Here is a 72,089-nt window from a genome sequence, read left to right on the forward strand (position 1 = left end):
GCTGAAATTTTTTTATGATGAATGTATGTTGAATTTTATAGACACTTTTTTTGCATGTATTAAGATAATTATATAATTGTACTATTTTAGTCCATTGATATCAAGAGTTTCACTGATTGACTTTTAATGTTGAACTAACCTTGCCTTCCTAGAATATGCCCAAGTATGTCCCTTTTAAATATTTCTGGATTCAGTTTGCTAATATTTTGTGACTATGTTCATGAGAGATATTGGTCACTAGCATCATGATGACAGGATCAAATTCACACATAATAATATTAACCTTAAATGTAAATTGGCTAAATGTCCCAATTAAAAGACATAGAATGGCAAGCTGGATAAAGAGTCAAGACCCATCAGTATGCTGTATTCAAGAGACCCATCTCATGTGCAAAGACACACTTAGGCTCAAAATAAAGGAATGGAGGAAAATTTACCAAGCAAATGGAAAGCAGAAAAAGGCAGGGGTTGCAATCCTGGCTTCTGACAAAACAGATTTTAAACCAACAAAGATGAAAACAGACAAAGAAGGGCATTACATAATGGTAAAGTGCTCAATTCAATAAGAAGAGCTAACTATCCTAAATATATATGCACCCAATACAGGAGCAACCAGATTCATAAAACAAGTTCTTAGAGATGCACAAAGAGACTTAGACTCCCACACAATAATAATGGGAGACTTTAACACCCCACTGTCAATATTAGACAGATTATCAAGATGGAAAATTTAAAATGATATTCAGAACTTGAATTTAGCTCTGTAGCAAGTGGACCTGATAGATATCTACAGAACTCTCCACCCAAAAATAACAAATATATATTCTTCTCAGTGCCAGATGGTGCTTACTCAAAAATCGATCACATAATTGGAAGTAAAACACTTCTCAGCAAATGCAAAAGAACTGAAATAATAACAAACAGTCTCTCAGACCATAGTGCAATCAAATTAGAACTCAAGATTAAGAAACCCATTCAAAACCACACAACTATGTGGAAATTGAACAACCTGCTCCTGACTGACTCCTGGATAAATAATGAAATTAAGGCAGAAATCAAGAAGTTCTTTGAAACCAGTGTGAACAAAAAGACAACACACACACCAGAATCTCTGGGATGCAGCTAAAGCAGTGTTAAGAGGGAAATTCATAGCACTAAATGCTCACAACACAAAGCTAGAAGGATCTGAAATTGAAATCCTAACATCACAACTAAAAGAACTAGAGAACTAAGAGCAAACAAAGTCCAAAGCTAGCAGAAGACAAGAAATAACCAAGATTGGAGCAGAACTGAAGGAGACAGAGACACAAAGAACCCTTCAAAAACTCCACAAATCCAAGAGCTGGGTTTTTGAGAAAATTAATAAAATAGGTAGACTGCCAGCTAGACTAATAAGGAAGAAAAGAGAGAGGAATCAAATAGACACAATAACAAATGATAAAGTGGATGTTACCACTGACCTCCCAGAAATACAAACAACCATCAGAGAACACTATAAACACCTCTGTGCAAATAAACTAGAAAATCTAGAAGAAATAGATAAATTCCTGGACACCTACACCCTCCCAAGACTAACCAGGAAGAAGTTGAATCCCTGAATAGACTAACAAGTTCTGAAATTGAGGCATTAATAAATAGCCTACCAACCAAAAAAAGCCCAGGACCAGATGGATTTAGAGCTGAATTCTACCAGATGTACAAAGAGGAGCTGGTAGCATTCCTTCTGAAACTATTCCAAATGATTGAAAAGGAGGGACTACTCCCTAACTCATTTCATGAGGCCAGCATCATTCTGATACCAAAACCTGGCAGAGATGCAACAAATAAAGAGAACTTCAGGCCAACATCCTTGATGAACATTGATGCAAAAATCCTCAATAAAATAATGGCAAACCAAATCCAGCAGCACATAAAAAAACTTATCCACCACAATCAAGTTGGCTTCATCCCAGGATGCAAGGCTGGTTCAACATATGCAAATCAATAAACATAATTCATCACATAAACAGAACTAAAGGCAAAAACCACATGATTATGTCAATAGACACAGAAAAGGCTTTTGATAAAATTCAACATCCTTCATGTTAAAAACTCTCAATAAACGAGGCATTGATGGAACATACCTCAAAATAATAAGGGCCATTTATGACACACTCACAGCCAATATCATACTGAATGTACAAAAGCTGGAAGCATTCCCCTTGAAAACCTGCACAAGACAAAGATGCCCTCTCTTACCATTCCTATTCAACATAGTATTAGAAGTTCTGGCCAGGGCAATCAAGCAAGAGAAAGAAATAAAAGGTATTCAAATTGAAAGAGAGGAAGTCAAACTATCTCTTTTGGCAGATCACATGATCCTATATCTAGAAAACCCCATCATCTCAGCCCAAAAGCTTCTTAAGGTAATAAGCAACTTCAGGAGTCTCGGGATACAAAATCAATGTGCAAAAATCGCTAGCATTCCTAGACAAAAACAATAGACAAGCAGAGAGCCAAATCATGAATGAACTCTCATTCACGACTACTGCAAAGAGAATAAAATACCTAGGAATACAGCTAACAAGCAAAGTGAAGGACCTCTTCAAGGAGAACTACAAACCACTGCTCAAGAAATCAGAGAGGACACAAACAAATGCAAAAATGCTCCACACTCATGGATAGGAAGAATCAATATCATGAAAATGGCCATAATGCCCAAAGTAATTTATAGATTCAATGCTATTCCCATTAAACTACCATTGACATTCTTCACAGAGTTAGAAAAAACTACTTTAAAATTCATATGGAACCAAAAAAAGAGCCCCTGTAGCCAAGACAATCCTAAGCAAAAAGAGCAAAGCTGGAAGCATAATGCTACCCAACTTTAAACTATACTACAAGGCTATGATAACCAAAACAGCATGGTACTGGTGCAAAAACAGACACATAGACCAATGGAATGGAATAGAGAACTCAGAGATAAGACTGCACATCTACAAGCACCTGATCTTCTCCAAACCTGACAAAAACAAGCAATGGGGAAAGGATTCCCTACTTAATAAATGATGCTGGGAGAACTGGCTAGCCATATGCAGAAAATGGAAACTGAACTCCTTCCTTACACCTTATACAAAATTAACTCAAGATGGATTAAAGACTTAAATGTAAAACCCAAAACTATAAGAACTCTAGGAGAAAATCTAGACAATACCACTCAGGACATAGGCATGGGCAAAGATTTTATGACAAAAATATCAAAAGCAATTGCAACAAAAGCAAAAATTGACAAACAGGATCTAATTAAAGTAAAAAGTTTCTGCACAGCAAAAGAAACTATCATCAGAGTGAAGAGAAAACCTACAGAATGGGAGAAAATTTTTGCAATCTATCCATCTCGCAAAGGCCTAATATCCAGAATCTACAAGGAACTTAAACAAATTTACAAGAAAAAAAGCCAAACAACTCCATTAAAAAGTGAGGAAAGGACATGAACAGACGCTTCTCAAAAGAAGACATTTATGCAGCCAACAAACATATGGAAAAAAGCTCAACATCACTGATCATTAGAGAAATGCAAATCAAAACCACAATGAGATACCATCTCATGCCAGTCAGAATGGTGATTATTAAAAAGTCAAGAAACAACAGATGCTGGCGAGGCTGTGGAGAAATAGGAACGCTTTTACACTGTTGGTGGGAATGTAAATTAGTTCAACCATTGTGGAAGACAGTGTGGCAATTCCTCAAAGACCTAGAACCAGAAATACCATTTGACCCAGCAATCCCGTTACTGGGTCCCAAAGGAATATAAATCATTCTATTATAAAGATACATGCATGCATATGTTCACTGCAGCATTATTCACAATAGCAAAGACATGGAACCAACCCAAATGCCTATCAATGATAGATTGGATAAAGAAAATGTGGTATATATACACCATGGAATACTATGCAGCCATAAAAGGAAAGAGATCATGACTTTTGCAGGGACATGGATGGAGCTGGAAGCCATTATCCTCAGCAAACTAACGCAGGAATAGAAAATCAAACACCACATGTTCTCACTTATAAGTGGGAGGTGAACAATGAGAAAACATGAACACAGGGAGGGGAACAACACACACTGGGGCCTGTAGGGGTGATGGGGGCAGTGGGAGCAAGAGCATCAGGAAAAATAGCTAATGCATGTGGGGCTTAATACCTAGGTGATGGGTTGATAGGTGCAGCAAGCCACCATTGGCACACATTTACCTATGTAACAAACTTGCATGTCCTGCACATGTACCCCAGAACTTAAAATTTAAAAAAAATTTAAAAATGAGAGATGCTGGCTTATACTTTTCTCTTCTGTCTTGCCTGTCTTTGGTATGACAGACTACATAATGTTGGCCTCCTAATACAAGTTGTTAAATGTTCTCACATCTCTGATTTATTTTTTTTTAAAGTTCATGTAGGGTGGATATTATTTTTCCATGAAATGTTTGGTATAATTCATCAGTGAAGGCTTCTGAACGTGAAGAGTTTATTTCGTTAATATAAATAGGGCTATAAAGTTTTTTATTGTTTGTTTATTTATTTATTCTGAAGGTACATCAGCAATCTACTTCTTCTTGAATAAGCTTTGGTAGTGTGTGTTTTATTTTGTGGTGGTCTTTGTGTGGGATGTTGGTATATAACTGTTTTCTGACTTCCCAGTGCTATAGTGATCATCTATATATTCATATCATCTTATGCTATTGTTATTTTTGTCCATTCAATGGCTGGAATCAATAGATCACAATATAATCTGTTGTCAATGAAGATGTGGCAGGGGGAATTTTGTGGTTGTGGCAAAGTAGAAGGCATTGTAGACCTTGGGCTAAAAATATAAGAAAGACAAGGATTTTCCCGATGGCTTTGTCAGACAAATTTGCCTCTTTTAATTAGTATGGGTTTTAAAAATGGGAGAAAAATTTAGAAAAGAGTAACTGGCTCAGAGGAACTTGTAATAAAAAAACACTCCTTCCCTGCAAGCATTGGAAAAGCCAGAGAAAAGCCAGATAAATTGGCAGGACTTATCAGCATGATGCTTTCTCTCGCTCTCTTTTTATTTATTATTTTTTTTGGTATTGTATGAGAAACAAGACTTGACTTTAGTATTTATTTTAGAATTGTTGGCACATACTGAAATGTAACTTTTTTTGATTGAGAGTTTTTGATAACAACACAGATAAAAAAACAATTTTCCTCAATTCTTTATCCCTGTCCTATGTTTAAATATTATAAATCACATTTGAGAATATTATAGTTATATTTGTTGGAATAGTACTCAGTGATTTGAATCATCTATTTTAAAAGCAACTTACTTGCCAAGCTACTTTCTCACTTAAAATGTTACTTTCATTTATACTAAACCCTATACTGTTTTCCTAAGGACAATTTGTTTACAAGTACAGAATAACCTACTTAAGGTGTACTTAGGTTTAATTTTTTCTACCATCATCGAAGGGTTGCTACAAGAATAAAATCAGGCATATGCTATAATATGTTGGTGAAGAGAGATTAAAACCATAAATAAAGGCAAAGTGATAAAGGCAAACTGATATTATTATATCACATTCCTTTATGGTGGGACATGATCATTATGATTGTAAATTTAACACGATAGGATAGCAGAAAAGGCCTATATGTGTGATCAGCTGGCCTTTCCATGTGGAATGTATATAGAAGTTGTCCTGTGGTTTGAGGAAGCAGCTACTATTTGCAGAGCCTCCCTCATGTGGTTCTGCCACAAGCCTTGGCTAAAGGTAGCCTCACCCGTGATTGCCAGCCTGCAGGTTGGTTCACTGGGTGCTGCTGCTTCTCAGAATTCCATGACTAAGCCAGGAGTGGTGTTTGTTCTTTACTGATAGGTATTCTTCTGCCTGCTCTGCTTACCACATCATCACACCAGGCCTTGACCTTTGTGAACCTCTCTGGAAAGTCAAACATACCTAGAGGCTGACCAGGCTTAGGTCTAATAACACCATCAACTGCTCTTTGCAAGGTCATGGAAAAGAGGTTGGAGGTGATTCAAATGAGAAGGAAACTTAATAGCTCATCCAGTCCAAATTTCTCATGACATGGATGGGAAAACAAAAATGCAGAGATGTTAGGGGCCTCCATCCAGGTCCCCTCTACTGTGCTGCCATTCTGGACATCCCAAGGTGATTGCAGTGGTGCTTCTGGCTGTTTGCAAAACATTCTGTGCACTCTCCCATGACCTCTCACCCTTTGTTAGAATTATCTGTTGATGGTTTCTCTCTCACTAGAACTAGACCTCTTTAAGAGGAAGGCTGAGTCCCCCTAATGGGTTCTGCGAGGCCTGGAACATTGTAAGTATTCATGCATGTTTGTTGACTTGATGAATCTCTCTCATGCTGTCTACTAGGTACTACTGTTTTGGGGCCAGGCTCATGGAGATTAAGCAGAAACTTCAAGAAAGCCAAGCTCCTCTTGGTAGCAGACCAGAGTCTGAGGGGTAAGCCAAAGAGTAAGCTGGGAAGCACATCGAAGTAGGGGAAGATAAAAAAAAGTGGATCCAGGGCAGAAAGAAGGTGGTAAAAGTGTTTCAGTTCCCTCACTTACAGATGCATTAGATTTATTTATTCATTCATTCATTCATTCAATAACTTTATATTGGGCCAGAAGCTGTCGCAGGCACTGAGGATATACGGGTGAATATAACAAAATCCCTGCTTATATCACAGGGGGAAGAAAGACAGTAAGCAAATAAATGAGTAACCATTATATGGTCAGAGAGTAGTAAAGTGTTAGGATAAAAAAATAAAGCAGGAGGAAGAAATGGTCACCGGTGGGGCTTCTATTTTACATAAAGTGGGGAGGGAAAGCCACTCAGAGCAAAGACGTGAATGGAGTGAGGGAGCAGCGACATGGGACTACTAGGGAAAGAGCATTTCAAAGAGAACAACAGGTACAAAGGCCCTGAGGCAGGATTGTTGTGTTTGGGAAATAAGGAAGCCAGAAGGCTAGAGCACCATGGCGGAGGAGAAAAGAGATAAAGAAATTTATTCTGCATGAGTAAAATAGTGTCCTTCCCAGCACCAAAGTCTTATTGATTGATGATCCTCTGACTATACAAACCGATTCCAATAAAGAGAGTCCCAGCCAGGTGCAGTGGCTCACGCTTGTAATCCTAACACTTTGGGAAGCCGAGGTGGGAGGATCACTTGAGCCTGGGAGTTTGAGACCAACCTGAGCAATAAAAGGAGACTCTGTCTCTACAAAAGTACAAAAATTAGCCAGGTGTTGTGGTGCACACCTGTGGTCCCAGCAACTAGGGAGGCTGAAGTGGGAAAACTGCTTGAGCCCAGGAGTTTGAGTTTGCAATGAGCCAAGATTGTGCCACTGCACCCCAGCCTGGGTGACAGAGACAGTGTCTCAAAACAAAAACAAACAAACAAAAAAGAGTCCCATACAATGCTGAAGGCAGACTTTTATTTCTCAGGAGTATCTTAATAAAGACCTTCCACTCCCTTAGAACAAGTGTTCTCACCTGAGGTCAACAGACCCATGTGGATTTAGAGTGAGGTGTCAGGTTGTCAATCAAGCCCCCAAATCTGTGCATCTAGAACATTTTTCTGCAGAGAAAGTCTTAGATGTAGCCTGCCAATAAATGCCTGCAGAGCCAGGTGGGAATATAGAAGAATGAAATACATCAGGTGTGAGAACCCAGTCTCTTAAACACAGAGGAATATATTTTCTTCCACAGAGAAATATGCCTTCTCCCTTTTGTTCTGACATATTCAGTCTTCTGGGTCTTTTATTTTGTCACTTCTGGTAGAGACTTGGATCCAGATAAATATCTCTCCACCATAAGAAACACAGTAATGCAAGACTGATGACAAAAGGCAAGCAATGCTCAGTGTTGGGGAGACCTTGGGGCTGGTGAGGATTGGGCAAATGGGAGGGCACATGCCTTCTAAGGCAGGCAATCACTCCTCTGCTTCAGTTGATCACTGCCTTGAGGAAATGGGACCCAGTATTGACAGACCTTATGGCTGGTTAAGAGAAAGCAGAAATCTGGTTCTCTTTGGAGATGAAATCTCAATTTTGTTCACATTTTCTTTAGAGAATCCTGGCAGGCCAACCAGAACACTCTGAGTGAGTCAAATATGGTCCCCATAGGCAGGTGGTTTGTGACCTCTGGTTTCTAGATTCTACCAGAATTTCGGATTGATTTGTGTCTTAAATAAGATTGTTGACCGCTGTCCTAGAACATGTCTCCCCTCCATTCTGTGGGCAGAAAGACAGAGGGCATGGACATTTACCATGTTCTTGGGTCCCAGAAGTCTAGGAGAAAGCCATCTGCCTCACTGCTCCCTGCCCCATCCTGGGCCCAGAGCACTAATGCCAGTGGCATGTGCTCTGCTCCTCTCCCTCTTCCTTTGTCTACCAGTGAGTGTCCTCCATTATGCGGATGGAGCAAGCAGTATATTGTAAAAGGGACTTAGTGCTGAGAAGCACCAGAGGAAAAGTAGGAGATGCTCATTAAAGTGGAAGGCAGCTCTCTTCTTCCCCTTCTCAATTCTGCATTCTGCTCTCTCCCCTAAATGCCCCCCACCCAACCCCCAAACTCTTGAGAATGCCAAAATCCAACCAGGTCAGGAAAAAATAAACTCAGTGGCTCCTGTATTGAGAAGCCCAAGTGTGGTGCGGCTTCCGGCATGTGGGATTCAAGCACTCAGGAATTTCTCCCTCTCACCCACCCTCAGCTCTGCTCTCTTCTCTGTTGCCTTTGTTCTTTGACAGGCTCCCTCCAAGTGGTGGAAAATTTGACTTGTATGGTCATTATCACTCATCATTTCAGAAGGGGAGAGCCTGCTTCTCTTGTAGCATTTCCATCAAATCCTGAAAATAAAAATAATCTGGTTGGTTCTACTGGACTTGTGATACTGGACAAACCTCTATGTCCAAGAGCTAGAGTCATTCCCATTGGCTCACCTGGGTCACACACTCTTCGTTGAGTGCATCCCAGGATCACAGGGAGTCCTGAGGGTGCTGTGTGTGGTAGTGGTGGTAGGGAGATGGCAAATTCTAAAAGGAAGAGATGGTAGATACTTAAAGCCTACCTTCTGCCCACAGGTGTGTCAGACACAATCTCCAAAGGCCATCCTATTGTTACCCTATCCCCCAAACACACACTGAAAAACCCTCCTGGCAATTTGGCTCAGTGTGGAGCATCTGTCAATTCCAGTACTAGAACGTCTGCATTGCAAAACCAGAAATGTCCAGTTCTGGTTGGCACACAGAAGAGATTTTCAAGCCTTGGCAACTCCTCAGTGCAGGCAGTGGAGGAAATGCTCCAGCTTTGTGAAAATCTTCTCCCTTCCCTCCTCATGGAGGATAACCGTTCATCACTGCAGCCATGAACCTGCCACACTGAATAGATATGGTCTGAAAATCTAGGGACAAATGGAATCACTTTGGAAACCTGTAAATTTTAAAGCCGAAAGGGCACTCCAGGGAACCAACTACATGACATTCTCTGGAAGCCACAGGATGGGAGGTTTGGTGGGGGTGGAGGTGACCATTGAATTTTACATAGGCAAATGTAAGACAATCTTATCCATAGAGAGAAAAATCCAAACTCACCGAGAGTAAAAGGATGATAGTTGAAATAACAGCTAATTGTTATTAAGTATTTGCTAAGTTCCAAAGCACTTTTCATAAATTAGCTCGATTAATTCTCACAGAAGCCCTGTAAGGTAGGGGCCATGATCATCTCCAGAAGAGGCTAAATAAATTGCCAAAGATCACACATGTAGCAAGTGGTGGCAGAGTGAGGATTCATACCTGGACAGCTTAACTTTAAAGCCATGGTGATAATGCATTCATTCATTCATCCATCCATTCATTCAATGATTATATAGGATGCCTACTACATGCTAAGAACTATATTCAGGGTGCTGAACTACAGCTGTGAACAATGCAAGTACAAATACGTGAAGCAGAGTTGGGGAGAAAGTAAGTTGGAGAAATAAGACATAAACCAGGTTAGATGGTGATCACGATGAAGGAAAAAACTAGAGCAGGGAGGAGACAGAAATGTGCGGGGGGAGGGTCAATTCTGAGTGAGCCAACAGGCAAGGTCTCACTAAGAAGGTGGCATTAAATAAAGATTTGAGGAAGTGAGGGAGTAAACCTTGCAGCTATCTAAAAGAAGAGCATGACAGGTAGAGGAGACAGCAAATACAAAGACCCTGAAGCAGGGGCAAGGCTAATGAGTTCTAGAATTAGCAAGGAGTCCAATGTAACTTGAACAGAGTGATCAAAGAACAGAGCAGGAGGAAATGAGGTCAGAGAGGTAAACAGGCTGGAGTGCAGTGGCACCATCTCGGCTCACTGCAACCTCCACCTCCCGGGTTCAAGCGATTCTCCTGCCTCAGTCTCCCTAGTAGCTGGGATTACAGGCATGCCCCACCACACCCGGCTAATTTTTGTATTTTTAGTAGAGACGGGGTTTCACCATGTTGGCCAGGCTGGTCTCGAACTCCTGACCTCAAGTGATCCACCCGCCTCGGCCTCCCAAAGTGCTGGGATTACAGGCGTGAGCCACCGCGCCCGGCCAGGATTCTTTTAATCAAGTGTGATGCAGCCATCGGGGTTAGAGCATTCTAGGAAGAGGGAACAGCATGCACCAAGGCAACAGGAAAGCACATAAAAAAGGAGTTGCTGGAAGATTCATTTCAACCCACTATCAAGTAGATATTAAACTTACTTTATAAAAATGTTAGGGCCAGGAGGGGTGGCTGGCGCCTGTAAACCCGGCACTTTGAGAGGCCGAGGCGGGAGGATCGGTTGAACCCAGGAGTTCGAGACCAGCCTGACCAACAGGGTGAACCCCGTCTCTACTAAAAATACAAAAACTAGCCGGGCGTGGTGGTGGGCGCCTGTAATCCCAGCTTCTCGGGAGGCTGAGGCAGGAGAATTGCTTGAACCTGGGAGGCAGAGGTTGCAGTGAGCTGAGATCGCGCCCCTGCACTCTAGCCTGGGCGACAGAGAGAGACTTGGTCACGTCCCCTCCCCCGCCAATTTTAGGAATAAATACCTTTTTATTTAAGCTAAAGTGTGGGTACACCCTTCCTCTAGGATTCTCCATCAAGGAAGAAGAAACCATATTAGGATGGTTCTTAAAAGGCTTGGGGCCTCAGACTGTACACAGGCTTCACATGGAATCTGATTTGTTCCTTTATCCCAGTCCCTCACCCAGAACCCGAATCTAGCCCTTCATGTTATAAAAAGGGCCAGAGGTCCAAAGAGGGTAAGTGCCTTGTGCAAAATTATTCAACTACTTTGTAGAGGATTTTAACTAGGGTTCAGTTAGCTCCGCCCACACTATAAAAGGCTCTTTCTAAAAAATGAAACATGATTAAGGGCACACGGCTCCAGCGTTAACAAAGCTCTTTGTTAGCTGGGAAATGCCGCCCTCCCCGACTCATCTGCTTATCATCTGCGTAGAATTATGTACTCAAAAGCAGGAAAATTATTGAGAAAACCATTGGTCCCCGGCTGCAGACCCCAAGGTTGGGAGCTGGTTCACGTTTCCTCCAAGAACCGGCAGGGGGGGCACCAGGCAAGGTTTGCAAGATGCGCCTCCCTCCCACCCCTCCCCCTTCCTCGCCCAACTTCCCATAGCCACGGCCTCAACTAAAAGTGGCCATTGACCTTTCAAGCTTTTGAGCAGTGATGCAATAGAATAGTATTTCAAAGAAAAATGCTTATCGAAATTTTGGATCCGGTTTTCCCGTGATTGTTAAGGGCTTCTTTTAAAAAGTAGGTCACATTTCCAGTAGGTCATATTTCGGGGGCGGGTGCGCAGACAAGGACACGAGTTTCCACTAAGGTCAGGGGGCCTCCAACGGGGTTGGAGGTGAGAATCCCAGGTAGGGTAGAGGTGCGGGGATCCTTCCGAATCCCGGCCCTGGGGCGTCAGCCCTGCAGGGAATGGTAGAGACACTCTCTGGACTGCGGGAACCGAGGCCAGTCACCCAGCCCCTTCCGGGCGCGCAGGTAAGGGCGCCCCCTTAGCAGCCGGCGCAGGTGAGCCGGGCGGGCCGCCGGGTCTACCGGAGACGTAGGAGCAGAGGGGAAGAGGAAGGGAGGAGCCGGGTAGGTGCGGGTGACAAGGAGCCGGAGCGCCAGGGGGAGGGGACTAAGGACGGCTGGCGCGGCTTAAGGAGGCGCTGCTCTCCCGCTCGCTGCCTTCCAGGACCTGATCAAGGGGACCGCCTCTGGTCCCTGGCCGTGGGCACCGGGCCGAGCACGGCGTCCCCACGCCATCAATGTGTCTTAGAGCCGGGGAGGCTGGTTTCCGAGGACCCACAGTCGCTCCTGCACGCCCACCCCCCGCAAATGGGCGGCCAGGAGGGTCGCGTCGAGGGGGCGCCGCCGGGATGTTTAGAGGAACCCACCCCCGTGGCAGGCCAAGGGCCAAGGATCGCTATCCTTTCCTGAACCCGGGCGCTCAGCTGGCCCGGGTACGGGGCGGGCTCCGGCCGCCGAAACGGGCTTGGCTGTGGCCGGTGGCCGGGGACATCTCTAGCTTGCGCCCGAGCACCCCGGGGTGTGGGGTCAGAGGCAGACCGACCTCGGGCGTGCATACCGCCCGCCCTACACCCGAGCGCTCTCGCCCGGTCTTCCCTGAAGCCTGTGTATTGCGACCGAGCCTCTTTAAAGCGGTAGCGGGGCCCGCGGTCACGTGAGGCCGATTCCTGGAAAGTTCCTGGAAAGCGGCCTCCGCAGCAGCCGGGCGGGGCGCGAGCGGAGCGCTGACTGGGGAGGGAGGCGGGGAGCAAGGGAGGCGCGTCGGGCTGGGAAGTCGCGCGCACTCGCTGCTCCTGGGACCGACGTTTAACTCTTGCCAAGTCTCGTCGCAGCCGCCGCGGCTGGCGGGCCTTGGGCTTTCCCTGAAGCATGAGCCCTCTCGCCCGCAGCCACCCTCACCGCGTGGCCCGCGGACAGTGCGCGCCGGGATCTCGGGCGCACAGCCTCAGGATCCCCCGTGCCCGCAGCTCGGGCGCCCGCGGCAGGTACCGGTAGCGGGGGAAGCCCGAAGGCTCCGCCCCGAGGAGAGTTGCCGGGGAGGGCGGCGAGGCGCGGCCGCGTGCGCCGAGGAGCGGCGGACGGCCTGGGCTTCCGCAGCTCGGAGCGTCGGGGAAGAGAGAGTCCGAGCCGCGGCTCTGCCCCCGCGGCCTGGCGTTGCTGCCTGCTTTCTCCGGCCCCTTCTCGGCGTCTGGAAGTGTCTGGAGTTTCTTTTTTTTATTTCCCCTAAACTGCCATTCAAATTAATAATCCTTCTAATAACCTGATCTCCCGCTCCTCCCCACCGGCCTGCCTCCCGCCCTCGCTCCTTCCTCCCTCCCTCCCTCTCCTTCCCACCTCCAGGGTCGCAGCCGGAGGGAAACCTGGCAGCAGTCCGAGGGTGGGGGTGTCCCAGCCCGTAGGGGGCGTCGCCGCGCGGTGGGGGATGGGGTCGAGGCAATGATCCTCGAGGCTTTTGTGTGCTCTCTGCGCACGGAACTCCGGCCGCCGCCTCCGAGCGCGGGGCTGGTTGCATCCCCGGGCATCTCGTTCCCAAATTAAACGTTAACGGGGGAAACAAGGGCAGACGCCCCTCCTCTCCCGGGCCCCTCCCGCCTCCCCTTTCCCCCCCACCCCTCCGCCCCATGTCCGCTGAGGAGGCTGCCTGGTGCGGAGGCGGCGGCCGCGGCCGCGGCCGAGGTCGAGGTAAGAGCGCGGCGTTGGTGGTTTGCACTTTCGGCAGCGCTCGCTACCGCCCGCTCGGCCCTGGCCTCGGCTCGGAGCCCCGCGAGGGCTGTGCGCTCGGGCCGATTCCTCGACAGCGCCCGCGGCGGCGAGAGCCACCGCAGCCATCCTGGTCCGGGAGCGACCGCCGCGGCGCCCCCAACCCCGCCAGAGCGGGCACCAGGAAGCAGGGGGAGGGGAGCGAGGAGCCTCCCGGGCGGAGATGCGGCAGCTCCCGCACCTCCGCACCCCGGGTTGGTGCCTCCGGGCCCCGCAGCGCTTTAGGGCGGAGAACCAAGTTTGTGTGGGTGCTTCTTCCTGGGGGCCCTCGGGCTGCGCCAGGTGTGAGACCGGAATGCCAATTTGGGGAATCTCTCCTGTTCTTTCCTTTTTAATTTTTTCCACTTGTCCTTGACAAGGGCCTATTCCCACTGGATCTGCAGGTGACTATTTGCTCTTCCTAGGTCGCCAGTCTGATTTCAGCTAGTGGCCCTGGGCGGGAAGACACCCTGTTCACCCTCATCCTGACCTCCGCCCCCCACCTCTTCAGCCAACTTTGTGTCTTGGATCTCTGCTCTTTGTCCTTTCTCTCGAGCTGGGCCAGGGCGCTAACTGGAAGCTTGGGGTTAAATGGTGCAGGAACGTAGAGGCGGAGGAGTCCCTGGGATTTTCCACGTCTATTTCCCCACCCCCACCCCAGCCGCAGGGGTCCAGTTTGGCCTGACCCAACCTCCCGCTTTCTCTTTGTAGGCGATCAGTGGGTGACCGCGGCTGCGAGGGACTTTGTCATCCGTCCTCCAGGATCTGGGGAGAAAGAGCCCCATCCCTTCCCTCTCTGCCACCATTTCGGACACCCCGCAGGGACTCGTTTTGGGATTCGCACTGACTTCAAGGAAGGACGCGAACCCTTCTCTGACCCCAGCTCGGGCGGCCACCTGTCTTTGCCGCGGTGACCCTTCTCTCATGACCCTGCGGTGCCTCGAGCCCTCCGGGAATGGCGGGGAAGGGACGCGGAGCCAGTGGGGGACCGCGGGGTCGGCGGAGGAGCCATCCCCGGAGGCGGCGCGTCTGGCGAAGGCCCTGCGGGAGCTCGGTCAGACAGGTAGGGAGCCGACCGGCCGCGACGCGTGCGGGAAGGGGCGCCTCCCCAAAGACGCAGCTAGGAAGCGGGGTCGAGGTGGGAAGCAAAGAATAAGATGGAAATACGTCCCTTGCTTCCAAGGGACCGCGGAGAGCACGCTCGCAGGGTCCTGGGTCCTTGGGAATGCGTAAGGAAAGTGGTTCTCCAGGGATTCAGGCCTGGCGGAGCGCAGAGCGCAGGAAGGGCTTCTTGGAAATAGCTTCTTAGCACGCTGGAAGCTTTACTGTTTTCCGCAGCTGCTCAGGGTTAGGCGCCCGGGCTCGAACCCCGGCCGGGGAAAGCGTCGGGCGCCTCCCTTTGCGCGGGGTGCAATCAGCAAGTGGGTGCCTCGGGCCCCGCAGGCCCAGCAGCATCTGGCTCCCGGGCGGAGCTGCGGCTGCAGCCCAGGATCTTGGCGGCCAAGTTCAGGGACTGACACTGCCGCGAGGGTGGCTGCCCGGGCGTCGAGAGTAGGCTGCGAAGCCCCCGCCGAGCGCGGCTTCCGTGGTCGGCGCGCCCAGGGGACTGCCGCTTTCAAGAACAGTCAGGCAATTTGCGCGGCACGTTATCTCTAGGCATCTGAAAAAAGAAAAAAAGTAAAGTATCTGACAAATCATTCTGGCTTTCCAAATCCGTATCCTAAAAGCTTACAGTTGTGGCACAGCTGAAATTTTGATGGCAATAGGGGGAGGGAGAGGGAAAAGTTCTCTCGCTTGCGATTCCGGTCTTTAAGTGTGGGCCACGGGCTTTCCCTCCCGGGAAGGCACCGGCAGATTGCAAGTATCCTGGTAATTGTGGGGGTGGGGGGAGCACAAATGTTAAGACTTCTTAAACATGGACGGTCTTTGAGCCTCCTTAGAAAGCAGGGTGGGCCGGGGAGATGGTGCAGGCAGATGAAATCGAGAATGCAGGGGAGAGACCGGTGGTTGTGATTGGATTTGGATTAGGGCAAAGTTCAAAAGAGTTTAGGGAAGATTGTAAACTTGAAGCAGTAATTATCACTTGGGACTTCCCATTTCTTAGTGACTGGTAAGGTAGTCATAAAGCAGTGAACAGAAGCTATTGTACTAGAGCTGTGCTTTTACAACAAGTACATAGCAGTGTTTTCTACATAGAAGGCTGTTCATAGCAGGCTTTGCACATTCTTTTTTTTTTTTTCGGTTGGGGGGACACCAACTATCCAAAAAAGTTGCTTCTGTTTTTACTGTAGTTCAATTACAGAAGTCGGGTTTTCCACTTTTTAAAGGGCTTAGCTTTTATTTCTAACTTCTGATTTTTTTCTAATTTACCTAAATCTTTATTTTACTTAATGTTAAAAGTGTCATGCTTCATCAGCCAGTGTGTCATGCTGCAAATGTTCTTTTGGTTCATTAGAAGAAAATCTTAAGAGCTTCAGAAAGTTAATTTTTTAAAAAAGAAAGAAAGAAAACTGGCTCGCCGTTTGTGTTCATAAAATTGACCCAAATTTTTATTAAATTCCTACTGAAAGTATTTGTGGTGGCCCCTGGTAAACTTTCATTCACACACCACCTTTTTTTTTTCTTTTTTAGAGCTAAAAAAATTATTGCCAATTACTTGCTCTGTTCTAAAAATTCTTATAATAACTGTTTTACCCTCTTTTCTTTTTCTTTTTGAACGAAAACCCCAGGATGGTACTGGGGAAGTATGACTGTTAATGAAGCCAAAGAGAAATTAAAAGAGGCACCAGAAGGAACTTTCTTGATTAGAGATAGCTCGCATTCAGACTACCTACTAACAATATCTGTTAAAACATCAGCTGGACCAACTAATCTTCGAATCGAATACCAAGACGGAAAATTCAGATTGGACTCTATCATATGTGTCAAATCCAAGCTTAAACAATTTGACAGTGTGGTTCATCTGATCGACTACTATGTTCAGATGTGCAAGGATAAGCGGACAGGTCCAGAAGCCCCCCGGAACGGCACCGTTCACCTTTATCTGACCAAACCGCTCTACACGTCAGCACCATCTCTGCAGCATCTCTGTAGGCTCACCATTAACAAATGTACCGGTGCCATCTGGGGACTGCCTTTACCAACAAGACTAAAAGATTACTTGGAAGAATATAAATTCCAGGTATAAATGTTTCTCTTTTTTTAAACATGTCTCACATAGAGTATCTCCGAATGCAGCTATGTAAAAGAGAACCAAAACTTGAGTGCTCTGAATAACTATATGGAATGCTTTCTAAGAACAGCTGAAGCTAATCTAATTTAAATGCTTGAAGAGGTAGCTAGGTGTTTAAAGTTCCTCCAGATACTTTTACCTGAGTGATGCTTCCCTTCCTAAGGCTGACCAAGACCAGTTGATCCTTTTAGATTAAAAATAAAATGTCTCATGTAAAGGCTGAAGGCGCGTTTTATCAGAATGCCTTGCCTTCTTAGGTTCCTTTCCATTATAATTGTCAAAGGTCCAGGCTCCAGCAGGTGAGAAAGAACTCCTCATAGGAATACTGAAGAAGTGGGAGGAGCCAAGCTGACACAGGCCTCACTGCAATTTGATATGCCTGCTGATCAGAGTCTTTTGGGCATTTTATGTTTTGCATTCTGATGTACCTAGGAGTTTTGTTAAACAGATTATGTATGTGAGTATTTATCGCATTTTATGCAATTAACCAAATCAACCAAAAAAAGTGACCATAAAGTCCTGTATTTGTCTTTTTACTACATGTATGAACTCTCATGTGAATGAGTACTGTAGTAATCCATTTTAAGGGAGCCTTATTTCAGAAATATTTCAAACTGGTGCAAATGGAAAAGACTTTCTCTTTTCCTTTAAGGCTAAAGACAAGAATGTCATGCTATACAGGTGCAACTCAATCCCTGTTAATAAAAACCAATGTAGGTATAGGCATTTTACCCTTTGAAATAGCTGTGTCCCAACCTGTTGCCATTGATTTTTTGGAAATGGCTTTAGAAATATCCAAGTTGTCCTTGAATTGTCTAACCATGGACATAAACAGTTGTCTCCCTTCTACTGTGTAGAATACTTTGACTTAATTTTCTTCCAGATACAGGGGGATACCTGCCTGTTTTTCAAAGTGTTTATTTACTGCTGTTACTATTTGATTAGAATGTATTAAATAAAAAAAACCTGATTTCTACAAGTTGCACTTATTGAGTTCTAGAGAACGTACACTTTCATGGTAATAGAGAATTGCCATAAAAACTTATGTCAAGTGAAATAAGCCAATTATTCAAGAGGTAGAACATTACTTGCCCTTCTGTAAAGTTATGGGCTGTACCTGCCCCCTTTGCAATTTAGAAAGCATGGTTTAGAAACTACAGGAATTGCCAAGTGGCCGGGTCTTTTACAATTTGAATAGGCATAACACTGATGTCCTCTGTGTTTCCAAAAACATGGTTTAGAAACTACAACCATTATGACATGGCCAGTCTTTTACAAGTTGAGTAGGCATAATACTAAAGAAAAATACAAAGTTTTATGGCCACTTATTTTTTGCTATGTTAATTTGCATAACTGTTATAAATGTACCATCTTTTCTAGAGTTCAGACATTATTCATTTTATGACTTTAAGATTTTCCTGCATAGCTACAATACTATGGTGTGTCACCACAAAGGTGGACCCTGTGTGAATGAGAAAATTCAGTTATAAATTATAATAAAACCTGCTTACTGCATATCTTACCTTATTTTCATGAAGAAGTTGAAAAATGGTTTTGTGCCCGGCAGGAAACATACTATGTATATCCAAACAGCAGAGCCAAACACAAAAGATTGCTAGGTGTGCCTTAGGAAGAGTTTATTTGTGGCCTAAAACTTCAAGAAAAGCTAGACATTTGGGGTCGGATCTATGATGGGGCCATAACCGTTTGATTAGGATGCTCAGAATCTGTGCTTCATTCACCCTTTTTCTCCCACTGACAACATCTGTTTAGTGTTGAGTGTTTGATTTTTCTGGCAAAACTTCTATGTGATCAGTGCCAAGGGGCTTTGTGGAATTTCTTTTGCATTGCTATTGTCACTGTTTTGAACACTCTATTTCTCAGTTACTGGGAGTGGGGAGACAGTTGTGGGGCATGAGTACCTGTGAAACTGGAGAGAGTTCTGAGTTACTGCTCGCAAGTGACTAATTGTGAGAAGGCTGGAGGACCAGCACAAACATCTCTGGAGTGTGCCACAAAACCTATTGCCTTATATTTCAGTCTTCCATATTGCAAGTAAGTCGATAAACATCAGCAGGCAATTAGTTTTGGTTTGGTTTTGTTTATTTACGATGACTGACATCATTTATTTATTGAGTTTATTGTGAACCAGGTTCTTACTCAGCACTTGTATTATCTCATTTAATTTTCCCAAGAACGAAATGAGCAAAGTACAATGATGATAGGAGGTTCCCCTCCTGATTTGTGAGTCAAGAGGCATTCCAGGAATATCCTAGCTCTTTTTTTTTTTTTTTTCTGGGAGAGGAATTGGGAAGAGCAAATTGCTGCTGAGAATTTCTACATTGATCCAGACAAACAAGTTAGAGCAGGCTGAAAAAGAACCTGTGGTGTTTTTACTGCTGCTTCAACCAGATCAACTGGAAAAGTATAGATACCTTAATTAGCACTGTGCTCTGTGGAATTCTAGTCAGCCTGGCCCAGTGGTTTTTTTCCCCTGAACACGCCTGAAAGGGAAGCTCATAATGACTGCTTTGCAGGTGGGCGGGGAGGGGGCTTCCTATTTTATTTAGTGGCTGATCAATGCCAGTTACCAATTATTGGTAGCCCCATTTATACATGGTGGAACAAAAAGTACACTTGTCTAAATTATCCTCACCAAAGCCTGGAAAAATATCCAGTGTTTTCTCCCAATGTAGGGCAATTTGGGGCATTTGTGAGGATATTTATTATTGTTGTTGTTGAAGAATATGGTATACAAGACTTATATATCCCCAAACTCTGAAAATATTTTGACCTCGGTTTCTGTTCTGGGCAGAGATGAGGCAGTGCCGTTTTTCATGACCATTACAGTGAGCAGCGGTGATTGCTTTTTAGGGACTTGGAGATTTTTTTGGCACTTTGGATAGTGGAGAAAGAGGCAGTTCAGCTTATGAGATGAGAGGTCTTTTTTGGTGTGTCAGTAAGAAAGTCTTGACTTCATAATAATTATGTAATCCAAATAGGTAACAGAATGGGACAGTTGTTTGGGAGTGTTTATTTTCTTGGGAAGGATTTTCTCTGCTTTTAGAAAATTGTACCCTGTTAGGAGGGTAGGAGACAGAGACGTCATCTTCGTCAAATAATCCAAAGGATGGAATGTCCTGAGACCAGGCTGTGCCCTTCTCAGTTGTGAGTTTAGGCACGGGATAGGTGGGGTTTGAGTGGCTGTGGTTATGTCTAACAGCTGGGCTGAAGTCTCCGTCTTTAAGCGGTCCTTTCTATCCTTCAGAGCAAAACAATGTTGTTGTAGGCCTTTAATTTACTTAAGAGGTCTTCTGTATTCTCCTTTCCCGGTTTTTTTTAAACTTCTTAGAATTTTAAAGCTTGAAACCACTTTTTAGATCACATATTATGGATTTTATGGAAGACTTTCAGATCCAGAGGGGCTGGGAGATTTGCATGCACACACACACACACACACACACACACACACACACACACCCCAGCCAATCAATGACAGAGTCAGGATTCAAACGCAGATATTTTAGTCTTAGGATTACTATTTGTAAAAGTTGCATGCTCCTACCCTTTGTTAAAATTGCCGAGACTCTTCTTTGCTTCCCTGCAAGCCTTACAGTCCTCTTAACATCATGTATTTCTTCCGCTGGGATTCAGAAGCCAGGCCTGTGGAATACCCTGTGGGATAATTACAGCTCTTGGCCTCCTCTATCCGAGTCTGAAAAATCTGCCTCTGCTGGATTTTATGATGTCTTGATCCACACTAGTTTTTTGTTAATTTTAACTCCTTAACATTTCTAATCTGTTTGCTGTTTTAAAATCCAAAACCTCCCATCCATGCTGTTTGATGATCTGATTTCTACCTCCGCCAGATGTGACACACACCCAGCCACGATGCCCGGGCGACTGCCCACCCTCCCATCCTTACCAGCAGGACCCATTCTTGCTTTTGCCCATTCATGGGCATAAGGGATAGCTAATTCCTGCCTTACTTTCTCCCTTTCCTATCACAAAGTTGCCCTCTTGACTCATCTAACACAGCCCTTCTGGCCGCATGATACTCCAGTGAAAGAGGATAATTATACTCTCCTTGAGTTGGGTAATTGAATGATTTGGACTACCTTAAGATTAAATGTCTTTGCATCTCTTTTTGGTTCCATTCAGGTTGTGAAGCAAGTAGCCAGCCCCAGATGCCACACTTTTGTTATGGGCATTTTTTTTTTTTTAATCTACTTATTTTTTAAGTATGGCAGGCTCCTTTTTCAGTGTTAATTAACTTCATTTGCACAGAATAAAAATGCCCTCCATTCCTTTGCTTCTGCTGCTGTACGTCTATAAGTAAGAATGATTCTGTGAGAGTTTTGTTTCATTTCTTCATATGCGTGGTTCTTATATTCTCATCTTCACATATTTTTGATTTTTCTAACTTTTCCTCTGTGTGGCTTGAGTTCAGGTGACTTTATTACTAAGGTAATAAAGGTAACAACTATTGTTAGAGTGGCCCCTAAAAGTCCTGGAGTCCCCAGTGTCTGAAGTCACGGAGCAGAGCTGGCTTTTCCTATCTACCCCTTCCTGAGCTTTGTCAGCAAAGGAGGCTGGATCAGCTAAGTGTGCCACAGAGAATAGGACTTACTTCAATAAACATGTATTTACAAAGATAAAACTAACTGCTTTTACAGACAACTCTCATTTTGACCCACATCCTTAACTTATAGGCATTCTGACTTGCCCTAGATCAGGAGTGCATTTTGTGATGTATTATTCACGTGGCTTTGCCTCTCTTGGAGAAAGGCTTGCCAGAGTCCTAGTGAGAGAAAAGGAAATATCACCAGCTGCCTTCTTCTCCTGTCTCAGCATAAATGCCACCCAAGGAGCCCCCTTGCCATGGTGGGGTGAGACTTTTTCGCCAGTTAAACCATCACACAACTTCATAAAATTTTCCTACACCTCCCCAGTTTCCAGTTTCCTACAGTGTTAAAGATAAAAATTTGTTTGTTTGTTTGTTTTTGCTAAGCATTTTTTCCCTTCTGTTAGTTTGGTATCCTTTTTCCTGTTTAGTGTTTGGTCCAGAATGCTGCTGTGATCTTTAACATTCAGAAAAAGTCCATGTTAGCTGGGCACGGTGGCTCATGCCTGTAATCCCAGCACTTTGGGAGGCCAAGGTGGATGGATCACTCGAGGTCAGGAGTTCGAGCCAGCCTGGCCAACATGGCGAAACCACGTCTCTACTAAAAATACAAAAATTAGCCAGGTGTGATGGCACGCACCTATAGTCCCAGCTACTTGGGAGGCTGAGGCAGGAGAATTGCTTGAACCTGGGATGCAGAGGGTGCTGTGAGCGGCAATCTCGCCGCTGTGCTCCAGCCTGGGCAACAGAGTGAGACTGTCTTGAAAAAAAAAAAAAAAAAAGAAAAAGAGGCCATGTTATTTCTACCCAGAGAAAGTTGTTTGACTTCCCATTTTAACATTCCCCCCTGCCATCTTGATGAACTTGGCCCATCTTAGGTTTCCAGCATAGTTTGTTTCTCTTCATTTTTATTTCTAGGTTGTGGCCATCAATTCTATATTTGGTCAGAAAGTGTCTTTGTATTTTGCATATTGGATTAGAGCATCTGCTCTTAATTATCTGTAGGAATAAGAGGCAGAGAGAATGGGGAATAATAGGAACCCATAAACACATCTAGCCAATGGTTTCAACTTCCTCCCCATTCTATCTCCTTTGCTAGAACCACTGACAGAAAAATCAGCTGCTTCTCTGTTCTCTCATTTTATTTTCCTTGTCCGTCATGTGATAGGGATGTTAATATGCAACAAACTGGCTAAAAAAATATCAAGAGAGAAAAGTAAGGGAGATGGAGCATCAGTAGTGTGTGGAGGCTCTGAGAGATTTTGTGAGCTCAATCATTATGCATAAATTATTGATAGATTGAAATCAGCCATGGTGGGAGTATTACACCACAGAAATAGGCAGATGCTATAAATTAAGACTCCCTGCCACCAGACAGCTGATTTAACAACATAGCACTGATCTAGGTATTATGTCCTCCTCAATAATTGAGACCTCGTTAGGGTAAGATGAGTTTATTTGTAGCCTCTTTTATACCAAGCCCAGTGCTTAGAGCAGAGTAGGAGTGAACAATTCAAGGAATGATTTTTTTTTTTTTAAATGTGTGTCAATCTTATATTGGGCTACATTGTCTTCTACTGTGGATCAGGCCATCTCCTGATTCTGTGTCTTTTTCTAGTTACTCTGGGGTATCTGTAGCTACCTTTTCAATTTCTTAGTAGGAAGGTGTTAGGCAATCTCAGAATCATGTGATCATTGTTTACAACAACTCAGCTGTAATAGATCAGGGCCTCTTTTTTCCTTCTAGCTTCGTTCATTTATCTCATTAGTTTTCTCATTTTTTTCTCCCTCCCTCCCTTCTCACCTGCTTTCTCCCTCCTTCTCTCCTTTCTGCCAACGTTTATTGAATGTCTACAGTGTTACTCAACAGTAGGAAGTGTTTTTTCATTGAGGGAGCTCTTACAGACTATGAGAAAGGATGGAGAGGAGGGGGACTAACATTTATTAAACAGTCTAATATATCCCATACCCTGCTTAGCCATTGCATTTAATCTTCACAGCAACCTGATGAGGTATGTATGACCCTCATTTATTCCAAATGAAACAGAAACTTAGGTAAAATATCCTGCCCAGTTAAGTAGGGAAGTCATGAATCAAACCCAGGTTCTGCATCTCAGGATACCATATTGTATAGGAGCTGTAATTACATGAATAACTTATTGTAAAATGCATCGTTAAAGGCAGTGTAGTTACTTTGCGGACAGGGTGCCATTGACCTGCTTTGAGGGTTTATAGAAGACAAGCCCCCAGAGGAAGGTATCTTGTGTCTGAGTGTTAATAGGCTGGAAGGAGTCCTCAGACCTGCTGAGTGGGGAAGATCTTTTGGCCGAAAGGTTGAAGAAGAGGGTAGAGATGAGGCTTGTGGGAGGTGCTGTCTGAGGGTGACTTGGGGCAGATCTTGCAGGCCTGGCTGAAGACCTTGGAATTTATCCTGAGGGCAGTAGGGAGCAGATGCCTTCTTTTTAAATGGAGGGGAAAACAACAGAACTAAGTTTGTGTTTTATATCATCCCTCTGGGGGTCCTTTGGAAAAATGGCTTGGAACAAAGCAAGGGCGGAGTGAGGGAGACTGGTTAGGTGTTAGGTAGGAGGGAGGTAGTCCTTGTGAGAAGATTGGAGAGAGAGTCAGAGGTTGCCTCTTTCCTTCCTTGGCTGCAGGCTCAGATTTGCCCTGGAGTTTGGGGCTTTGAGTCACACAGATTGCACGCTTCCCTTTGAGGACCAACTTCCACTTTGGGCAAGTTGGGGTAACTGGCACAGATTCTATTCTCAGGAAAGCAAGAGGTCGTGGTGCAGTGGGCACAACCCTGAACTAGGATTTGGAAAACTTGGGGTCCACTCTGGTTCTCTGACCTTGGGCCAAACATTGAATCTCTGTTATCTGTAAATTGAAGAGCCTGGAGCCTTCAGGATTTTTGGTCCCTTCCAAGGAGGTCCCCATCTGCCCAGATGTGATAGCACACTGGGATGGGAGTGCTCAGAGGAGAAGCGGGCTCCACCTATCAGTGGAATCTCAGTTTCTACGTAGATTGTAGTATAGATTTTACCTCTATGCCATGATATATTCTCATTTATTTTGAAAATATACTTCCTTCTTAACTCTAGGGTTTTTTTTTTTTTTTTTTTTTTTTCACAGCCAGCTGTTTTTTATCCTGGTTAGAAGAATTTTGTGTTTTCTTTTAGCTATGGATCTTTGAACATTACCCTATCATTGAAGAGTTTTGACTTGGGTTTTTAGATCTTGGTTGTCATGGAGAAACAGGAATCTGGTGTATGCCAGCCATCATCATCATCATCATCGTAACCCTTTGTATGAATTTTCATTATCAAGGGATCTGGAGGGCTGTCTTTGCTCTGCTCCCCAGCTAACAAACAGATGTGTTCCCAGAAGATGATGGGCATAGGGTGTGTTTTTGCAAGTCATTTTTCCCATTTACATAGATTATTCTTATTTCCAATTGATCCTCAATAGATAAGAGTGCCATTGAGCTTTATTTTCATCTGTCAAGCAATTAAGAAAAAAGTAAGGGAAACAATCTATAATATACTAAGGAAATTCTTAGATTCTTTGGTAAAATTAAAAGAATCTTGGTGCATGAATGATCCGGCCCCAATCTATCCATCTTGCACATTTGGGTTTTCCTGGATCTCTCTTAAAGTGGGGCACATCTCTGGTCTTGATAGGCAAGGAGGAAGGTTGGGGTAATCAGATGTCTCAAGCAGAGGTGCATCATTGAGCCTGGGTAATGGCTGAAAGCCCCCCAGAGATCCAGTTTGAAGCTGCATTGGGCAGGCCATGGGATTTATTATGTCCAAGGCGTGACAGGCAACCATTCTATAACAAACCAACTCTTGGGCTTCCAGAAGACTGAAAAAAGCTAGAACATTTATTAATGCCAGGCGTTGCATTTGACACTTTACAAGTATGACCTCATTGAAAGTTCCCAACAAATCTCTGAAGTAGATTCTGCTTTTATCACGACTTCAGAGACAAGGAGATTGACACTTTCACAGATTAAATTATTTAATAGTGTCGAAAGACAAAATCACAACAATTTCTCTTAAAGATCTTAATTACCTTTATTTGCAATTCTAGAATTGGGTAACACTTCATTCCATAAAATAGAGTAAGTGTTCCAATGAGCTGAGCGGAAGAGGTTGGTTTTACAGCCAGAGAGGAGCGGAAGAAAGCAAAAACAGAACCCAGAGCGGATTGGTCCTTTCAAAGTTAAGTTCCTTGTGTGGGGACAGGGAGACAGAACAATAGAAAAGTAACTGATTGGTTAACATCAGGTTACTCCAGGTTACTTTTTTGTAATGATTACAGTAGAGGGAACTTCATTATCATGCTGATTGAAACTAGCCTGCTTGGGAAATTAGGCTGTTATCTCTCTCCGGATTTCTCAGAGGGTCAGATAACAACTTAGTTTCAGTTTGGTAAAAACCTCAGCTTGAGTGACTCCATTTTGATTAGATTAGATTTTGGGGTCTAGTGCAAGACCTTAGTCCAAAACAATGACTTTCTTTTTTTTTTTTTTTGAGACGGAGTCCGCTCTGTCGCCCAGGCTGGAGTGCAGTGGCGCGATCTCGGCTCACCGCAAGCTCCGCCTCCCGGGTTTGCACCATTCTCCTGCCTCAGCCTCCCGAGTAGCTGGGACTACAGGCGCCCACCACCACGCCCGGCTAATTTTTTTCGTATTTTTGGTAGAGACGGGGTTTCACGGTGTTAGCCAGGATGGTCTCCATCTCCTGACCTCGTGATTCGCCCGCTTCGGCCTGCCAAAGTTACAAGCGTGAGCCACCGTGCCTGGCCCAAAACAATGACTTTCTATAATTTTTATTTAACAGGAGGGAAACTTGAGATTTGAATTCAAGCCACTCTGACTCAGAAGCCATGGTTTTCTCACTCTTCTGTTCATTTTCTCAATAAGCTTACAAATGCTTTTAACCTCTGATGCCCGCAGCCAGCATGTACCTCAATATTGTCCACTAGTCACATGTAGGTAATATTTCATCATGTGGTTAATACTAAGAGGGCTATGACCTCTTAATAATGATGCATCTTAATAATGACGCTATTATTGGGACTTTGATTTCAGAAGTAATGCAAGATCTGCCCAAATCCTGATTATCCAGTTTGGAAGAGTCCCTGACATCTGAATTTACACCTTTTCTTCCCTTCTTTTTTTTTTTTTTTTTTTGAGACAGAGTTTCGCTTTTGTTGCCTAGGCTGGAGTGCAATGGCATGATCTCAGCTCACTGCAACCTCCACCTCCCAGGTTCAAGTGATTCTCTCGCCTCAGCCTCCCGAGTAGCTGGGATTACAGGTGCCCGCCACCATGCCCAACTAATTTTTGTATTTTTTGTAGAGACAGGGTTTCACCATGTTGGCCAGGCTAGTCCCAAACTCCTGACCTCAGGTGATTCACCTGCCTCGGCCTCCCAAAGTGCTGGGATTACAGGTGTGAGCCACCACGCCTGGCCATTCCTCCCTTCTTTTAATCTCCTTTAGGTGTCTATCTAGTGCAACCATAACCCACAAGCTCTTCCCTATCACTCCTTTCCTTTCTCTGGAGGTAAATTTTATAAATGATGTGTCCATCATAATAGCCATTTTATGTTGCAGAACAAACAACCCCAAACTCTCGGTGGCTTAAAACAATAAAGGTTTCTACATCTATACACATCTGTCATAATCACCAGCGAGGCTCTTTTAGCCACTCAGAACCAGGCTGATGAAGCAGCTGCAGCACCTCCTCAAACAGCTGGTCTGAGGTGCTGAGCCAATGGGCAAGGAGAATCAGAGGATCTCTTACTGGTGTTTAAATGCCCTGTCACTTCTGCTCCTGACAGATTGACCAGAACTCTGTCAAATAGTGCCACCCAACCATAAGGGGGCCAGGAAGCACAGTTCTCCCCTGTGCCAAGGAGAGAAACAGAAATGTTTGCTGAGCGAAATGGTGTAACCACCACATATACCATGCCATATATATCCTGCTTCCTTCTTTTTTTCTGCCTAGCTTGGCAAATATGACTTCATGTAAACTTTCTAGGACACATATAGCCTCTTTAATTCCATTTCTCTTTCGCCCTTGTCTTCCAAAAGTTTTTCAGGTACTGCAAAATAGTGTCTGTCCTTTGTGTAAGCCAGAAGGAAAGATCGGAAGCCTTGAAGTGAAATTATACATAATTCACCCCTCAGTATCTTCGGGGATTGATCCCAGGACTCCCGCCCCCGCCCCCCTAAAAGCCCTGCCAAGGATACCAAAATCTGAAGATGCTTAAAACTCTTATATGAAATGGTACAGTATTTGCATATAACCTGCATACACCCTCCCATATACCTTAAATCATCTCTAAATTACTTAATAATACCTAATACATGTAAATACTATGTAAATAGTTATACTATATTTTAAAGGTTTGGATTATTTATTAGTATTGTATTGTTATTTTTTATTGCTTTTTTTTCCCTCCCCCAAATATTTTTGTTCTGTGGTTGGTTGGATCCGTGGATGGGAAACCCACAGGTACAGAGGACTGACCATATTAAAGAGCTAGGGCTACTAACCTCAAAAAGTTTCTGAATGACCGGAATTTCTTCTGATCTTCACAAACATCTCTTGGGCTTCCACACTTGCTAAAATTAAACCTGTCTTTTCTCCAGTGTCAATATTCAAGGTAAATAAATTATGTTCACATTCACTCCTATTGTTTACTGTTTTCTTCATTGGCTATATTTCAATAATATTAAATAGTATTATTTTCTACCAGTTTTTAATCAGACTTGAAGCTTTTCAGGCACATTAGAGAGTAAATGGACTTTCGTGTGATAAATTGGGTACCTAATCCCCAATTTTAATTTACTTCTGAGGAAAATTGTATTGTAAATTCTAGACAACTGGTTTGCAAACCCTACTTTAGAATGCAACTTTTTTCTAGGATAAGGCCTTTTTCTGTAGCAAAATTCTGTATAACGAAAATACCAGAATAAATGCTGTGTTTTAATGGACAATTATGCTCTACTATATTCATGGATCACTATCTCTGAAAAAATTAGAATATGAAAAATGTACTTAATTTACAACTCTACTGAACACAATTCAGTTTTTTCCTTTGTTCAATTTTTTTTCATTTCAGTTTTTCTACTCTAACCCAGATTGAAACTTTGCATTATCTTTAACTTCTCTGTCTTTATATTTATTTCCTTCATTTATTTAGTTATTCATTTATTCAATCATTCATTCACTCACTCATTCAATAAATATTTACTGAGCATCTACTTCTAGTCATGAGGCAAGGTTCTGGGGAATGTTAAAAAACACAGTCCCTGGCCGGGCACAGTTGCTCACACCTGTAATCCCAGCACTTTGGGAGGCCGACGTGGGTGGATCACTTGAGGCCAGGAGTTCAAGACCAGCCTGGCCAACATGGCAAAACCCTGTTTCTAGTAAAATTACAAAAATTCGCCAGGTATGATGGTGTGCGCCTGTAGTCTCAGCTACTCTGGAGGCTGAGGCATGAGAATCACTTGAACCTGGGAGGCAGGGGTTGCAGTGGGCTGAGATGGCACCACTGCACTCCTGCCTGGGTGATGGAGTGAGACTGTCTCAAAGAAAAAACGAAAACAAAAACACAGTCCCCGACCTCAAGGAGATTCTGTGTAGCAGAGAAACACACAAGCCAGCATGCCATGATACATGGTACAGTAAGATAATGGCTGCAACGGAGGTTTCTGCAAAGAGCAGCTGAGCAGAGAAGACCTATCTGGATCTGTCTGAAGGAGTCAAGAAAGAAATCAGAAAGGAGGCAGCTTTTCATCTGAGACTTAAAAAATCAGTTGGCGGCTGGGTGCAGTGGCTCACGCCTGTAATCCTAGCACTTTGGGAGGCTGAGGCGGGCAGATCATGAGGTCAGGAGATCGAGACCATCCTGGCTAACACAGTGAAACTCCGTCTCTACTAAAAATACAAAAAAGTAACCAGGCGTGGTGGCATGCGCCTGTAGTCCCAGCTACTTGGGAGGCTGAGGCAGGAGAATCGCTTGAACCCGGGAGGCAGAGGTTGCAGTGAGCTGAGATTGCGCCACTGCACTCCAGCCTGGGTGACAGAGCAAGACTCTGTCTAAAAAAAAAAAAAAAAGAGTTGGTCTGGCCAAAAACCCAGGCAAGGCAGTTCCAAGTAGAGCAGACCACACGAAGGTGTGAGAGAACAGAGTTTGTTCCCACAAGTTCTACCACTGTGGGTGGAGCTTCAAATGCAAAAGAGGAAACCAACTAGGAGATACCCTAAGCCGGTGGGCAGGGAACTGAGCACTCAGGGCTTTGCCTGCCTTTCAAAAGAGTTTGTATTTTGCCTGGGAAGTGAAGGTGCTATTGAAGGCTTTTGAACAACAGAGTGACTGCATCAGATTTGGTGGCAATGTGGAGGCTGCTCTGGAGGGATGTGACTTGAGATCAGGGCTTCTGAACTTTATCCCTAGACTTGCAAGGGACCCATGGATAAGATGTCTGGGATCTGTGAACTTGGATTGGAAAAAAGTTATACTGTCATTGTCACTATCCTCTAAACTGAAATTTAGCATTTCCTTCAAATACGAATCTAGGCAACGGATCACAGTAGAATTAACAGAAGATGTGAGTTTATCACCAGGAGAAATGTTCTGATAGCATATTACAGTTCTTATAGGTATCTCAAAATATCTTTTACACTTATCACTAAACTGAAATTGTTATAGATATTAGACTCACTGCCATAAATTGTTACTTAATGAATTAATAAAGGAGCACATATATAACTGTGTGACAACTATAAAAAATAATTTGATATTTGCATTTTAATATAATTTATCTGTGTATTTTATTTTATGATTTAAGCACAGTATTCTGAGAAGGGGTCCATAAAAAAAGTCAAAACTCAACACACCAGAGGATGTGAGTCAAAACTCACATCACCAAAGGAACGTGATCGTTGAGGAGGTCAGTGCATCCTAAGGCAGCAATGGGGAGAAGGAGGAAGAGGAGTTGGAGGAATTTGCGAGAAATTCTGGAGACAGTGAATTTTTTTTTTTTTTTTTGAGCCAGAGTCTCGCTGTGTTGCCCAGAGGCTAGACTGCAATGGCATGTTCTCGGCTCACTGCAATCTCCACCTCCCAGGTTCAAGCGATTCTCCTGTCTCAGCCTTCCAAGTATCTGGGACTACAGGCATGCAACCACCAAGCTTAGCTAATTTTTTTTTATTTTTAGTGGAGAAGGGGTGGCCAGGCTGGTCTTGAACTCCAGACCTCAGGTGATCCACCCGCCTCAGCCTCCCAAAGTGCTGGGATTACAGGCGTGAGCCACCGTGCCTGGCCTGACAGAGTGAATTTGTTGATAGATTTGGGACATAAAGCAGGGGTAGGGGTATGCATAGACCCCATTTCCTCCAGCAGGTTTCTGGCTGGAGCAGAATTCTTATGCTTGTCACATGTGTTCCTTTCTTCCCAATGCTATCATTATTTACCGTACAGCATGGTTTAAAACATGGAAAACATCCATCCTTTGCTTCCCTCCTCTGTGCCTGCCAGTCCTATACCTTTCTCAACTCTTTTAGTGTTATCTTCTCCAGCTAGACTGCAGATTCTGGGCAGGCAGTGCCTTGCAGTCTGCAACCCCTGTCATATCTTTTTCACAGTAGATGTCGAATACATGACTGATAGATTTCAAAGGCATTTCCTGTTTTGAGGTCACCATGTACACCATATTCTAGTTACAGAAATTATACCAACCTTGACATTCTGGGAATTTTTTTTTAATTCCCATGGGTTCTATCATTTGTCTTCTCATAAAATAATACAAAATGTGCAAATAAAAAAAATCCATATCCTTGGGCTGCCTGATTGTTTTTATTAAAGTGAGTTTAGTGATGGTGGGTTAAATAATGCTGTAATCTTAAGCCAGAAATTGAGAATATAGATTTGAAATGTCCTCATTACCTTTTTTTTGTTTTTGTTTTGTTTTGTTTTGTTTTGTTTTTGCTGTTGCATGTTCTTGGCAGCAGTGGTTGATGTCAGTATTGTTGCCCACGTTGTAGACTGCAGATGTTGCAGTGTAGCTGAGTACTTTGGTTCGCTTGCCGAAATTCCTCACTACGCTTCTTGTGAGGTCCAGGAATGTATAGATTTGCAGTCTGGTGTATTTTGATGATTGCCAGATAAAACTGATGTCTGGCACTTTTTCTAGGACAAACACATGTAGACGTTTCGAAGTTGATTTGTAGGCACTTAGTGTTATTAGAACTTTGTGGCAAAACTTTTTCTCAAGTGGCAGAAGAAATAAAGGAACTTCAGTTTTGAGGGCTGTTAACAGCACTCCCATTAGTGCCAAAGCTGAGATGGTTGACAAAGTACTGGATTGTTAAGATGGACCTTCTAGGCCTGGTGTGGTGGCTCACGCCTGTAATCCCAGCACTTTGGGAGGCCAAAGGTGAGCGGATCATGAGGTCAGGAGTTCGAGACCAGCCTGACCAACATGGTGAAACCCCATCTCTACTAAAAATACAAAAATTGGTCGGGTGTGGTGGTGCGTGCCTATAATCTCAGCTATTCAGGAGGCTTGAACCCGGTAGGTGGAGGTTGTAGTAAGCCGAGATCGCACCACTGCACTCCAGACTGGATGACAGAGTGAGACTCAGTCTCAAAAAAAAAGAATAAGCAAGTACTGTATTTGGACTTTTAAGCATTATGGATACAGTAAAATACAGTTTTAGCTACCGATGCAAGACTAGCATCCAAGATTTTAGAAAAAGGCACTTTTTCCCTTTTATTTTCCAGTAACATTTCTCAATCTGGTAACCAGAGAGACTACTCTGGGGTTGAGTTTGATTGCTGTTTACTGTTCTTGTTTTTTGGAGAGGAGAGCAGAGTTTAGGAGAAACGAACTATTAAAAGTTAGCTTCCCATATGGGTGTGGTGGCTCACGCCTGTAATCCTAGCACTTTGGGAGGCCGAAGTGGGCGGATCACGAGGTCAGGACATCGAGACCATCCTGGCCAACATGGTGAAACCTGTCTCTACTAAAAATACAAAAATTAGCTGGGCGTGGTGGCACCTGCCTGTAATCCCAGCTACTCGGGAGGCTGAGGCAGAAAGAATCGCTTGAACCCGGCAGGCAGAGCCGAGATCGTGCCACTGCACTCCAGCCTGGGCAACAGAGCAAGACTCCGCCTCAAAAAAAAAAAAAAAAAAGTTAGCTTCCCAATGTACACATGAAAAGTACAATCCTTTTCTTCATTTATATTATAAGTATTTGAAGAGCAAATTAGATATTGTTAGTGAAGAAATGAGAGTGATTACCTGGTAATATGATGAGTTACTTTTTCTTTAAACTTACTGGCTTTTCCCTTAACACTAATGGGCTGGATAACAAGTTTTTACTTGTTGGCAGTGCAGTTTAGCCTCCGAATACTCTTGGAACAAAATGACTAATTTTTTTTAACCCTTTATTGAAATATAAATTTTAGGAGAGTAAACATTTTCGATTTGGAAGAAGTAGATAGGTTACAGACCTTCAAATCCAGCTTTTTCGGGAGACTTGACATGTAATCACTAGGCTAACGAAGCGCCAGAAGAGAGAGCTTTTATGGTTAGAAAAGGAGGTTTAAAAAAAAAAAAAAAAAAAAAAAAAAACAAGGCTCAGCCGGAGATACTGGAAGCGACTTGACCTTGATTTACATATACAAGGAACAGAAATGAATTAGCCCGGCTAGATATTTCTAGGAACTAGTTAAGGGAGAATGAACAAGATGGGAGCGAGAAGAAAGCGTGTGTGCGTTCGTGTGTGGCTGTCTGGCTGTCTGTCTGTCTGTCTGCGGCAAGAGGAATCTCAGAGTTTCGGTTATTTCTCCTTGAAGAATTTTCAAACGGAGTTCCTGCAGGGGCTGGCTCTAGCGTCTACGATGTGCACACACTGTCTCTCAAGAGGGAAGTGATCCTGGCGCCACGGGGTGATGCAGCAAAAGTTCTTTCTGTCTGTGGCCAGGGGCGAGTGCGGAGCCCCACGGAGCTGTGGCGTGGCAGCTCCTCCCAGACGCGTCCGGGGCGCCGCTTCGGTCTCCCAGGACCTTATGTAACCCAGCGTCGGCAGCAAAGAGCCGGTCACAGGCTGACCCACGTCAAGGCGTTTCACTTTGGAAGCGCGCCAGATGAGTGTGGTATTGAGAGCAGACGGCTGGGTGCAACGTTTTTGCCGCATATCTCATGGGTTATTTTGATCTTTTCACGTAGTCTTAAGGGTCTCACTAGACCGTATATGAGAATGTGGCCAGGGATGTGGCTTCCATAGATTGTCCCGGATAAGAGCATCCCTTTTGTTTTTGTTAATGCAGGGTAAATACAACCTCTCCTTAGGAGCTGGTTTTTCAATTATTCTAAAAGTGATAACATGCTCATGGTTCAAAATCTAGTCAGTTCAGAAGTGCACAAAATGAAAAAATTGTCCAACTCCCGTCCCACTCCCCAGAGGTAACTATTATTAAAAGTTTCCTTTTTATTGTTCCAGAATTTTTTTAATGCAATCGAAGCCTCTATTTAAATCATTTTTTAAATCACACACAAATATTATTGTACTATATTTTCTGCTCTGCAATTTGCTTTTAAAATTTAATATTTGGACTCTCTATATCTACCTTTATCTATCTATATCTATTTATATCTTTATGGCAACATAAGGCTTTGCCTCATTCTCTTCAACAGCTTCACAATATTCCATGATACGAATGTACCATTGCTGATTGAATCAGTCTCCTGCTAGTGGATATGCAGGTTGTTCCCAGTTTCCTGCTATTACAAACAATGGTGCGGTACAAATCTGTGTGCTAATTGTTGCTGTGTGCTTATGGGAACATATATGTTGAGTACATTCTTAGCAGTGGCACTTTGGGGCCCAAGGGTACATGGCACTAAACATTTTACTAGGTATTTATTTCCAAATCACATTCCCAAAAGGTTGTACCCATGCATATTTCAGATGGAAATAAATTCTGTCTTTCAAGTTGTACACACAGCTGAGGGTTTTCCTTAAAATACTGTTCATTTTTAAACAGCATATTTTCCATTGAGATCAAATAAACTTGTTTATTTGCTAATTAATAGCCCTTGAAGTTAAATCTGTATTCTAGAAAAGATGTCTCAGAAACCTAGTGGAAAGGCCTCAACAACATTGTCCCAACCTTGATCAGAGACATTCACAGCTATGGGACAGGCACATGGCTCCATGCCTTGACTATGGCTTCATAGACAGCTGTCTTTAAAAACCCTAGAGTAGGACTGAGAAAGCTTTTTTTTTTTTTTTTTTTTTTTTGGTATGTGGAATAATATCATCTTCAATTAGTTCTGTTCAAAGGACATTGATTAAGCACAACTATAGTAAAAGTTTCTCCAGTTCCCTACTCTCTGTCCCCTTATCCTGGTTTCCTGTCTTCTCTCTCCCCTTTTGTGTTTGTTTTTTTTCATACCAGTTATCCTCTGCACCCACTCCTGATACCAGATTGGGTGGCCAGTTCTAGGAACAATAAAACTGATTTCCTACAACTGGAAGGTGGTTCTGGAGAGGGAATTAGCTTTGCCTAAGATTATTATCACACTGATCCGACTCTATATCTAGATCCTGCCTCCAATGGGATACTTGATCTGCTATGACTCCAAAATGCTTAAAGCACTCCACCTACACAGAAACACAGCATCTTCTTTAAAGCTCCAGAAGAGAGAGCTTTTATGGTTAGAGAAGGAGATTTAAAAAAAAAACAAACAAATAGGACTCAGCCTGAGATACTGGAAGCAACTTGACCTTGATTTACATATACAAGGAACAGAAATAAATTAGATATTAAAATTAAATTAAAATCAAATTTTAATTTAGATTTGTATAGGTAAGACCTATTACAGATGAAACCAGATACCAAGATATGTTTCAAAAAACATGTGGTTCACATTCCTATTAAATTGCTTTATAAATGATCATAGTAGCATCCCAATTACCTTTTAGATTATAGCCAACTTTTTGGGAATTACAGGACTTTTACAAGTATTTTATTTCCCAAATTACCTGCTTATCTGGAAAATAACCCTAGTAAGACCAAGCCCACTCATCCTGAAAACTCATCTTAAACGAAGCCAAGTCAAGTCAGAATAGGATCTGGGTGTCAGCAAAAAGGAAAACAAATAAAAAAAAATCAAATCAAACCACAGTAAAATAAAATAAAATAAATTTCCCATTTAAGGTCTGAATCTCTTTGGCTTTGTAAGCTACTGTTACCATACAGAGGTATCTGCCTTAAAATAAAAGAAATAAATCAAGAGCGTAGAAAACCTGTTTAATCAAAACTCTTAATTTCAAATCAGTGTTTCCATAACACATTACAAGCCAGCAGGAAGAGAGGGGAGGCAAAATGTGCGGTTCCATGATGTCCCCAAATAGAATGTTCACAACTGACAGGAAGCACCTGGGGGATTATGATTATTTGCTTTAGAAATTCAAAAATAAATTGTTTTTTGAAATAAGAAGGGAAGAACAAATCTGTTTCTCAGTTCAGGTTGTTTTTAACATTTCACACACATCCATTTTTATAATCCCAATTCAGAAGACAATGATTTCAAGTTAATAATGTATTTAAATTTAAGGATAATGCAGAGAATGTCAAAATAGGAAATTGCAATAGAACAGTTGAGCTGAACTCTGAGGCTCCTTTTCTTATTTTGACTCAAGTTGACCTTCAATATTATAGTACTTTCATTTTTACAGCTCTTTACATATTCTGCAAAAAAGCTTTTAAAAAGTGAAATGAAGATGTTTCTTAACTATTAAAATTTCTATTGCCTAACTCTTTTAATTTTTTGACTCCATTAAGACTTTAGAAGATATTCTTTCTCAAATCTGTCATTTAATTAGCAATTTGCTAATGGCCCTGATAGGATTTTTCCATTTTTATTTTCCAAATCAAGAAATCTCCAGGTTCCTTTTATTATTCTCATTTTATTTCTTTAGATATAATTCTTTTTTTTTCCTGGATAATTAGTATAGAATTTATTTATTGTAGAGAACTCTGTTCTGACAGCTGCTAATATAAATATATGTTTGACCCACATTACTAGAAAGAATGTTATGTAAGGGAGTTTGTTGGGGAATATCAGCTCTCGAACGCTGGGAGTTCAGGGAAAGAAATGAATTTGTAGGTTATTGATCTTTGTGTTTTAAATAAGAATTAACCAAGAATTTTATGATTACGTAACCAGTACATGAACTAGGTTTTACTACATTTTGTTAATACATCGAATTGAATAATCCAATTCAAAACATAGGGTACCAATTCCTCTTGTCAGCAATACTTTGAAAGTAGGGATTTATTGAGAGTTCTTTTATTGCCTTGACTTCCTTACATTTGTAAACTATGTGATGGGTATTACACTTAGATTTATTAGGGCACTTAAAATCTTGCCAAAATGAAACAAGCTCTTTTTGTCATAAGTATTGCCGATTTAAAAGCATTTGTGAGGGGACGGGGGGTGATTTTGCTTTTGGAGTCTTACTCGTTACTGAAAATAAAATATGCTCAGCTTTTTCTTTTTCCAGTAGACATTTATTTTACTGAGTTCCACGCTGATAGTTAACTTTAGGAAATGCTTCAAATATTTTAACTAATTTTATGATTTAATTTTTAAAAAGGAGTTACATTTTAGAATTTTTTCCCCCTTTTAGATACCTGACTTACGTGTTTCTGAAGATAAATTGCAGATCCAGTCACTATAAACTCAGTTGGAAGACCAATCTTTCTACCCTTCTTTGTTGTTCTGATTTCAGAACTCCAGGCCGGTTTGTTGTCAACTTTAATGTACCTTTTGAGAAATAAATTGAGTCTCACATTTCTTGCATGTGTTTGTGCCCCTAGAGCTGGAATGCTTTTCTTCAGCCAACTGAAAGTAGAGCCTGCTCCTTCTCCTCTCACAGATTAATCTGCTTTCATTCGTGTTAAATTCAGTTAGTTCGTGACCAAAAGAAAAGACGTGCTCTCCTTTTTCTTTTTAATTTTAAACAACCACCATCTATAGTCTTCCTGTAGTTTTTGAGGGCTTCAAGTTATATAGCTATTTTTGACTTTGTGTTTGCTTAATCTAATAGATCTACATTTTTGAGGGGCATTTAATTTGTGATTATCCCTTATTGCAGTCTACAGAGTCACATCAACAAAACGAGCAATTTTATTTTATTTTACTTTACTTTCTTTTCTGGTCTTTTTGTTTTTTAATTTATTTTTTAGTAGGGATGTGATTTTTCCAGCTACTTTCCAGTGGTAAATAGAGGGCATAAACCGTTGTAATTTTATTGAATTTGCCTCACCCCTGTGTTTGCCCCTGCTCCTACTTACTCACAATTTAATACTTCTCAGAACTTTCACATCTCACCTAGCACAGAAACCTGATTGTTAAATGGCTGGATAGTACCGTGTGTAGGAGAGTCCTTGGGATCAATAATAGACATATTTGGATTTATTTCACAGGTATTAGGCTGTGTTTCTTGACTTTTAGTTGAGTGCTTACTCTTGCCAGATTTTATGCCATGCACTTTACATACATTATTTGATTTAATCCCCGTAACACCATGCTTGGCATGAAACCACATAGTCTCTACATTTTGCAGATGAAGAAACTGAGGCTCAAAGGAGGTTAAAGTAGAAAGGCATCCCTTTACTAAGTGGCAGAGCCGAGATTTGAATCAGCTTATCTGATTTTAATACCTGATTTAATATTTAATATTTGGAATCTTAAGCTATGCCATGCAGCCTGAGTTACTAACTGGGAAGTCATTGTTGTATCAGATTCCTAAGATAAGACTACCAAGAGACCCAGGCCCATGCATTTGATCTCTTGAATGTTCAAAGAAAACTGCAGGGGCTGGGCACAGTGACTCACACCTGTAATCCCAGCACTTTGGGAGGCTGAGGCGGGCAGATCACATGAGGCCAGGAGTTCGAGACCAGCCTGGCTAATATGGCAAAACTCCGTCTCTACTAAAAATACAAAAATTAGCTGGGCATGTTGGCCTGCGACTGTAATCCCAGCCACTCGAGAGGCTGAGGCATGAGAATTGCTTGAACCTGGGAGCCAGAGGTTGCAGTGAGCCGAGATTACACCATGCACTCTAGACTGGGAGACAGAGCAAGACCCTGTCTCAAACAAATAACAACAACAAACAACAAAGCTGCAGGTTCTGCAGGCCTTTCTGCCCTGCACCCTCCACCACCTACTACAAATTGTCTTTCTTCTTGGGGGCCTCGCTTGTCTCATCTGTAAAACAGAAGTATTATTTCATGTGGACTATATCTCTCCTTTAAAAGAACACATTTTTTAAAATTTCAAAATAATTATAGATCTTAAAGGAAGTTGTGGAGATAGTACAGAGAAGGCCTGTGTACCCGTCACCCGGTTTACCCCCAGTGGTTGGTTACGTCTTTGGTAACTATAGCACAAGTAAACCAGAAAACTGATCTTGGTATAAAGTGTTTGTGTAGTTCTGTGCCATTTTATTACCTGTAGATTAGCGTAACCACCAGTGAAATCAGGATACAGAACATTCATTACAAAGATCTCCTTTGTGCTACCCATTTATAGTGACTCCCACGTTCCTAACCCTTTGCAGCTGCTGATTTGTTACCTATCGCTATAAATTTTATCATTTCAAATCCCTCTTTTTTTTTTTGAGACAGAGTCTTGCTCTGTTGTCTAGGTATGATCTCGGCTCACTGAAAAACCTCCCTCTCCCGGGTTCAAGCAATTCTCCTGCCTCAGCCTCCTGAGGAGCTTGGACTACAGTTGTGTGCCACCACACCTGCCTAATTTTTGTATTTTCAGTAAAGATGGGGCTTTGCCATGTTGGCCAGGCTGGTCTTGAACTCGTGACCTCAAGCGATCCACCCACCTCAGACTCCCAAAGTGCTGAGATGACAGGCGTGAGCTGCCATGCCCGAACTCAAATCTCGCTTTTAAAAAATAATTTTTTGTTTTATGAAATAGCTCAATCAGAGAAGTACAGGGAATATTGTAACAATACTTATGTAATCACCACTCAGCCATAACAGATAGCCAGATTTAATAAATATTGTTGTACTTCCTTTGCTGATTTATTTTAAGGCATCTTTGTCCTACTTTTTGACCCTACTGACCTCCCACCCTCCCTAGAGATAAACTCTACCCAAAAATTATTGTATATCCTTCCTGTCCATGTTTTTTCTCTTTTACTGCATAACTAGGTGTCTACAAACACTATGTAGTTTAGTTTTGTAGGTTTTAAAAATTCACATAAGTCAACAAATATATATTGAGTGCCTACTGTGTGCTAGACCTCAGGAATATGGTAGCGAACAAGGCGAATCTTTTGTTCTAAATATGTAAATATTTGAATACATGAGATAATTGCAGGCATCTGTAACGGTGTGAAAATGATAATATAGGATACTGTGCTTCAGACTGGCAGGGGAGGTGGGGAAGTGAGGGGATTGGCAGGACACTGAGGAAACGCGTTGCTGACGATGCTGTGTTTTAGATCAAAACCTGAATGATGAGAAGGAAGAGCAAGTGTTGATGCCCTAATGTAAGATTGAGTTTGGTTTGTACAAGGAAGGGCAACAAGCACGATGTGGCTGGAACAGCGTAGACTCCAGGGAGGAAGTAGGAGATGAGCTCAGAGGGGTAGAAGGTGAAGGTGGGAGGAGAGGGGGAGATTAGGAAGGGCCAAAGAGATGGCACTGAGGAGTTTGGGTTTTATTAAGGCTGCAGTGGGAAGCCATTGAAAGGTATAAGCAGGGTCATGACATAGTTACCATGTAGGGGATGGCATAAAAGGCATTCAAGTGGGAAGAGTTAGGACGATGTTTCCATTTTCCAGGGAAGAACTCAACCAGAGGGATGGTGATACCTTCTATTAAGATAGAAAGACTTGATATTGATTTATCTGTCTGGATTTGCCTGAAGGATTCAACACTGTGTTTCAAAATTTACTTATGTTGATACTTTTAGATAAAGTTAACTCATTTTCATTGCTATGTATATTCCAATCTATGAGTACAGTATAACAAATATTCTTTATCTATTAATTTATTTACTAGTAGATGTTAAAGAAATATCTAACTTTTTTACTCTGTACACAATTCTGCCAAAGCATCCTTATATAGAGAGGTTTGTGGATAGGATACTAGAGTTTCTCTAGTGTATATCTAGCAATAGAATTGCTGGGGTCTTTTTGATATGCTCATTGTCAACTTTGTCAGATAGTTCAAAATTGCTCTCCAAAGAGGTTGTACCAATTATTGTCCCTAGTTCCTAGCTGTATATGAGAATTTCCATTTCCTTACATCCTCAACAGTTAGTGTTAAGCTTTTAACCATCGCTAATCTGATGGATTTAAAATCTTATGTCATTGTTATAATTTGCATTTCCTGTTTACTAGTCACTATGTTTTTTGACCCTTTAGATTTAGATTTCTTTTCTAATTCCTATTCATATCCTATGTCCAGTTTTCTGTTGTGCTGTTTGTCCTTTTTTTTTTTTTTTTTTTTTGAGGCAGGGTCTCACTTTGTGGCCCAGGGTGAAGTGCTTACTGTAACTTCAAACTCAGTCTCAAGCAATCCTCCTGCCTCAGCCTCCCAAGTGGCTGGAACTACAGGCATGCACCACCACTCCTGGCTAGTTTTTAATTTTAATTTTAATTTGCATAGATGGGGTCTTGCTATGTTGCCCAGGCTGGTCTTGAATTCCTGGCCTCAAGTGATCCTCCCACTTTGGCCTCCCAAAGTGCTGAGATTACAGGCATGAGCCACTGTACCCAGGCTGTTTTTTCTTTTTGAGTTATAGGACTTCTTTGCATATTCCAGGTAAACAATCCTTTGTTGGATTTTAAGCATTGATATATACATTGAAAAAACCTTTGTTGGCTTTTATGCACTGCTGTGGTTTGAATGTATCCCCCAGAGTTAATCCCCAGTGCAACAGTGTTGAGGAGAGGTGGGACTTTTAATAGATGATTAGGTCATGAGGGCTTTGCCTTCTTAAATGGATTAATGTAGTTACAATGAGAGGGAGTTTATTATTTCAAGAGTGGGTTTGTTATAAAAGCAAGTTTGGCTTTCTCTTGCTCTCTTGCACATGCATGCTCTCTTGCTCTTTTGCCTTCTACTGTAAGATGATGCAGCAAGAAGGCCCTTGCCAGATGCTGGCACCTAGATATTAGATTTCCCAGCCTATAGAAGTGTGAGAAATAAAATTCTTCACGTTACCCTGCCGCAGGTATTGTGTTATAGCAACACAAAATGGACTAAGACATGCACTGAAATTTTTTCTTCCAGTTTCAGCTTGTCTTTTCACTGTTTAGAGTAATGCTTTACATTTACAATATTACTGTAGTCAGATTTACCAATCTTATTCTTTACATTTTGTGTTTTCCTACCCTGAGGTCATAAATATATTCAAGTCATGCTTTTCACTTTAGTTGTTGAACTCACCTGAAAAAAAACTTCATGAATGGAGATAAAGGTATAGATTTAAAAAAATTTTTTTTCTTTTCTTTAAGGAAAATGAACTAACCCAGTACCATTTATTGAATATTCTTTTCCTTTCCCTACTGATTTTTAATGTTATCTTTGTAATATATCAAGTTTTCCATAAGCATGGATCTGTTTATGAGCTCACTATTCTGTTCTGCTCTTCTATTTGTCTGTCTCCACACCAGTGCCATTCTTTTGCAATTACTATAGCTTTATAATAACTTTACTATCTAGTGTGGTGAGTGGTTTTTCTTTATTCTTCTGTGTTATCTTGGCCATTTTTGATTCTTTACTCTTTGATATTAGCTTAAGGATCAACTTGTCAAATGCTGTGATGGGAAAATGTATAGATTTTAATTATAATTGCAATGAATTTATAGATTAATCTGAAAACAATTGCCATCTTTGAGCTTTTCTATCCCATACGTGAACATGAATATCCTTTCATTTATTGACATTTTTTATGTACCACAATCAAGCTTCACTTCATAATGATCTTGTATTTCCTTTGTTAAATCTGTTTATAAGTTACGTAAAGTTTTTTTTTTTTACTATTGTTAATGGAATCTTTTAAAATTTTTATTAAATAAAAAATTTTATTATTTATTATTTTCATTTTTTTTTTTAGAGATGAGGTCTTGATCTGTCACCCAGGCTGGATTGCAGTGACGTGATCATGGCTCACTGAAGACTTAACCTCCTGGGCTCAAGGGGTCCTTTTGCTTCAGCCTCCCAAGTAGCTGGGACTACGATTGTGCATCACCACAAGTGACTAATTTTTAAAAATTTTTTGTAGAGACAGGGTTTTGCTAAATTGCCCAAGCTGGCCTTGAACTCTTGGGCTCAAGTTATTCTCCTGCCTCGACCCCCGAAAGTGTTGGGATTATGGGTGTGAGCCACCTTGCCTGGCTGGAATCTCTTTCTCTCTCTCTCTCTTTTTTTTTTTTTAAATATACCTTCTATTAGTTTTGTGCTGGTATATGGGATCACTATTGATTTTTGGATATTCATTTGTATCCAGCGACCTTTCTGAATTCTTACTAATTCTAATAGTTTGTCTGAAGAGTCTGGATTTTTAAAAAATTTTATATTTATTTATTTATTATTATTACTTTTTTGAGACTGAGTCTTGGTCTATCACCTAAGCTGGAGTGCAGTGGCGTGATCTCAGCTCACTGCAACCTCCACCTCCTGGGTTCAAGGGATTTTCCATCCTTAGCCTCCCGAGTAGCTGGGATTACAGGCGCCTACCACCATGGCTGGCTTTTTAGTAGAGACCAGGTTTCATCATGTTGGCCAGGCTGTTGTATTTTTAGTAGAGACTGGATTTCACCATGTTGGCCAGGCTGGTCTCGAACTCCTGAACTCAAGTGATCCGCCCGCCTCAGCCTCCCAAAGTGCTGGGATTACAGGCGAGAGCAACAGTGCCTGGCCCAAGTCTGGATTTTTAAAATGTGGTTGTTCATATTGCTTATAAGTAGCTATTAGTTTTCTTTAAGAACGAGCATTTAGATAATCTCTTTAAGTCTCTCTTCCAAACTCTATGATATATGATTCTATTCAGTGCTTTTGTATCTATATATGGGTAAAAATTAAGCATGACCACTCATTCTTGGTACATTGTACAATATCTTGATGCATTATACAACTGTCTTTTTTTATTCCTGCCTCCTATTCCCATCTCTATTGAATTTACTAGAAAATTTTCACATAAATTTAGATTAAGATTTTAAAAATAAACAGCAAAAGTAAAAATCTTTAAGAGATTCAACAACCTTATATCACTTGCTGATGACCATCAGCATGTACAGTTACTGACAGTGTGTGACTATAGACTCAAACACATACTAGACATATTACAGATTGCAAGATGGGGCCAAGAAAAAACAAGAAAAAGAGAATTATGTCAGTCCTTAGTATTCATTCGTTTGTTTTTTTTAATACAAGGGCTTGCTGTGTCGGCCAGGCTGGAGTGCAGTGGCGTGATCACAGCTCCCTGAAGCCTCCACCTCCAGGGCTCAAGCAATCCTTCTGCCTCAGCTTATCCTAGACTACAGGCGTGTGCCACTCCACCTGGCTAACTTTTTTTTTATTTTTATTTTTAGTAGAGACGAGGTCTCACTATGTTGCTCAGGCTGTTCTCGAACTCCTGAGGTCAAACAATCCTCCTGCCTTGGCCTTTCAAGGTACTGGGATTACAGGCATAAGCCACTGTCACTGGCCAATCCTCAGTATTTGTAGCATATACATACACATGCAAACCACACATATGTATGTAGGTGTATGTATAAAGTCATGTGACCTGTACAACATATCAGCATGAGAACACGTGAACATGCTTCCTGTGAATGAATAATCTACTCCAGGAAATGGAACCAGTTTCCAATTAAGATTCAAAGGTATATGACAGGTCTACAAGAGACTTTGGGAGATATTATTTCAGGGTTGAGTCTCTCCACTTCAACAGGCCTTTCAGACCAGGAGTGGCTCAACTTTGGGTAGTACTTACCACTTAGGATTATGGTCAGGGCAGTTCACAGGGTGCTTTGTAACAAAACTCCCCTTCACTTCTCAGCTCCCAGGAAAGAAGGGGGCTCTTTCCTGCCTCAGAGCCCTGCATTCTGTAATCCACTAAGATACTCACCTTGACTCTGCGAGGAGAGGGTGGTGACAGGGAAAACACAGAAGTCAGTGAACTCATACAACTCACAGCCAGGTTGTGATCTGGGTCCTTTCCATCTTTGTAGTTTTCTAGGTGAAGTAGCTGACAAAGGGCCTGGCCTAGAGAGCGCTGCTGGGCCTGCTTTACTGAGTTGTCCAAACTTCCCTGGAGTGAGGTCCATTCAAGATGTGGGCTCAACTAAGAGGAAGTTACCAGACTATTTAGTCCACTGCCAAACCTTGGTCCGAGACCAAGTCATAGCTGTTCCCCGAAGCTATGAGAGTAAACACTGCCTCCTATTTTTAGTAGTTAATTGCTTGCAAAAAATAGCTCGAAATCCAGACCTTTAAGTCTCAGCAGCCTTTAGCTTCACAGATCATCCTGTGGCAACAACAATCTTAACAACAACAATAAAAAAACCACTAACACTTACCTGGGGCCACTGTGTGCAGGGCATTGTGCTATATGCATTGTTTTGTTTAGTCCTCACACTGGGTGGTCATTGTTATTATCCCTACTTTTTCAGATGGGAAAAAGAAGACTCACAAAGGTTAGGCCCTCTGCCTCAAGTCACATAGCCCTTCAGAAGCAGAGCCAAGCCCGAGTCCAGGTTAGTACAGCCTAAGGCTACAGCCCATGGTTTTGACCACTTCTCTTTCCCACCTTTCCCCATCCTATAATGGCATCCGTGGTGGGATGTTTATTACATGGATCTGGTCCAGTTTCCTCAAAGCACTTTTGTTGGTAAACTGGATTCAATCAAGTGAAATAATCAAGAGATTATTACCTTTCTGATTGTTTTATTATTTTTTTAAAAGCCATTGGATTTACAAGTTACCTTGTCTTCCTCATCATGTTCCCTTTTTACAGAGAAACCCGATATTTTTCCAATGCAGCATTATTTGGGGTAATGCTTGACAATTTAAAGGGCACGCAGCAGTTGTGTGGAATGTAGTCTGAAAATGGCCAATAAAACCATCAGAGTATGAGCAAGCTCCAGGGCGGAACCAGAAATGTGGCCGCCCGCTCCTTGGGCTGATTGCTTTAGCAGAAAAATCAAGTTCAGGATCCCGTGTTTACTGAGATGATTGGCATGTATTATCAGAGTAGCTGCACCTGGAAGATTTCCGACCTAAATCTATTGACTTCATGTAAATGGCATATGGAAAACAACATATGATAGTTTCGTTGCCAAATAAAAGTACACGGAACACCCACATGGAGGCAACATGCTTGTTTCTATTTTGACAGCTCTCAGAGGGAAAACGTTGCGGTGTTGTCCTCTTCCTGGTGAGTCCTCATTGGGTATATTGGTATAAAAAAGCTTTGAAACATCCTTTGCTCCTGTTCTTCTGCACTCATAGATTCTCAAAAACAAAACAAAAAAAAACAAGAAAAAAAGAGTTTTTCTCACTGTTAATCCTCTGATGTGTGGAAAGAATGTGAAAAGCAGATGACAGTCTTACATGAATAAGCCGTATATAAATGAAATACTGGGCAATGCCTATTTAAAAAAATGAACACCCAATAATCTGCATTTTTATTCCCCAGACCAAGCAGAAATGATTCATTTTATCCTAATCTAATATTTTTATGCTTGAAAGAGTTTCATTGTTCAAATTAACAACAAAAACTACATTAAAATGTAGTTTTGTCAGACAAATGATTTTATAGGCACAGTTATGCCTATCAAATATACCTAAACTCGATGTTTTAAGAAAAAAAACTGTGGTGGGTATTTTAGAAAGTTAGACTTACATTTGTAAAGTGTTTGGTCACCCATTAACCTATGAGCAAGTTCAGAATTTTTGCATGTTGGGTTTTTTCTTTTTGTTTGCTTTTATTTATCTATGTTTTTTTGAGACAGGGTTTCGTTTCGTCGCCCAGGCTGGAGCGTAGTGGTGCGCTCACAGCTCACTGTAGCCTTGACCTCCTGGGCTCTCGTGATCCTCCCACCTCAGCCCCCACTGTAGCTGGGATACAGGGGCACAGCCCCACACCTGGCTGATATTTTTTTCTTTTTCTGTAGAGACAGGATCCCACTATGTTGCCCAGGCTGGTGTCAAACTCCTGGTTTCAAGCAATCCTCCCGCCTTGGCCCCTCAAAGTGCTGGGATTACAGGTGTCAGCCATTGTGCTGGCCTGGAATTTTTTTTTTTTTTTAAAGTTGATTGCTCACATGTATAGGGTAAAATTTTTAGGAAATAAGCAGCCATGCCCGCTCCCCACTCCAGCCCCAGTAGTCTTGTAATGTTATATGTCAAAGCAGCTCTCAGTGCTTTTACATTTTCTTACTTTTAGTTTAAAATTGTATTTATAATGTATTTCAAATATACAAAAAGCACAGAGCACAGTAATTACCAATGCCATCATCACCTGCATTTAACAAGGATAATTGTTGCGGCTTGTCTTTATCACTCTCTTAAACGAGCAGGTTGCTGAGTGTTACACACACTATATAACTAACGTATATAAGGTAAGAAATTACCCCAAACTCTAGTATGTATTGCTTGTGGGTACTTATACTTCTTAAGACATAAATACACAATGGGGAAAATACTTACCACTTCTGAAGGGCCATTACCTGTCAGAAATTGGGTGGATGAGGCCAGGGGCTTCAACCATATCTATGAAGCCTTATTTTTTAAAAAAATCATCTGAGGTGAATATGGGAAATGTTAATAGTTGTTGATCCCTGGAGATTTTCAGTGTAAAGCATATGGTGAGACAGTTTGACTCTTCAAGCAGAAACTGGTCCCTTAGAAATGCACCTCCTCCGTCAGTCAGGCACATTTGTAATTAACAAAACGGAATTATGTGAAATGGCCACAGGTGGATGCCTCCTGCATTCATTTCTGTGGTATGAATATCACTTGAGTCAGGTAATGGGGAAAAAGCAAATGTAAAAGAATGGGAGCAAGGGGCCGGGCGTGGTGGCTCACACCTGTAATCCTAGCACTTTGGGAGGCCGAGAAGGGTGGATCACGAGGTCAGAAGATCGAGACCATCCTGGCGAATACAGTGAAACCCCGTCTCTACTAAAAAAATTAGCCAAGCGTGGTGGCGGGTGCCTGTAGTCCCAGCTACTCGGGAGGCTGAGGCAGGAGAATGGCATGAACCCGGGAGGCAGAGCTTGCAGTGAGCCACGTGCCACTGCACTCCAGCCTGGGCGACAGAGCAAGACTTCGTCTCAAAAAAAAAAAAAAGAACGGGAGCAGGGAAAGGAAATGTACTTCAAATTGTGTCCTTCCTAATTTTATTCTGTCTGACACTCTTCTGAGGGGCAGTAGAGGCAGAATTCATAACCCCCACCATCATCATCATAGATGATATTTACTGAGTGCTTAATAATGTGTCTGTCACTTGCCAAGTACATTACTTGAGATATTAGGTAAGGTATAGTTTCATCTGCCTGAACAGAGACCCAAAGTAACAGCAGCTTAAACAAGATAGAATTTTATTTCTCACTCACATGACAGTCTGGACATATGTATTCCACGACTGATATGATGGTTCCACGTGGGTCAAGGATCCAAGCTCCTCCTATCTTGTTGCTCTGCTCTTCCTAGAGTATCGCCCTTTTACTCAAGACCCAAAATGGCTCGACTCTCCACTACAACATATAGTTGTTGCTTGTATTTCATTGGCCAGAATTTAATCATGTGAGTGCATCTGGCTGCAAGGAAAGCTGGGAAATTTGGTCTTTGTTCTGCACAGTTATGGATGGCAGCCATAAAAATTGGGGTTCTAATCCTGTAGAAGGAGAAGAGATGGATATTGAGGGCCACTAGAAGTGCCACAAGTGGATAGTTTCTGTTAATCCTTCTGACACTAGGAGTCATGCCCAAGTTACCCCATCCAACACATGAGAAAAAGACTAGGTCGAATGCTGCAGGTCACACAGTTAGTACTTTGTGGAACTGCTGAGGTGTGGCTTTATTTTTGTTCCTTTTTCCTTTTGCATCTAGTTTGCCGAGAAGTTCTAATACTAGGACCAGGGCTGAGAGTTCTTGGCCTCCTTGGGATTACCACACCTCATCAGTGCTTGCTTGATTTCATCACACCTTTTAAAACAATTATCCAGCAAGGAACTTTGTGGTGTGTTCTTTAGAGTTGAAAACAAGCACACATTTAATTGTTTTTGTTTTTTTTTTTGAGACAGGGTCTCGCTCTGTCACCCAGGCTGGAGTGCAATGGTACAATCTTGGCTCACTGCAACCTCTGCCTCCCAGGTTCAAGTGATCCTCCTGCCTCAGCCTCCTGAGCAGCTGGGACGGCTGGCGCCCACCACCACGCCCAGCTAATTTTTGTATTTTTAGTAGAGATGGGGCTTTGCCATGTTGGCCAGGCTGGTCTTGAACTCCTGGCCTCAAGTGATCCATATGCCTTGGCCTCCCAAAATGCTGACATTACAGGCATGAGCCACCGCAACCTACCCATTTAATTTTGTTCAAGGAATTCTGTGACACTTATTTAGCAGTGGATAGTACATTTGGGTATTGCCTAATCAGAACTGGGGACCTAGACCAGGGAAATGTCATTCTATAGTTTGATTCAGATTATACCTAGCTTCTGGTTAGGCTAGAATATGTGCTCCCAAAATATTTTTAATAAGGACTTCTTTTAATAAAATATGTGTCCTTTTTCTATAACATCTTTTTCTAAGCCCTATCTTGAGACCGTAGACTATCTCCTACATATTAAATAAAAGATGGCAGATTTTCTAGGAATGGTTTTATTTGAAGGAGAAAAAAGTAGCATTGAAACCAGCTGTTGCTGGCATCTTCCATGAAACACAATTTGATAAGGGAGTGATCCCTTTTTTCCACCCAGAGTACAATTTCCAAGAGATGGCATGTGCTGAAAACAAAACGTAAAAAGGGAACCTGGTTCCCAAGAGTTCACATTTGACATTTTTCAAAGTCATGCCAGATCAAAAGGATACACCCCAGGAAGAAGAACACAAGCATACCTGCTGTAGCCCTCTGCCTTTGGAAACGTTAAAATTGGAGTCTTTGCATGGTACAATACCGGAGTAAGGAATAGGGTGAGGCAAATGAGGCATTCACTCCTGGCAGCAAAATTCACAGGGGTGCCAAACCCTTTGTAATCAAAATCAATACTAATTTAATGCAATAGTTGAAACTTCATGACAAACAAATATCAACATTTTAAATAAAAATATGCTGTCATTTGTTTGTTTTACCATTCTGCATCATTGTGTGATGGGAACAGTCATTTCCAATCAGCCTGAGGTTCCTGGCCCCCTGGAATACCCCTCACTGTGTGGATTTATGAGGATTGACAATTGTGAGAACAGACTGGATGATGTGGGGCTTTATTATGGTTACGGCTTCTAAAAAATTTATTCTCAACTTTATGGAAGAAAATTAGTATAGTCTGTCAACTAAATTTTGTTTTTAGTAGTTATGGCTTTTGACTGTAAATCTTTTTTTCTTTTTTGAGACAGGGTATCACTTTGTCGCCCAGGCTGGCATGCAGTGGTGCAATCACAACTCGCTGCAGCCTTGAACTGCTGAGCTCAAGTGATCCTCCTGCCTCAAACTCCTCAAACTCCATGTGCCAACATGCCTGGCCCTTTTTTTGTTTTTTGGTTTTTGTTTTGGTAATGACAGGGTCTTGTTATATTGGCCAGGCTGGTCTTGAACTCCTGTCCTCAAGTGATTCTCCCACCTTGGCCTCCCAAACTGTTGAGATTACAGGCACGAACCACCATGCTTGGCAATGTTAAGCTTTTATTAATTTTTCTCACTTGGCTGAAAATACAGAAGGATATTTTGATGAACGTATATAGGAGGGCACATTTTTCTTTTGCTCCTGGCTCTAACGTGACTCTACAGAGCACTGTTCTGGACCTCTGAGAAGGCTGTTCTTCATGCTAGATGAGTCATGGCTCATCTAGGTTCTAATTTCAGGATGACATCACTTACTAACTCTGTGACCTTGGAGCCTCAGTTTCCTCATCTGTAAAACCAAGGATGATATTACATAGTTCATATACATATACTTCATATACATGAAGCACTATAGAACATGACGTAAGCACTGTATAAACATGACATAATCAGTGTTGAACTATATAAGTATTAGCAATTTTTGGTATTATTTCTCACAATGCGATGTCTTATTTATTGCTATGCCTTCTACCTTCTAAAAATCACCTCCTATATCACATTAAATCATCTCCCATTCCCTGGTGGGATGCATCCCACTCGGTGCAACATCAGTTTAATGGAACCACCACAGGCTCTGGAAAGTTACATCCCTGAACCCCAAAATACTCAGCTTAATTGGTGTTCCTTTAAGCAGGTCACTAAGTTCTCTAAATTTGAATTTTCTAGATGAGGATAAAAATATCTACTTTCCAGGGGTAAGTATTTACCTTAATAAACACTGTAAGAGGCCAAGCATGGTGGCTCATGCCTGTGATTCCAGCACTTTGGGAGGCTGAGGCGGGCAGATAACTTGAGTTCAGGAGTTCAAGACCAGCCTGGGCAACATGGTGACACCCTGTCTCTATTTAAAAATAAATAGGCCAGGTATGGTGGCTCATGCCTGTAATCCCAGCACTTTGGGAGGCCAAGGCAGGCGGATCACCTGAGGTCAGGAGTTCAGGACCTGCCTGACCAACATGGCAAAACCCTGTCGCTACTAAAAATTCAAACATTATTTGGGCGTGGTGGTGTGTGCTTGTAATCCCAGCTACTCGGGAGGCTGAGGCAGGAGAATTGCTTGAACCCGGGAGATGGAGGTTGTGGTGAGCCAAGACTGTGCCATTGCACTCCAGCCTGGGCAACAAGGGTGAAACACCATCTCAAAAATAAATAAGTAAATAAATAAAGACTTTAAGATTTACTTATTTAGATAAAGTATTTTATTTATTAATTTCTTAATTTTTATTACCTTAATAATAAATTAATTACATTGATTTACCTAAATATTACCTTAATAATAATTATTTATCTTAATTTATTACCTTATTATTTACTTTATTACCTTTATTATTTGGTAATAATAATTTATAACTATGGGAATAAATAAGATCAGAGATAAAATAGAGAGCATCTATTCAAACACTTGAGCTGTAAAGGGTGCTCAATAAATATTGGTTTACTTAAAAGCAGTATGACTGTTCCCTAGGGATTTGTGGAAATCTCCAGTGGAATCTTCAAACATGTTGCCTACTGTCTTAGTTTGTGTTGCTATAACAGAATACCACAAACTAGGGTAATTTATAAAGAAAAAAATTTATTTCTCACAGTTTAGGAGGCTGGAAAGTCCAATGTCAAGGTGCTCGTATCTGGAGAGGGCCTTCTTGCTGTATCATCCCATGGTGGAAGGTGGAAGAGCAAGAGAGAACAAGAGAGCAAAAAGGGGCTGAAGTTGTTTTTAGAAGAAGCCTATTGACATAATAATGACATTGATTCATTCAAGAGAGCAGAGCCTTCATGACCTAATCACCTTTTAAAGGTCCCACCTCCCAACACAGTTGCACTGAGGATTAAGTTTTCAACATATGGACTTCAGGGGACACATTCAAACTATAGCACCCACCATATTATATTAATTTTAAACTATCCACACATGCCGGGCGCAGTGGCTCACGCCTGTAATCCCAGCACTTTGGGAGGCCAAGGAGGGTGGATCACGAGGTCAGGAGATTGAGACCACGGTGAAACCCCATCTCTACTAAAAATACAAAAAATTAGCCGGGGGCGGTGGTGGGCGCCTGTAGTCCCAGCTACTTGGGAGGCTGAGGCAGGAGAATGGCATGAACCCGGGAGGCAGAGCTCGCAGTGAGCCAAGATCATGCCGCTGCACTCCAGTCTGGGCAACAGAGCGAGACTCCGTCTCAAAAAAATAAATAAAATAAAATAAAATAAATAAAATAAATAAAATATCCACACATATGTTACAACAGTCATTCTCAGACTTTAGCATACGTAAGAATCATGTGGAGCTAGGGCAACCAAGTCATCTCAGATTGCCCTGGACTTTCCAGTTTTAGCACTAAAAGCCCCTCATCCCAGGACACCCCTCAGTCCCGGGCTAACCTGGATGGTTGGTCACTCTGCCTGGAGGATTTGTTCAAACACAACTTCCTGGACCCCCACCTTTAGAGATTCTGATTCATCAGGTCTGATCTGAAGGGGAGCCTGGGAGTTTGTATTTCTGACAAAGCTCCCAAGTGCTGCAGGGGTGTCTGAGACCACAGTTTGAGTAACATTGTGCTATGACTTGAATCCATATGTTCCTCCAAAGTCCATTATGTTGAAACCTAATACCCAATGTGATAATATTAAGAAGTAGGGCCTTTTGGAAAGTGATTGAGTCATGGGCACTCCAGTTCATGAATGGGCTCAGTACTCTTGTAAAAGAGGTAGAAGGGAGTGCCCTAGTCCGTTTTTGCCCTGCCATCTCTTTTGCCACGTGAAGACACAGTGTTCATCCCTTTTCTGCCCTTCTACCATGTAAAAACATGGCCATAAGGTGCCATCTTTGTAGCAAAGAATGGACCCTCATCAGACACTGAATCTCCTAGATCCTTAATCTTGGGCTTCTCAGCCTCTGAAACTATGAGCAATGAATTTCTGTTATTTCTAAGTTACCCAGTCTAAGGTGTTTTTTTTAATAGCAATAGGAATGGACTAAGACACACTTTCACAATATCATACTAATGCCCATACTTGGTGTTTTATTTCTAAAAGTTGAAAATTGCTCAATTTTTAGAACTCCAGTCATTACCATAGATCTGCAGTGGACACATAGAGACTCAAGTGGGGACCTCTGCTGAGGAAATTTTGCTTACATATCCCTTTTCTAATTAGGAACTGTCAAAAAATGATTTTTTTTTTCTTTTTGAGATGGGAGACGGAGTCTCACTTTGTCACCCAGGCTGGGGTGCAGTGGTGTGATCTCAGCTCACTGCAACCTCCGCTTCCTTGGTTCAAGTGATTCTCCTGCCTTAGCCTCCCGAGTAGCTGGGATTGCAGGTGTGTGCCACCACGCCCGGCTAATTTTTGTATTTTTGTAGAGACGGGGTTTCTCCATGTTGGCCAGGCTCGTTTCTAACTCCTGACCTCAAGTGATCTGCCTGCCTCGGCCTCCCAAAGTGCTGGAATTACGTGCACGAGCCACCTCGCCCGGCCAAGAAGCAATGTTTGCTTTGCAGACGGCATTATTTCAACAAATTTCACACCATCAGCTATAGCAACCAAAGCATCTAATTGCTTACCAAAAATGTATTTAAAAAAATTATCTTTCATTACACTGTAATTATTCGTGGCCCCAAGAGTCATATTTTATTCTGATTTTATGTTTCAGCACAAATTTATCCAATTTCTGCAGTCCCCAAAATGCGGAATTGCTAAATGAATGTGGAAATAAACAAAATCTAATATTTTACTCTATTCTGTTTCAATAATCAGTACTATTATGTGTAAATTTGGTAAGACTTCCTTTGATATTCAGTTTATATTGATTTTTTTTCATCTATCACAAAGGAGGCCTCCGTTGGTTTGCTTCTCTGTTTTCTTTACAACTCTTCCCTCTGCTCAGAGAACTGCTTTTTTTGTTTGATCAGCCCCCATCTACTGGTTATACTTTTGATTCAATGCTCAGTCAGGCCTTGTCATTTCTGGGATTGGAGCTTTTCCACGTAGCTCCAGGGAATGTTGTTCTTTGATTCCAGGAGATGCTAGAATGATCCTGTGAGCAACACCTACTTCATGGGGTTGGAAGCAAAATAAAAGGATGTATCTAAACTGCTAAACATGAGACCTGCCCATTTTGCACTAAAAAAAGTTCTCCGATCTGTCCATTTCCTTTCACACTCCCTCCCAACCCACTGCCTTTCCGTGAATTCTCCCCCTGCCTGAAATTCAACCTCTCCTGCAGTCTAGGTTGATTCCTTGATGGTACTTTTCCATAGTATCATGAACCTGTCTTTGGAGCACCAATCACAGTGCAATTGTACTTTTTTTTTTCTGTGATTACTTCATGGCTGTCTTCCTCCTCTACACTGGGGACAACACTGAAAGGTCATCCCATCTTTACAACTCCTTGTGAGGCTGGCCCAGGCTTCCTTTGAACCAGTTTCATATTTTGACATTGTCCCCTGCTCAATCCTGCTATCTTCACTTCTTTCCATGGTGTTAATCCTAAGTGTACTCCCTACTGCAAGCTATGCATTCTACTCTCTGTCTCAGAATCATCTTCTTAGGGAACCCAACTTGTGCCATGGTACCCCCAACATAGGGAGGAATTGTATCATTTTTTTCCAATTGTGTATATTCTCAGTCTATCATAGTCCCTGGCACCAGGAGGATGTCAGCAGATAGTTGTGAAATGAATGAACAAATGAATCAATGAATCAGTGGTGGTAGTATCATTGGTAATTTCTGTTTTATGCCCCATCCTTCTCCTTTCTTTAAAGGCAATGTAACCCCTACACAGGAATTTCTTGGGTTTCTGCCCAGTGATCTATTTTATTGCTCTTCATTTCTTTCCCTTTTCCTTTTCCAGCCGCTTTTTCTCCTACCCCTCCCTTTTCTAAAATCTCTGCCTAGCAATAGCTCTTAGCTGTAGCTAAGGAGTGAGGAGGAAGCCCAAGGAAAGTGGCTGAGAGACAAAGATGGAAAACAGCTAAATTAGTTTAGAGGCCAATTCAGGAACTCCGGCACTACTTTCTATCAGAGCCTGCGTGGAGCCCTGCAAGAAAGGGCAATGCCAAGGAACAGAGGAAGCCAGTATCTGAAGGCTCTGCTAATTGCATGGCTGTCCGAAGGTATTTTCTCCTTTTGAGTGAGAATAAAGAGCCTTTTAGACAACAAAGCTTCTGTATAAATAGAAAAAAGGGAGAACTCACATTTTCAGTCCATATGAAAAATGGCCTCTTTGTTAGTGATTTCTCATCCTCATGTACAGCCTACTTCAGTCAATGCTTTATTTCTGCAGCCCTGTTTTTTGCTTTTATGGTCCTTTTTTTTCTTTTTCTTTTTGCTCTTTCTGCCCCTCCCGGAGAAAAACAAAAACAAAAACACACAAACAAACAAAAAAACAGATTCAAGCTAGAAGACTTGAGTTTGAGACCTAGTTCTACCACTTTCGTAGCTGCATAGTGTCTCTGAGCCTTAGTTCTTTATCTGAAGGCGGGCATTTTTTAACCAGCTCACAGAGACGGGCTACTGAGAAGCTCAAATGAAACAATGGATGTGAACAAGCTTTGAGAATTGTGACACTCTAAAGAGAAATTGTCATTGCCACTTAATTTTTAGTGAAACGGAACAGCATGCTGAAGATACTTAACAATTGAATACTCTGACTTTCAATATTGGTAAGAAAGTAACTTTCTAATGTTCTCATCACAAAAATGTTAAATATTTCTGGCAATAGATATATTAATTAGTTTAACTTAATCACTCCACACTGTATTCAAAAATCATAACACCACTTTGTACCCCATCAGCATATACTACTATAGTGTGTCAATATGCAATAAAAAAATAAAAAGAAAGTTAAAGCCGGTACCCTCCCAAAAAAGAATAGAACACACTTCAAAGCTAACTGTAAAAGGTTTTTTTTATTATTCCTCATTTTGCATGATGTTTGGCAAAGGTCCTTGTTAGCCCATATGATTAGGAATCCACTATACTTGGAATGGACTGAGAATGTCAAACTTCTAGGTTAACCAGCCATTTTTTTTTCATTTATTCATTGATACATGACAGACTTGGAAGCCACTCGCTCTCTCAACCAGGGTTTTCGGTTAATCAAGTAGATGTTATTGTCACAGCTCAATGAATACTTCTTATTTCTCATCTGCCTAAGGCAGCCCTGGTGTTCAAACGTATCCTTGTTTTTCCTCCAAACACAATGCTCTGAGGATTTACACCATTAGGAATAATCTCCTACCCTCAACTCTGGGTGTATAGGGATTCAAGATTTCCTTTGTATATAGCAATTTTCTTTTCTTTTTTTCTTTTTTTTTTGTGTGTGATGGAGTCTGACTCTGATGCCCCGGCTGGAGTGCAGTGGTGTGATCTCAGCCCGCTGCTACCTCTGCCTCCTGGATTCAAGTGATTCTCCTGCCTCAGCCCCTGAGTAGCTGGTATTACAGGTGCCTGCCACCATGCCTGGCTAATTTTTGTATTTTAGTAGAGACGGGGTTTCACCGTGTTGGCTAGGCTGGTCTTGAACTCCCGACCTCAGGTGATCCACCTGCCTTGGCCTCCCAAAGTGCTGGGATTACAGGCGTGAGCCACCGTGCCTGGCGCCTTGTATATAGCAATTTTCTATTAAAAAAAAAAAAAAAGACAGACTGATGAGGGTCGTTGAGCAGCCAGGAAAGGATCCTAGGGAGAAATTGTCATTACCACTTAATTTTCGAGGTCCTGTTTGAAATCTCCTTCTTTGGGATGACTTCTCTGAATCTCTCCTTATCTCCTCATGCCTTAACCCTCTCTCCCACTGGGATAGGTGCCCCTTTTCTGAGCTGCCTTATCATTCTGCCTCTGCCCTTGCTTGACATTCTGAATTGTTCATCAGTGATCTACGTGTCTGCACCCACCTCAAGACTGTTGTCATAGACAGCAAGGACTTTTTTTGGTTCATTGTTCATTCCCAGAGTCTAGTACAGCTCTTGAGATATAGGAAGTATGTCATAATTGTTGGTTGAATTTATACTTGTTTAATACTCACAGATTGTTTAATCCTTATAATATGTCGGGGGCTGCAGAACTCTTGGATTGTTTTATAATCAGATGTGCAAACTTGGGACTCAGATGTGGCCACATTTTCAGCAGAGATTTATAGATTACCTGGAAGCATTTCATGATCAAGGATGGGCTTTTAAAATGCCCTTCTAGCAGGTGCAGGCATTTTCCTGAAGGGTAAGCTTTATATTTCATGTGGGATAAGGTGAAATATGAATAAACAGCTATACACAACACAAACATTACATAAGCAAGCAGATACTGTGCATAAAGTGCTTCTCCTTCTACTATTAAGATAGTAAGATTATAGGCCTCTTGAAGGCAGCCCTCTGGTCTTATGTCTCTCTCACCTTGCATAATACTAGTAGATCCTTTGGAAATATGACATTTTGTTATTCCCCTGCTAAAAATCTTTAAATGCTTCCCCACGGTCTCCATGATGAAATCTAGTTATCTTGGTTTGGCACTGAGGTCTTTATGAACAGGCCTGACCTCATCTCTTGACGTTGCCGCATTTAAAATTCCACACTGCAGTCACTTGGCACAAATTATAATGTCCTGATCTTGCCCAATTAGGTGCCTTTGTGGATGTTCTTTCTCTGCTTTTGTCACCAGGCCAAATTTTTCTCTTTCTTCTTCCAGGCTCTGTTTGGGATCTCCTTCTTTGGGATGACTTCTCTGAATCTCTCCTTATCTCCTCATGCCTTAACCCTCTCCCACTGGGATAGGTGCCCCTTTTCTGAGCTGCCTTATCATCCTGCCTCTGCCCTTGCTTGATATTCTGAATTGTTCACCAGTGGTCTACTTGTCTGCACCCACCTCAAGACTGTTGTTTTAGAGAGCAAGGACTTTGTTTGTTTCATTGTTCATTCCCAGGGTCTAGTACAGCTCTTGAGATACAGAAGTATGTCATAATTGTTGGTTGAATTTATCAATGAATAGATGCTTCAGATTCCATCCATTTCTCTCCACTGGCACCAATCTCTCTGGCTTGTTTTCCTATGACGTCCCTGGGCAGGGATCCTGCAGAGTAGATAGAAAAGGCCTGTGTCTATCATGGAACTTGTCCCTCCCTATTGGCTTATACAGGCAGTTATGTCACTACAGATCCTCATTTTAATTGGATTAAGGTATTCTCTGAGAAGGGAAAACAGCATATAATTTACAAGGGATATTAGGTGGGGTTATAAAGTGTGAAAGTATTTGTTTTGTTTTGTTTGAGACAGAGTCTCGATCTGTCGCCCAGGCTGGAGTGCAGTGGCATCATGTCAGCTCACTACAACCTCCACCTCCCAGGTTCAAGCGATTCTTATGCCTCAGCCTCTCAAGTAGCTGGAATTACAGGTATGCGCCACCATGTTCAGCAATTTTTGTATTTTTAGTAGAGACAGGGTTTCACCGTGTTGGCCAGGCTGGTCTCAAATTCCTGCCCTCAAGTGATCTGCCCGCCTCGACCTCCCAAAGTATTGGGATTACAGGTGTAAGCCACTGAGCCTGGCCTGGAGTGTGAAAGTAGAAAGGACCTTAGAAGTTACAGGGTCCATCCCTCTTATTTTACAGAGAAACCAGGCTTAGAGGTGGAAAGATTTGTCCAAGCTCTCATGATTAATTCATGGCTAAGGAAGATATCCATTGCTTTAGCCTGCCTCAGTCCCTGTGGGGAATCAGCCCTTCCCACTCTTGGTCCTAGCATTTTGGCTGGTGCTGACTTTACTCCGAAATCCAGGATGAGCATGAGAACTAGGCCTCTTCAATCAGAGCACCAGGACTTATGTTCCCAGAAGGCCAATCAAAGCCAGTGAGACATGATTTCAGGACATTGGAAAGAGAAGTTTATATGCTCCATTGGGGTTGCTGAGAGGGTGAGATTCAAGCTTGAGACTGTCGACAGCCATCTTGTCACCAGAGGCAGACAGTCAAGGGAAGCAGTGCCAAGAGATGGAGAGAATGAAATCCAGTTTTCTTGGTTTGGCACTGAGGTCTCTCATAATGACATCATTGGAGACCCTGATACAGCCATGCCTGACCTCTGATCTCTGTAGGAGCTAATTAATTACTGGAGTTTCTGTTTATTTTTTGCTCAGTCAAGTTTCTGTCACTTTCCACTAGTTAGCCTAAAGAATTCAACATTAGACCTAGAAACAGGCTTCTTAACTTTCAAATGCTGTCCTCTTTCCACCAAACCACGTCAAGCATTCCTCTGATTAACCCAGTACCAGCCACTGTCACATAACAGAGAGCAGAATTAGGCGGGAATGGGAGACAATGGACTGCATTTCAATGGGTGGGGGTATGTGTGCATCCAGTGACGTGCTCTGGGGACAAGTGGGAGGCATGAGGTCATGGGGTAATGAAAGGGTTACATCAAAACAAACTTTGGCTGCTTCCCTGTTTTAACCCTGGCAGTCTAGTGAATAAGAATTGGTGGGTAGGAGATGGGGAAGTACATGTGACTAGAAGCTGATTCAGCTGGATGTTTCTTCTCAATTAATGAAAAAACCTTTTGGTCTGGACCTGGCAAAACCAAAAGTCAAGGCATCACTGTTTTATTGTTAACCTCTCATGACTCACCTAAGGCTTGGGAAAATACAAGGCTACAGAAGAGCCACAGCCTTAATCAACAAACATTATGCAAACCCAGTACTACTGAGGTGGCTGTGCTGGGCCGTGTCCATTGATGGGGATCAGGCAAACAATGATATCACTGTGATATGCTAAGCACACTGTCTCATGCTTTGGGGATAACCTGGTTGCAAGTCTCTGAGATCAGTTCTTCATTACCAGGCACAAGAAGCAGGAACTGAAATTGTGGGCCTGTTCCTGGTAGGAATCCCATACTAACCACATCCCAGGGTGGGATTTTTAGCAATCTGCTTTCTCCTGATTTCCCCCTCTTCTCTGGTACTGATAAATTTCAACAACCAGCTAAACTAAACTAGGGTGTGGGAGTAGTGACTTGGAGAGGACAGGAGAGGGGTTCCTGGAGTCTTGGTGATGTTCAGTTCCTAAACTGTGCTGCTTCTATGGAGATGTTCAGTTTGTGAAAATTTATTGAACTATGCACCTATGAATGTTGTATTTCCTCTAAGTATATTATGTCTTAATAAAAACACTACAGTATGTTAAATGCTGTCATTGTAGGCAATTATTTGGCACTGTGGAGGTCTTAGAAATAAAATTAAATGGGGCCACTGAAATTATGTGATAATACTATTCCGCTCTAAGGTGGCCATACAGATACTCCACATATTTATATTAACTTCAAAATATGTGGGGCCGGGCACGGTGCCTCACGCTTGTAATCCCAGCACTTTGGGAGGCTGAGGCGGGCAGATCACGAGGTCAGGAGATCGAGACCACGGTGAAACCCCGTCTCTACTAAAAATACGAAAAAATTAGCCGGGCGTGGTGGCGGGCGCCTGTAGTCCCAGCTACTCGGAGAGGCTGAGGCAGGAGAATGGCGTGAACCCGGGAGGCGGAGCTTGCAATGAGCCGAGATTGCGCCACTGCACTCCAGCCTGGGCGACAGAGTGAGACTCCGTCTCAAAAAAAAAAAAAAAAAATGTAATAATCAAAATGAATATATAAATGTAAAAAAAATAGAGTTTTCACAATCCTCCAGGAGCCTAGGATACTGATTGGGAAAGACTGAAGCATTGTTATAGTTCAGAATCACAGTGTAAGTTGACCTCAAATCTATTACATCTCTCCACTTCCACTGCCATCACTCTAGTTCATGCCACTAGTAACTCTGGCCTGGACAGGAGCAGTACCCTCCACTCTTGCCTGATATGTAATCCTTTGTCTACTGATATGGTCTGGATCTGCGTCCCCGCCCAAATCTCATGTCAAATTATAATTCCCAATATTGGAAGTGGGATCCACTGGAAGATGATTGGATCATGGGGGCAGTTTCTCATGAATGGTTTAGCACTAATGCTAACCCCCTAGTGCTGAGGTTGTGATAGAGTTCTCATGAGATCTGGTTGTTTAAAGTGTGTGGCACCTCCCACTCTCTCTTCCACCTGCTCTGGCCATGTAAGATGTGCCTGCTTCTCCTTTGCCTTCCGCCATGATTGTAAATTTCCTGAGGCCTCCCCAGAAGCTGATGCCACCATGCTTCCTGTACAGCCTGCAGGATTGTGAGCCAATTATACCTCTTGTCTTTATAAATTACCCAGTCTCAGGTATTTTTCTTTATAGCAGTGTGAGAATGCACTAAGACACCTACCCAGTAGAAAATCAGAAGATGATAGTTTTCAAATATGGCTCAAATTACTCTCCTTTCCCTCAGGCCTCCCACCCAAGCCCTTCGAAGACTTCCTGACACAAAGTCCAAATCCTTCTCCATGGCTCACTGTGTCCATCCTTGACCAGTCCCCACCTGCCTCTCTGACCAGCTGCCCACCACCCTTCCCCAGCTCACCAGTCTCAGCCCCACTGGCCTCTTTTCATTCTCACAACACCACATGCTTGTCCTAGTCTTAGGGCTTTTACATGTATGCCTCTACTGCCTAAAATAGAAGTCTCCCAGATCTTTGGACTGCTGGCTCCCTCTGATTCCTTAGGTCCCAGCTTAAATATCATTCCCTCAAGTAGCCCCTCTCAGCCATTCTATGTCACTGTCTCACTACTTTACTTTATTTTCTTCATTGTATCCAAAGCTATTATGTTAATATGGTTGTTTACCAGAACATAAGCCCCATAAGGGCAAGGATCTTGTCTACCTTGTTTATGGTTTGTATCAGTCAGGGTACCAGCAAGGGGTCTCATTATGTTGCCCAGGTTGGACTTGAACTCCTGGGCTACAGCAATCCTCCCACCTCAGCCTCTAGAGTAGTTGGGCCTGCAGCACACACCAGCACACCCAGTGAGATGGCATTCTTAAAGGAGTTTAACTGAAGGGAATTTAAGAAAGGAACCAGGTACAGAAACGTGGGCAGGGTTAAGGGAACACATGATGCGGCACCCAGGGCCTTCCATGGTGGAAAGCTATCCTCACCGGTAGAACTGAAGGGGCAAGAGTGCGGAGCTGTGATTGGAGATGGTAAGAGCTGAGGCTATGGGAGAGGAGCTACCCACCACAGCCATGGCAATGCAGGGGACAAGTGGAGACTGGGGAAGTTGCCCCGCTTCTTTCTTCTCCCACCCTCACATTTCCTGCCATTATTTCCTGGCCAAGCCTAACTGGAAGCCAGAGAGCAAGAGAGCCTTACACAGTCCATAGAGGTCAGACTCTGGGGCCCCAGAACAGGGCAGGAAGGGTGGGGCACAGGGCAGGATTGGAGCAAACAAAGCCTAGCCAACCCTACAATGCTTGCTACATAGGTGCTCCCACATGCTGATTGAATGAATGGTTGACCGAATGAATGAATAAATGAACCACAAAGAAAGCCGAAGAGAAAGACAAAGGGATATCCACAGGAATTAACATTTAGGAAGCTCCTGGTGGGTGCCATGTGGGCATCATATATAAATAATCTTGTTTAATCCACACAGGAATCCTATGAGATACCTTACTGTCCCTGTATATGGCTGAAGATCCTGAGCCCTTAGAGGTTAACATACCCTATTAAAGAGAAATCATGGAGCCAGGATTCCAGCTGAGGTTCCAAGTGTTTTTCTCTTGCATTACACTAGACATATATTGCATGTTTCCATGCTTGCATCAGCCTGGAACCTGCATCCCTCCCATTCCTGCCTGGAATGCTCTATAGCCTGCCTAAATCCCAGTTAACTTCTGGTTCAGCTCATGCTCCTCCTCTTCACAGCCTGCCCTGGATCACCACGGCCAAAGGTAATCTTTCTCTCTTCCGGATATTATAGCAACTGTTATATATCTTCACTTTTCAATTGCCATCTATTTCTTCATAATCTAATTATTTGAGAGCATCTCATCTCCTCAACTATATTGAAATATCTTGGAATTGGAAATTTTTGTGGGTTTTTTTGTCTATTACTTTGTATCTTTGTTGTAGGTAATCAATAAATATTTGCTGGTTTACTTACCTGTCTTATATAACTCATTTTCAATGTCTTTTTTTGTTTAAGAAAAAAATCACTTAAATGATACATTTTTACATATACTGTATAAACAACTTGTATCATTTTCTCATTTAATATTGGATCATAAGTATTTTTTATTACACATCATTTGTAAGCAATGTTTTGATGGTAGTCTAATAGTCAATTCTATGGCTGTACCAAAATTTAAATCATTTTCTATTGTGGACATTCAGGTGGATGGCATCCCCCATCGCCTCAATATCAATGTTGTCCTGAACGGTTTGGAGCTACATTTCTTTTCTTTATATCTCTCTTTTTTTTTTTTGAGATGGAGTCTTGCTGTGTTGCCCCAGGCTGGAGTGCAGTGGCACAATCTTGGCTCACTGCAACCTCCGCCTCCCAGGTTCAAGCAATCCTCCTGCCTCAGCCCCCCAATAGCTGGGATTACAGGCATGTGCCACCATGCCTGGCTAATTTCTGTATTTTAGTAGAGTCGAGGTTTCACCATGTTGGCCAGGCTCGTCTCGAACTCCTGACCTCAGGTGATCCACCCACCTCGGCCTCCCAAAGTGCTGGGATTACAGGCATGAGCCACCGCGCCTGGCCTGGAGTGACATTTATTTCTATTGAATCAATTTCCTTCACCAAGCCCTTCTTTAGGGAATGCTTAGTGAAGATTTGATTAAACACTATAATTGTTAACTACACTAGATAAGTTTAACTTTGACACTCTAGTTTATTTTGTAATTCATCTTATAATGGAAGAGTCAAAATAACAGTGTCTCCTGGTATATGCAGATAGATGAATACCTTTGGGAAGCCCATTCATTCATCTATCCATTCATCCATCCATATCCATCTATCCAAGTCTGCACTACTTGGGAGCCCAGGTGAGGAGAGCTGCAGTCATGATGGGAGGTTGGTTGTCTTCTCTGAAGATGTAACATTTCACCATCTTCAGTACAGCTCTTGTGCTTTGGCGACCAAGAGCTGAGCATATATGTCCTCGTGACTGTTCCAACTCCCAGTCAAGACTATATAGATTCCATGTATCATTATAGTGATCACCTATCTAGACATCACAGTAGTTTTTGAGATGCCTAATTGAAATGACAACTTTCATTAGTATTTAAAATACCAAACTGTCTTTCTTTAGCATCAGAAAATCCCCAATTCTGTTTCTGAAGTTGCCTCAAAGCACATGAGGGGATGTTGGGAAGGGAAATTACACAGACTTTCTATCATGCATCAGAAGCTTGTACTGCAAGCATAATGCATTGATTAAGAGAGGTGAAATCTGAATCCAGATTGCCTGGGTCTAGGTTCAAATCCCTGCCCCATGTCTTCATGACTGTATGACCAGAATAAGGTTACTTAACTTCTCTCTCTCCTTTTTTTGAGACAGAGTCTCACTCTATCACCCAGGCACAGTGGAACAATCATAGCTCACTGCAGCCTCGAACTGTCAGGCTTAAGAGATCCTCCTGCCTTAGTCTCCCCAGTACCTGGGACCATAAGCGCACACCATCATGCCCAGCTAATTAAAAAAAAATTTTTTTTTTTTGTAGAGATGGAGTCTCACTATGCTGTTCAGGCTGGTCTTGAACTCCTGGCCTCAAGCGATCCTCCCACCTTGGCCTTCCAAAGTGAGTGCTAGGACTATAGGCATGAGCCGCCATGCCCAGCCTACTTAACTTCTCTTATCCTTGCTTTCTTTATCTGTAACATAGAGATGGTAATTACACCTTCCTCATAAGGTTGTTCTGAGACTTAAATCAGTTAATATATGAACACTAAAGTGGTGAAGCGAGCTGAATAGTGCCTGACACATATTAAGTGTGATGTGAGTACTTGCTATTATTATTACTGATTTTATTTTAAACTCATTTAATTTAGTTCTTACAACAACTCTTAGTTAGATTGGGGCTGAAAATTGTCAGCCTGTAGGTTGAACTTGGCCTGCAGATATGTTTTGTTTGGCTTGCACAATTTTCTTTAGTTTGAGCCAACATTTAAAACTCTGGAGTTTTATGTAAAAATCTTGATTTCTGGCTCTTCTTGTAAAATCCTTATCTGGCAGCAACCCACAGGAACTAAGGGCTGCTGATTTCTTTAGATAAGGAATGCACCTTGGTAGTGTGCCATGATTCTGTGGGGATGACGTCAGTGGTGAGTGACAGAAGACCCAACTAATAGTCGCTTCAAGTAAGAATTTATATCTCAATGAAGAGGTCTGAGGTGGGGTAGTTCCAGGCTTCATACAGAGGCACAAAAGTGTTGTCGGAGACTCTTGCTCCTTTGCTGCTAATGTCTTCCACCTGTCCTCTCTGACATCGTCGGCATGTCAGCTATGACGCTGCACTCACACCTACTGATGCCTCCAAAGGCTCACACGTGTCACATGCAGATACATGACCAGTGAAGAGATGTCTTTTTACTGGTCTCTTTTCCTTATAAAGGAAACCTTTAAAACAGAACAAAACAAAACAAAACAAAAAAAACCCTAGCTGAGTGTCTCCTGAGCTCACAATTGGCCAAGACGGGCTTCTATGCCAATACCCTGGTTGGAAGAATGCCTAGGAAAGCTGGTCTCACACTTCCTGCCCTTAAGTGGGAAGGCAGGATGTGCCTATGAGGGATGAGGCAAGGGGTAGTGAACAGGCCAAGACTGCCAGGCACATCTCACTCAGAAATTGCTCAAGCACACGCATCCAGCTTCCTCCACCTATTTACCTAACTGAGGGCAACTGGATAAATGGAATCTGTATGTCAAGTTCAGGATTCAGCCCTATAAACTTACGGAAGGTTTGAGGCATGACTAGTTTAGGTGGATTTTTTAAAATAAAAAAATCACTTTCAGTTCTTAAAAAAGGAAACCAGTTTAGGTTCAAAGTAGCATGATAACTTTGCTGTTCAGAGTTTGAAATTCAACAGGGATATTTACTCTTGCTTGGATAACCCGCAGCACTGATAGCATTTGGCTCTTTGTCCCCGCCCAAGTCTCATCTTGAATTGTAACCCCCAAATGTCAGGGAAGGGCCTGGCAGGAAGTAATTGGATCATGGGGGCAGCTTCCCGCCAGGCTGTTCTCATGATAGTTAGGGAGTTCTCATGAGATCTGATGGTTTAAGTGCCAAGAAGTTTTCCTCCTCTCACTCACTCCTTTCTCCTGCTGCCATGTAAGACGTGCCTTACTTCCCCTTCACCTTCAGCCATGATTATAAGTTTCCTGAGGCCTCCCTAGCCATGTGGAACTGTGAATCAATTAAACCTCTTTCCTTTATAAATTACCCAGTCTCAGGGAAGTTCTTTATAGCAGTGTGAAAACGGACTTACACAAGCACCAACCAATATTTATGGTGTCTCTGGGTGAACATGTAAGACGCCATTTAAAATGCTGTATAGAGACATGGGTGCTACCCTCTAGGTACTAGCTATGGTCTAAATGCGTCCTCTGAAATTCATAAGTTGACATTTAATCACGGATTTTTTTTTTGAGATAGGGTCTTGCTCTGCTGCCCACGCAGGAGTGCAATCGCGATCTCAGCTCACTGCAACCTCTGTCTCCCAAGCTCAAGTGATTCTCCTGCCTCAGCCTCCCAAGTAGCTGGGATTACAGGCACCCACCACCATGTCCAGATAATTTTTGTATTTTTAGTAAAGACAGGGTTTTGTCATGTTGGCCAGGCTGGTCTCGAACTCCTGACCTCAGGTCATCACCCGTGTCAGTCTCCCAAAGTGCTGGGATTACAGGTGTGAGCCATGGTGCCCAGCCTGAGCCACTGCGCCTGGTCTTGATCACGAATATTAATAGGTGGGGTCTTTAGGAGGTAATTAAGTCATGAGAGTGAAAGCCTCATGAATGGGATTAGCCACCTTGTAAAAGGCCTGGAGGAACTAGTGTTTGTCCCTTGTTATCCTTCCATCCCTTCCACCACATGAAGACACAGAGGTCAAGGTGCCATCTTGAAAGCAAAGACTAGGCCCTCACCAGTCACCAAACCTGCCAGCGCTTTGACTTTGGACTTCCCAGCCTCCAGAACTATGAAAAATAAATTTCTGGCCAAGCATAGTGGCTCATGCCTGTAATCCTAGCACTTTGGGAGGCCGAGGCGGGTGGATCATGAGGTCAAGAGATCAAGACCATCCTGGCCAACATGGTGAAACCTTGTCTCTACCTCAAATACGAAAAATTAGCCGGGTGCGGTGGCAGGCACCTGTAGTCCCAGCTACTAGGGAGGCTGAGGCAGGAGAATCACTTGAATCTGGGAGGCGGAGGTTGTAGTGAGCTGAGATTGCACCACTGCACTCAGCCTGGCAACAGAGCGAGACTCCATCTAAAAAAAAAAAAATCTATTATGTGTTAATTACCAATTCTTAGGTGTTTTGTTATAGCAGCACAAATAGACTAAGACAACACTCATCACCCAAGTCACTCTGGAAGGCACTGTTTTATAAGAGCAGAACAGAGTGTGATACATGAATGCTGCAGGCATCAGAAATTGCTGGAACCTTTAGTAGGGCTCCCATTAAGTTGGGGGCAGGGTGGAATAAGTAGAAGTACACAGTATGCCACTGTGTGGGCAAAGTTGTTTCTGATTTCATACTAAAGATAGAACCCTAAAACAAGACCTAACAAGAGGTTTCTTTGTGGAAACAATCTTCTTGGGTTAATAGCTAAATACAGTGGCTAATGCTTCTTCCTGTTCTTTCTCAACTATACCTTATGAGCTACCTTTAGAACAAGCAGGTTGAAGCTCTGCCTTTTACTAATCCTCTGAGATAATCTTTTTAAAACTCTCAGTGGCAAGCGAAGACCCCATTGTTTTCCCCGTCTCTGAGATTTCTTTCATATCCCTTTAGCATTTGCATTTGCTCTTACTGGTTATTTCCCATGCTGAATCATTCACTGACTATCTGGTCATCTCCTGGGGGAGCCAAATAGTTTTAAACATTCTCAGTGACTCATCTATCCTCACCAGTTCTTTTATTTATTTGTTGTTGATGTGTCATACACACACACTCTCTCTCTGTCATTAAAATGCTAAAAAAGAGTTTCTATTTACCGTCATAGTATACTCCACTTTCTCGGTGCATGTCTTCACTTGTTTTGTAGTTTTCTAGTTCATGCAATTGAAATAAAGGTATAGTTACTTAATCTTTAACCAAGTCCCAGGTTTAGCCGAAATTGTCAAACTCAGGATTCAGCCCTTCAAAGCTTACGAATTTATTGAGGGCCGGGCGCGGTGGCTCACATTTGTAATCTCAGCACTTTGGGTGGCCCAGGTGGGTGGATCACCTGAGGTCAGGAGTTTGAGACCAGCCTGGCCAACATAGTGAAACCCAGTCTCTACTAAAAACACAAAAATTAGCTGGTTGTGGTGGCACATGCCTGTAATCCTAGCTACTCGGGAGGCTGAGGCAGGAGAATTGCTTGAATCCGGGAGGCGGAGGTTGCAGTGAGCCGAGATCGCGCCACTGCACTCCAGCCTGGGCAACAGGGTGAGACTCCATCTCAAAAAAAAAAAAAAAAAAAAAAAGAATTACTTGGTGAAAATAATTCCGTATCATTACTATTTTGTAAAAAGAAAGCTGGTCTCTTAGCACGTTGTGTTGGTTGATTTGCTACCTTCAGTTGCTCTGCGTCAAAACCCTGTATCCGAAATCCCTCAATAATGAGACTAACTGAGGTAGTGGTGCTACTCTATCTTGTTATTTTAAAGCAGCCTGCAAATACTGGGTGCTCAGTAACCACGAGAAAAAGGCCTGATACAAGCAACAACAGAAGCAGGTGGGACCCAAAGTGGACACCACGGCAAATCCTCAGCGCCTGGATTTTAGACTGTTCTGCCAAAGGTTTGGTTCTTTCCAGCCTGAGATCGTTGCTTAGATCTTTCTGGGATGTAGTTAAAGTAAAATGAGCCTCTTTCTACTTATCCCACAGATGCCGTTCTCTCTTAACAATGTACTCCTTGAAGGCTTCTTAAGGTAATATCTGGTCTCTGCTGAATGCAGCCATAAAAGCAATAGGACACTACCTTTGCTGAATGTGCTCGGTCCTCCCTCCTTAGCACAGCTCACCCTGCTGGCCTTATCTTGCTGGCCTTCCTCTACCCCCACTGCAACCTCCCAACAGCATTTAAAATCCAGACATACCTAACGAATCACACAATTACCAAGCAGGTCAGGATGCTTTACACCAGAGCCTCTGAACATGCTGTTCTCTTCCCAGAATGCCCTTCTCCACCTCATCCACCTGGAGAACTCCTACGTATCCTTCAAGACCCAACTCAAGCTTTTTTGGTTTTAACCCCCCTACAACCTTCTCACCTTTCCAAATAGCACCAGAACTTTTCATCCACCACTGTACCTTGTATGCAACTGTGTTACAGCACTCTCTAAACCTTCATGTCATCTGCCTTACATTTTGAGCTTTATGACAGGAGTGATATGGTTTGGATGTTTGTCCCCTCCAAATCTCATGTTGAAATGTGATTCCCAGTGTTGGAGGTGGGGCCTGATGGGAGGCGATTGGATTATGAGGGCGTATCCTTCATTAAGGGGTTAGCACATCTTCTTGGTGATAAGTAAGTTCTCACTTTCTGAATTCACACAAGGTCTGGAGGCCCTCACTAGAAGCTGAGCAGATGTTGATGCCATGCTTGTTGATACAGTTTGAATATATGTCCCTGCCAAATCTCATGTTGAATGGTAATCTCCAGTGTTGGAGATGAGGTCTGGTGGGAGGTGTTTGGGTCATGGGGTGGATCCCTCATGGTTTGCAGCTGCCTTGGTGATAGTGAGTTCTCACAAGATCAGGTCATTTATAAATGTGTGGCACCTCCCCAATCTTGCTCCTTCTCCCCCCATGTGAGATACCTGTTCCCGCTTTGCTTTCTGCCATGATTGTAAGCTTCTTGAGGCCTCCCCTGAAGCTGATACTGGTGTTATGATTCCTGTACAGCCTGCAGAACTGTGAGCCAACTAAACCTCATTTCTTTATAAATTACCCAGTCTCAGGTATTCCTTTATAGTAATGCAAGAATTGCCTAACACAAGGAGGGACTTACATTATTTTCTGAATCTCAGTACTTATCTCCTGGAAAGTGTTTACAAAGTATTTGTTGAATGAGTAAATAATTATTTTGAAATATTTATAACTCTCTGATGACATAACATTATATGGTAATAGAGAATTTAAGAAATGCAGAATTACACAAAGAAGAACTAAAAACCATCTGTAATCTCTGGTTAATGGTAATTAACCAAAGTTAATTACTATTTGGTAATTTTCTCTGTAGATTTTTTCTATATTTTTAAAATAACAGCTTTATTGAGATATACTTTACATATCAGTCACCCATTTAAAGTATACAATTCAATGATTTTTAGTATATCATAGAGTTGTATAACCATAATAATAAGTTTTATAACATTTTCATCACCCCAAGAAGTAACCTCATATCCATTAGGAGTCACTCTATTTCCCTCTAACTCTGCCCTCCTCCCATCCCTAGGCAATCACTTACCTTTTTTTGCCTCTAAAGATTTGCCTATTCTGGACATTTCATAATAAATGAAACCATACAATACGCAGCCTTTCATGTCTGGCTTCTTTCACTTAGAATAATATTTTCAAGGTTCATTCATATTATAGGATGTATTAGTTAGCACTTCATTCCTTTTTATGGCCAATAGTATTCCATGGCATTAATATACCACATTTTATTTATATGGTCATCAGTTGATGGAAATTTGGGTTGTTTCTACCTTTTTGGCTATTGTGTATAATGCTGCTATGAAGATTTGTGTACAAGTTTTTATATGGACATATGTGTTTGTTTTTCTCTTAAGTACATGCCTAGGAATAGAATTTCTGGGTCAAATGGTAACTCTATGTTTAACCTTTTGGGGAAACTTCTAGACTTTTTTCTTTCAAAGGTGCTGCACCATTTTACATTCTCATTAGCAGTGTACCAGTGTTATTCTAGATTCTCCACATCCTTGCCCACACTTATTATTAGCTATCTTTTTTATGTGGTATCTCATTGTGGCTTTGATTTGCATTTTCTTAATAGCCAATTATGTTAAGTATCTTTCCATGTTTTTATTGGCCATTTATGTATCTTCCTGGGAAGATCATTCAAATCCTTGGCCAATTTTTAGTTGGGTTATTAGTCTTTTAAATTATTGAGTTGTAGGCATTCTTTATACATTGTAGTTGCAATTCCTTTATAAGATATGTGATTTGTAAATATTATCTCTTATTCTGTGGGCTGTCTTTCCACTTTCTTGATGGTGTACTTTGAAGCACACAAGTTTTTAATTTTGGTGAAGTTCAGTGTATCTATTTTTCCTTTTGTTGCTGTGCTTTTCATGTTAGATCTAAGAAGCCATTGCTTAACCGAAAGTCAGGAGGATTTCACCTATCTTTTCTTCTAACAGTTTTATAGTTTT

At 42.4% G+C, this 72,089-nt stretch overlaps 1 protein-coding gene and 1 long non-coding RNA gene across 3 annotated transcripts; one reads left to right on the forward strand and one right to left on the reverse strand.

Annotated features, from left to right (window-relative positions):
• Positions 1-7,545: 7,545 nt before the first annotated feature.
• On the reverse strand, positions 7,546-13,580 carry LOC131380891 (uncharacterized). The gene is made up of 4 exons (XR_009209167.1): positions 13,404-13,580; positions 8,967-9,059; positions 8,732-8,873; positions 7,546-7,642 (listed from the first exon to the last, which is right to left on the reverse strand). It is a non-coding gene; the product is annotated as an uncharacterized LOC131380891 (long non-coding RNA).
• On the forward strand, positions 12,849-18,625 carry SOCS2 (suppressor of cytokine signaling 2). Of its 2 annotated transcripts, XM_032170908.2 has the most exons (3): positions 12,849-13,054; positions 14,520-14,871; positions 16,538-18,625. In XM_032170908.2, exons 2-3 carry the CDS (start codon positions 14,733-14,735, stop codon positions 16,993-16,995), a joined length of 597 nt encoding a protein of 198 aa, XP_032026799.1. In that variant the 5' UTR covers positions 12,849-13,054; positions 14,520-14,732; the 3' UTR covers positions 16,996-18,625. The 2 variants fall into 2 exon arrangements, with proteins under 2 accessions (XP_032026799.1, XP_058282037.1); XM_058426054.1 differs by lacking the exon at positions 12,849-13,054 and having other exon boundaries at positions 13,823-14,871.
• Positions 18,626-72,089: the final 53,464 nt, after the last annotated feature.

This window comes from Hylobates moloch, unplaced genomic scaffold, assembly GCF_009828535.3.
Source record: "Hylobates moloch isolate HMO894 unplaced genomic scaffold, HMol_V3 SCAFFOLD_12, whole genome shotgun sequence".
NCBI classification, from domain to species: Eukaryota; Metazoa; Chordata; class Mammalia; order Primates; family Hylobatidae; genus Hylobates; species Hylobates moloch.

What these genes read in the sequence shown, in the direction of transcription:
- SOCS2 (XM_032170908.2), top strand. Translation starts at nt 14,733, where the DNA reads ATGACCCTGCGGTGCCTCGAGCCCTCCGGGAATGGCGGGGAAGGGACG. An exon ending in GCGGGAGCTCGGTCAGACAG is followed by an intron (nt 14,872 to 16,537) that starts GTAGGGAGCCGA and finishes CGAAAACCCCAG; the next exon opens with GATGGTACTGGGGAAGTATG.